The 72089-nt window shown below is 43.4% G+C and overlaps 1 protein-coding gene and 1 long non-coding RNA gene across 2 annotated transcripts; one reads left to right on the forward strand and one right to left on the reverse strand.

Annotated features, from left to right (window-relative positions):
* The first annotated feature begins 2800 nt into the window (after positions 1-2800).
* LOC132346911 (uncharacterized) lies at positions 2801-48087 on the forward strand. The gene is made up of 3 exons (XR_009496910.1): positions 2801-2856; positions 44664-44741; positions 47853-48087. It is a non-coding gene; the product is annotated as an uncharacterized lncRNA (long non-coding RNA).
* A 7354-nt stretch (positions 48088-55441) lies between these two features.
* Positions 55442-56443, reverse strand: LOC112449302 (general transcription factor IIF subunit 2). The gene has a single exon (XM_025001066.2). The coding sequence runs from the start codon at positions 56414-56416 to the stop codon at positions 55667-55669; it is 750 nt and encodes a 249-aa protein (XP_024856834.1). The 5' UTR covers positions 56417-56443; the 3' UTR covers positions 55442-55666.
* Between the last annotated feature and the right edge of the window lie 15646 nt (positions 56444-72089).

Consider the following 72089-nt stretch of genomic DNA (forward strand, 5'->3'; position numbering starts at 1 on the left):
AGGCATTTTACCGTTCTCATTACAAGCCATGTAATGTCTAACCCAAGCAGACAGTTAAAAGAAAAATTAGAGTGAAGGAAATGATTATTGCAGGAGCTTTCTTTTACGAGTGAAATAAGCACGGATGGAAGAGCCACTTCCACAGTGGCCACGTCGGGCCAGGCCCCTGCCACTCCCTCTGCTCATTCCCAGCAGTGTGATCTGTCTAGGGGTCCTGGGCTAAATTAAGTGTTCTGGATCAGACACAACTGATCTTGTTCCTTTCTGGCTGTAAACATCCTCATTGGTCCGGGTTAGCCTCTGAAGAGCAGCTGACTCCTGTCCAGCATGGAGCTCCCCCACAGCCTGCTCCCTCTCTGATCCTCCTACCTCCTGTTCTGTGCAGGGGTGTCCCAGCCTGCCTGGGACACTCACCTTTCCTGGCCTCTGGCCTTGACTAGAGTGTCACCTACACTGGGGTACCTCTTCCAGCCTCCTCTCCTCCTGCTGACTGTGCCTCAGAGGCTCTTTCTGTGAGGGAGGTGTTCTCTCCATCCACATCTAAGTGTCCTTATCCCCCTTGCAGAGCACCTCGTAGGGAGCAAGCACCATAGATGAGCTGTTGTGGGTTCCCATGCCTTGTTCAGGATGGCATGGAGGTGTGGCCGGCGTCTTCCCTGTCTGCTTTGGCTCCAGGGTCATATGCAGCTGACCTGGGGGTCCTGACCGTCTCCATTGCACTGCCTGCCAGCCCCTTACCTTCTGCTGCCCGCACCCTGCTCCTGGTTTTCCCACTCCTCCTCACTCCAGCCTGCCAAGGGCACCCATGGCAGTATACCGACAGCACAGCCTGGTGCCCCTGGTACCCCGGTGTTGCTTCTCCTCTGCTTGGCGGAGAGGACCTCAGCCACTTGCTCCTGGAGATGAGAGGATGCAGCCACGTGCTGCTTCAAAGATGGGGCTCAGAAAACGACTTCTCTACACATCTTTAGACCACCTGGTTTTCAGTTTATTTGGACAAGGTTGGTTTATAACATTCTGTAAGTTTCATGCGTAAACCTTGTATTTTGACCTGACTTGTGTATACATTGCAGAGACTACCTGTTTTTAAATCTACTCCTCAGTGTGAGGAATAGTAATATAATTTTATTTGTTTTAAATGTGCACAGATACTCATGGGAAATAACCCTTTTGACTACTGGTTTGGTGCTTTTCCAAGTCATTGCAAATTACCTTTTTTGTTTTTTCAGATTTACAATGTGCTGAAAACAAAGTTTTAAAAGGACAGATGAACAGGGTAGATTCTAAGAAGAAAAATAAGGAATTTGAAGCCATCCGTTTATCAGGGAACGTAGCACTGTGGTCTTTGTTCTTGGCTAGATTCCTGCTGCTGCTGCATCTGCGGCATCTCACAAACCCATCAAGTTTCTCTGTCTGTCCCGGCCAGTTTCCAGGTCTCTGTGCATTCCTGGCAAAGACAAGGGAGCCTGGTTTTCTACCCTCCACTTCACTGCTGTGTGTCTCAGCCATCTCATTTGCTCCCCTGTGGCTCTCTCTGCTGCTTGTTTCACTCTCAGAAATCCCAGACTACTGCTGTGTAAATCCATCCTCCGGGGTGCATGTCAGGGTGGTCACTGCCGTTGTCACTCTCCTTCTTGTAGAGTTTGTGAGTACACATGCATGTGTGAGAGCATGTGGCTGTGTGTGTGTGCATGTATGCCCCTGCACACGCAGCCACCCTTGTGCATTCTGTGTCAGTAAAGACAAGTGGCTGGGTTCTGTGGCAGGACTTGTGCAAAGCTATTAGGTGAGTGTGTGACATGTAATAAATATTTTAGAAAGAAGCAGGGAGGAGGGTAGTGGTTTTGTTAGTGCTAAAAAGTAGTAAGAAGGAAACAAGTATTCCTGTATTTGAAGTGACCTTTTGAAAGCAGTTTTTGAATGTTTAGTTTTTACTCATTTTGACCTTAAAATTTTAATCTAAGGAGCATTTCTCAAGCATGTCCACCTGATGTAAATAAACTGTTACTAAAAACTAAGGAGATGTTTAAGAATAGGCTCAGTGACAGAAAATGTTTGTGACATGCTGGCTTAAACATGCTTAGGGTGGGTTCCTTCTACCTTGGCTGGGCTTTTCATCCGCTGAATTGGTTTGTGACTTTCTAAGGGGAGGGGGCCTACAGTATTGGCTGTAGTCTATAATTATTTCACCACAGAATACCTTTCTAGGAATAGTGATTCTTTTGAAAAGTAACTCGGGGAAATTTGAGCCTCCAGAACCCAGAGTGTGGGTTCTGGAGGCTACCAAGAGTGTGAAAGAACTTGGAGAAAGGACCGGCACAATCTTTTCTTCCCTCTATGCTCAGAACCCATCTGCCTGATAGCTCAGTTGTTTTTGTGTCCAGGACTTTTTCTAGCCCTTTCCTCTAAAGCTCCTGATGATGTTGTCAGCCTACATGGGACACTGTCTGAATTACAACTCCTTTTGTTGTTTAAGTTCATCAGAGATCAATGGACCAATGGTTTCATAACTCCCTCATTTACCCCCATTTTATGGAGAATTAAAATGGGATATACAAACTTGCAATAAAACCAACACTATTTATGATCACTTTCCTATAAGCACTGTGAAAAGATGATGATAAGTCAAAAGATTTTCCTTCCATTTGTGGCTCTTGCCAGCAGAGGGAAGCCATAATGATTCAAGGCCACCCTCACCTGGTCTTAATGACATCTTGTACTGAAATTAATTTACTTTAAAAATTCTTGTTGCCATAACAACCTGGTGTAGCTGTTCATGTGATTTAATGAGATTCTAGAAGAAATACCTCATAGAGAGAAGGCAGAACAAATGGAGGTGAACCGTCCTTGAGTGCTGTGAGTACATATGAGTCAGTAGCTGAAGGGGGTGCTTGCTGAGGAGGAAGAGGCAGGGGTCTTTGTTTCTGCCTTCGTCTCTTTGCTCTTTAATCCCAAGATAGAAGTTGTTCCTTCTCTCCTCCTTTTTTTAGGAGTTTCCCTAGGAAGCTGTAAAATATTCCTGTGGGTTCCAATAGGCTGAAATGAAATGGAGGTTATTCTGATTTAAAAAAAAATAATAAGTAAAGATTCCTTTATTTAAAATATTTCTTTTCATGCAGCCCAATAGTATGGTGAAAATCTGTCCTATTTGGAATAGAAAATATCCGCACGAATTTCACTTACATTCAGTTCAATTCAGTCGTTCAGTTGTGTTCGACTCTTTGCGACCCCATGGACTGCAGCATGCCAGCCAATGCTTTTCTTCTTTGCACAGAGGCTGGCAGGCAAATTAACTGAATTTATACCCCAAGAAAACTCATTCTGAGGTTGATGGGACAGTTAATTTTTACTGCAGTCACAAGCCTACCATGACCTATGTTCTAAAAGGTCCTAAGTAAAAGCATTAACAGAAAACTCTTTTAATGATTAAAGACATAACTGACTGATCTAAAGCAAGAGAATAACACCAGTTAACATGAATCTAGGGCTCCTATGTGCCGGACGCTGTGCTTATGCATCTGGTACTCAGTTGACTTCTTCCAACAGCCAAGCGAGGGAGTGTTCTTTTACTTTCCCCACTTCATTGATAATACAACCAGACACAGGGAAGTTATATCAACCTCCAGTCACAGGACTGAAATAAATGGGGGGTCAGGGATGGAAGCCAGGATGTCCAGTGGTATTCTGTCCCCTGAGCTCAAGTTCAGTTCAGTTCAGTCGCTCAGTCGTGTCTGACTCTTTGCAACCCCATGGACCTCAGCACGCCAGGCTTCCCTGTCTATTACCAACTCACAGAGTTTACTGAAACTCATGTCCATTGAGTCAGTGATACCATCCAACCATCTCATCTTATGTCATCCCCTTCTCCTCCCACCTTCAATATTTCCCAGTATCAGGGTCTTTTCAAATGAGTCAGTTCTTTGCATCAAGTGGCCCAAGTATTGAAGTTTCAGCAGAAGCATCAGCCCTCCAATGAATATTCAGGACTGATTTCCTTCAGAATTGACTGGTTTGATCTCCTTTCAGTCCAAGGGACTCTCAAGAGTCTTCTCCAACACCACAGTTCTAAAGCATCAAATCTTTGGCACTCAGCTTTCTTTATGGTCCAACTCACATCCATACATGACTACTGGAAAAACCATAGCTTTGACTAGATGGACCTTTGTTGGCAGAGTAATGTCTCTGCTTTTTAATATGCTGTCTAGGTTGCTCATACTTTTCTTCCAAGGAGCAAGCATCTTTTAATTTCATGGCTGCAGTCACCATCTGCAGTGATTTTGGAGCCCCCAAAATAAAGTCTTTCACTGTTTCCATTGTTTCCCCATCTATTTGCCATGAAGTGATGGAACCAGATGCCATAATCTTAGTTTTCTGAATATTGAGTTTTAAGCCAGGTTTTCACTCTCCTCTTTCACTTTCATCAAGAGGCTCTTCAGTTCTTTGCTTTCTGCCATAAGGGTAATGTCATCTGCATGTCTGACAGTATTGGTATTTCTCCTGGCAATCTTGATTCCAGCTTGTGCTTCATCCAGCCTGGCATTTCTCATGATGTACTCTGCATATAAGTTAAATAAGCAGGGTGACAATACATAGCCTTGACGTACTCCTTTCCTGATTTGGAGTCTGTTGTTCCATGTCCTAACAGTTCTAACTGTTGCTTCTTGACCTGCATAAGATTTCTCAGGAGGCAAGTCAGGTGGTCTTGTATTCCCATCTCTTTCAGAATTTTCCACAGGTTGTTGTGATCCACACAATCCAAGGCTCTAGCGTAGTCAACAAAGCAGAAGTAGATGTTTTATGAACTCTCTTGCTTTTTTGATGATCCATCAATGTTGGCAATTTGATCTCTGGTTCCTCTGTCTTTTCTAAATCCAGCTGGAACATCTGGAAGTTCACGGTTCATGTACTGTTGAAGCCTGGCTTGGAGAATTTTGTGCATTACTTTGCTAGCGTGTGAGATGAGCGCAATTGTGCAGTAGTTTGAGCATTCTTTGGCATTGCACTTCTTTGGAGTTAGAATGAAAACTGACCTTTTCCAGTCCTGTGGCCACTGCTGTGTTTTCCAAACTTACTGGCATATTGAGTGCAGCACTTTCACGGCATCATCTTTTAGGATTTGAAATAGCTGAACTGGAATTCCATCACCTCCACTAGCTTTGTTCGTAGTGATGCTTCCTAAGGCCCACTTGACTTCATATCCCAGGATGTCTGGCTCTAGGTGAGTGATCACAGCATCATGATTATCTGGGTCGTGAAGATCTTTTTTGTACAGTTCTTCTGTGTATTCTTGCCACCTCTTCTTAATATCTTCTGCTTCTGTTAGGTCCATACCATTTCTGTCCTTTATTGTGCCCATCTTTGCATGAAATGTTCCCTTGGTATCTCTAATTTTCTTGTGAGATCTCTAGTCTTTCCCATTCTATTGTTTTCCTCTATTTCTTTGCACTGATCATGGAGGAAGGCTTTCTTATCCTCTCCTTGCTATTCTTTGGAACTGTGCATTCAAATGTGTATATCTTTCCTTTTCTCCTTTGCCTTTAGCTTCTCTTGTTTTCTCAGCTATTTATAAGGCTTCCTCAGACAACCATTTTGCTTTTTTGCATTTCTTTTTCTTGGGGATGGTCTTCATTCCTGTCTCCTGTACAGTGTCACAAAACTCTGTCAATAGTTCATTGGGCACTCTGTCTATCAGATCTAGTCCCTTAAATCTATTTCTCACTTCCACTGTATAGTCATAAGGGATTTGATTTAGGCCATATCTGAATGGTCTAGTGGTTTTCCCTACTTTCTTCAATTTCAGTCTGAATTTGGCAATAAGGAGTTCATGATCCGAGCCACAGTCAGCTCCCAGTCTTGTTTTTGCTGACTATATAGAGCTTCTCCATCTTTGGCTGCAAAGAATGTAATCAGTCTGATTTTGGTGTTGGCCATCTGGTGATGTCCATGTGTAGAGTCTTCTCTTGTGTTGTTGGAAGAGGGTGTTTCCTATGACCAGTGTGTTCTCTTGGCAAACTCTTGTTAGACTTTGACCTGCTTCATTTTGTACTCCAAGGCCAAATTTGCCTGTTACTCCAGGTATCTCTTGACTTCCTACTTTTGCATTTCAGTCCCCTGTAATGAAAAGGACATCTTTTGGGGCTGTTAGTTCTAGAAGATCTTGTAGGTCATAGAACTGTTCAGCTTCGGCTTCTTCATGATTACGGTCAGGGCATACACTTGGATTACTGTGATATTGAATGGTTTGCCTTGAAAACACAGAGGTCATTCTGTCGTTTTTGAGATTGCGTGTAAGTACTGCATTTCAGACTCTTTTGTTGACTAGGAGGGCTACTCCATTTCTTCTAAGGGATTCTTGTCCACAGTAGTACATCACTTAGATTAGTCTTATATTGTTTTTTGAAACTTTTAAGCTGCCCTAAAATATTACAGATCAGTTGAAGACCTGAGTTTGGGTCAGTCTTATATTGGGCCACACAAACTTTACTTCTCTTTAGAGTTCTACAACCCAGTCTTCCAACACGGAATCAAAAATTGATCTTTAAACATGGCCAGAATAAAAAGCTATCAAAAAGATAAGTCAGCGGTAGTGACCTAAATCTTCTTTTGTGTCTAAATCTGATATGCCTTTATAATTTCTTAACAAACAGAAATGCAACACATGTTAGTTGTTGGAAATTTGGATAAGAGAGAAAAATGGCAAAGCAACAAAAATCTTATATAATCTCATTGTGCAGAGAAATCACATTCTATATAATGGGTCATTATGAAACATAAACTACCTTTTCAACTTAATAATTAAATATTTTCCCATAATATATCTTGTAATGGTGCTTTTAAATTGTGGTGCTGGAGAAGGCTCCTGACAGTCCCTTGGACTAAAAGGAAATCAAAGCAGTCAATCCTAAAGGAAATCAGTCCTGAAGATTCACTGGAAGGACTGATGCTGAAGCTGAAACTCCAATACTTTGGCCACCTGATGAGAAGAAAAAACTCATTGAAAAAGACCCTGATGCTGGGAAAGATTGAAGGCAGGATGAGGAGATGACAGAGCATGAGATGATTGAATGGCACCACTGACTCGATGGACATGAGTTTCAGCAAGCTCTGTGAGTTGGTGATGGACAGGGAGGCCTGGATTACTTCATTCTGTGGAGTCACAAAGAATTGGACATGGCTTAACAACTTAACAACAGCAGCAATAATGGTGGTGAGGTTTTATTATTACTGTATAATACATATTTTAGTCAGCCTCCTTGATCATTTAGATTATATCCATGCTTTGCTTTTACAAATATTTCTGTATATGCCCACATGCTTTCAGTGAATCTCTGTTCCTGAAGCTAATTTCCGAGGGATAGAATTCCTGGGTCAATGCCAGTGAGTGTACTAGTTCTTCTGATACACATTGCAAATTCCTTATGCAAAGGCCGTACCAGTTTACTCTTCCAGCAGCCAGATACACCCTGCTTGCACCCAGGCTGGATATTGTCAGAGCAGATGCTCTTCTCTTACAAGCCCAGGAGAAGGGATAGAGCCCAGAACACCGACATGGCCAACTGCTGGGGAGGACGTGTGGCAGCAGGCACGCTCATCCACAGTGGTGGGACCCTAGCATGGTGCAGCCCCTCCCCTGTGGAGAGTATGAACACTGCCCCATACTCTCTGGCAGTCACAGTCCTTGGTAGTCACCCAGAAGAGCCAGCAACTTACATCCCCGGAAAACCAGGATGTGGAGGATTACAGACACTTTTATCCTAACTGCCCAAACTCGGAGCAGCTAAGATGTCCTTTAAAATAACCAACTCCTGGGCCTCATTCTCAGCAGTGGCCACAGGACTGGTAAAGGTCAGTTTTCATTCCAATCCCAAAGAAAGGCAATGCCAAAGAATGCTCAAACTACCGCACAATTGCACTCATCTCACACGCTAGTAAAGTAATGCTCAAAATTCTCCAAGCCAGGCTTCAGCAATATGTGAACCGTGATGTTCCTGATGTTCAAGCTGGTTTTAGAAAAGGCAGAGGAACCAGAGATCAAATTGCCAACATCCACTGGATCATGGAAAAAGCAAGAGAGTTCCAGAAAAACATCTATTTCTGCTTTATTGACTATGCCAAAGCCTTTGACTGTGTGGATCACAATAAACTGTGGAAAATTCTGAAAGAGATAGGAATACCAGACCACCTGATCTGTCTGTTGAGAAATTTGTATGCAGGTCAGGAAGCAACAGTTAGAACTGGACATGGAACAACGGACTGGTTCCAAATAGGAAAAGGAGTTCGTCAAGGCTGTATATTGTCACCCTGCTTACTTAACTTCTCTGCAGAGTACATCATGAGAAACGCTGGACTGGAAGAAACACAAGCTGGAATCAAGATTGCCAGGAGAAATATCAATAACCTCAGATATGCAGATGACACCACCTTTATGGCAGAAAGGGAAGAGGAACTCAAAAGCCTCTTGATGAAAGTGAAAGTGGAGAGTGAAAAAGTTGGCTTAAAGCTCAACATTCAGAAAACGAAGATCATGGCATCAGGTCCCACCACTTCATGGGAAATAGATGGGGAAACAGTGGAAATAGTGTCAGACTTTATTTTTTGGGGTTCAAAAATCACTACAGATGGTGACTGCAGCCATGAAATTAAAAGGCGCTTACTCCTTGGAAGGAAAGTTATGATCAACCTAGATAACATATTCAAAAGCAGAGACATTACTTTGCTAACAAAGGTTCATCTAGTCAAGGCTATGCTTTTTCCTGTGGTCATGTATGGATGTGAGAGTTGGATGGTGAAGAAGGCTGAGCACAGAAGAACTGATGCTTTTGAACTGTGGTGTTGGAGAAGACTCTTGAGAGTCCCCTGGACTGCAAGGAGATCCAACCAGTCCATTCTGAAGGAGATCAGCCCTGGGATTTCTTTGGAAGGAATGATGATAAAGCTGAAACTCCAGTACTTTGGCCACCTCATGCAAAGAATTGACTCATTGGAAAAGACACTGATGCTGGGAGGGATTGGGGGCAGGAGGAGAAGGGGACGACAGAGGATGAGATGGCTGGATGGCATCATTGACTCGATGGACATGAGTCTGAGTGAACTCCGGGAGTTGGTGATGGATAGGGAGGCCTGGCGTGCTGTGATTCATGGGGTGGCAAAGAGTCGGACACGACTGAGCGACTGATCTGATCTGAGGGCCTCATTCTTTTCAGAATTTTAAAAATAAAACTACAGCAACTAGAGGTCAACTCTAAATTTATTGAACAAAGGAAAAGATTTGCCTGTATGTCTTAAGAAATAGATTTAAGTCAGAGATACCAGTATCTCCAGTATGGTTTCAGGGTGTGAGTTCTTCAGAATGTTCAGAAAAGGAAGAAGACTAAGTGATACTGGCTAAAAACAAAGCAAAAGGAATGATGTGGGCAGGGCTTTCACACCACGGCTGCCCTCCTCACCAGTCCCATGAGGACCTTGTAGCTTGCGAGAGCCCTTGGTGTGTTTGACCATGAGGCCACTTTTCAAGGAGGATCTCATGGGCCATAGCGTTCTACTGAAAGGACTTTGGGGAGAAGTGTGAGGCACTGTCCGTGAAGAGTGTGGGGATGTGAGTCCTGATCCCAACTGCCTTGAGCATCACCATTGTCACGTCGACCTCCTCCTCTGGGTGAGGCTGGACAAGGACAGCAGGGTCCCTGCAGTGCTGGCCCTGTCCGGCTTACTCCCCCAGGAGTCCCTGGCCCAGTCCCATTGCAGACACATTGAGAAGATGTTTGCAGCACTGCGGTAGTAGAGTATCACTTCACATAACAATGTTCAGTTCTCACTACTCATGGTGGTCACCCTTCATGTGCTGAGGTTTTGAGCTGTGTTACCGGTTGGACAGTGCATTAATGATCCACCTTAGATCAGCAATGTGTTCTCATTGTGTTGGTCCTGGTTTACTGTTTTCCTATTAATGACCATTCACTCAGGAGGAAAATGTTCCACATAGCTTATGTATTTAATACATTCTCTGTTTTACCCAAACGTAGTCTTCAAGTTGTTGAGTATGCATAGAAATTAGCTAATGTTTACTGAAACCCCCTCACCCCCAATCCCCATTTCATTTTTAAAATACCTCATGTAGCTCACTACATGTCAGTAGACTGAAAAGCGATCTTTTTTCCTGATATTCTTCTCTGTAGTGTCTTACCTGTTTTATGTACAGAGAGAGGAAGTTGGGGCAGATTGCTTCCCTCGTGCCATATCTAAGGAGACCTCAAGAATGTCGGGATTTGCGGCTGGAAGTGGTTCTCCAACTGGGGGAATGGAGACTGCAAATAGAAATTAAACTTAATGATAGAGAAATAAAAGACATTTCTCTTGCCCCTGCATTCTGTGGCCCGATACTTGTGCTTGCTGTGCTGGGGGCCACTTAGGATCTCTCGAATTCTTTGTGGGGTGCTTGCCTCTCCTTAGCTGATGAAAACCCTAGACTAGAATTAGAGCAACATTCAGGCCATGTCCATGACCCCAGGGCTCAGCTGGGGACACCAAAGAAAGCTGAGGAGCTCATTTCCTGAGCTGGGTTTAAAAAAATACTGCTGAGGGCAACGAAGAGGGCAGACTGCTATGTATAAGGTAAGTAAGCTGCAGGACGCACTGGGCAGCACAGGGAATAGTGCCAGTGGTTTATAATAATTGTAAACGGAGTCTGAGCTATAAACATCTTAAATCACTATGTTGTAAACCTGAAACTAACACAATATTGTATATCAAAATGTACCTCAGTAAAAATTATTGCTGAATGCTTTGCATTTCTAGGAGGGTTGACGGATATCCTGCAGAGATATGACCTCCCTGCATTACACTAGAGAGTACTCTCTGCTGCTGTTGTTATTGCTCAGGGGTTTCCTCACGCGGAGAGCATGACTCCAGAGCCCCCTGAGCAGAGGGGCCTGCCATCAGCTGTCTTCCCTGGAAGGGGTGGTCTGGGTGCCTGCAGGAGCCTGCTCTTGGGAAGGACCTGGGTCAGCCCAGCATGGCGGGGTGGCACAGAGCCCAGGGCACAGGGGCCCTTCTCTTTGTGTGTCTCCAAAGAATGTGGACTTTCCCAGGAGAAAGTTACCCACAGAAACCCCCTGTGTGTGTGCCATGGAAGTCTGGAGGGGGGCCCTCCACGATGCAGAGAGACCCACCAGTGCTCACTGATCCAGGCTCGGTTGAGACCCTCTGTCTTCACGGATCACCCTGTCACGGCCCAGAGGGAGAGTCTGCAGGGCAGCAAGGATGCCTTGCTGGGATCGAGGGTCCATGCTGTAATCTGAACCTGTCCTTTCTGACTTTGAGCACAAAGAGTGGGCTCTTGGGTGAGCATGGTGGGCTGGGAGCTCCGGGGAGGTGGGGCGCTCCTTGAGACGGTCATGCCCTGAGGGGAAGCGGAATGAGCCCAATGTGGCGTGGGGGGACCAGCACGAGTCTGGTTACCTTCAGCGGCCAGGAGCCCCTGATGGAGCGCTGCCCCACAGCCTGAGGTGTCCTGTGTGCCAGCACTGCCACCTGAGCGCCGCCTCCCACCATCTCAGAGTGTGGGAACTGGTGTGCAGTCTTAGGGGCACGAAGATTTATGGGGAAGAAGTGTGACCCTGTTCAGGTTCCACTGGCCATTCAGTGGGCACTGACCTCAGGGAAGTAAGAGCTTGACTTCTGACTTTAAAATGTCAGGATCAGTTCCAAGAGTCAGATTATGGTCAGGTATGGACGTGGATGTGAACATGGTCTTGGGGAGATTAAAAGGGTACCCTTAGAAACTCCAGAAGAATGGGCTGCTGGAGAGTCCACAGGGCTTAGGAAATGTGCCTGCAGCTTTGTAAACAACGTATCTTTGCTGGTGCATTGTGTTCAGTGTGAATTTGCTGCACTGGTGGTAGCTGTCAGGGACTGAACACAACCTGGATTCCTGGAGTAAAGATAACGGGCATCACTGAGGGTAATCCCTGGAAGTACCCTCTTGACTTTCTAATTCTGTTATTAAAGGGAGATTTCTTCGTGGTAGCCTACTCATCTGTGTTGTTATCCCTTAAAGAATATTAGTAAGATATAATAAAGTAGACATGAAAAAACCTTGAAGTTCCATGGCATTTGAGTAAAATATAAGTATTTGGTTATTAAGAGCTGGTTTCCATCAGTAAAGGAGCTAAAAACTCCTTGTTCTCAAGAAAAAAGCAGAGAAGGAGGGAAGATGGAAGGGCTTGGACTTGATGTCACGGGTGTGTTCCAGAGATGGGGCTTCACCTGCCTCCCTCACACCCTGTGTGGGACCACGTCTAGGGTGGGGTTCCTCAAGGAGAGCTGGTGTTTTACCTGTGTTGTATCCAGCAAAATACAGGGAGCCATCAGTATTCCGTTGCGGTCTAGGAGAAACGGGCAAATACTTGTAAAGGAAAGAATGCATTTGCCATGATGAGGACAACAGTCTGTGTGACCCAGTGGCTGGAGACAGAACAGAGCTGGGCTTTTTGCAGCGTGTTAGAATGGGATAGGAATCCTTGTCCAAAACCAGATTCCTCCCTCCCTACTCCAGACTTCGCTGTTCCATGCATCCCTGAAACGTAGATATTGGCTACATTGCTGAATCCCCCTAACATTGGCTGAAGTGATCCGAATTGGCCGAGATTAAGTTTCTATCACTTGTTGGAAATGAGTCTCAATAAAAGGAACTATATTGACTATCAGGCTTGTGTTTGAAAATTCATACATGGAAAAGCCCCGCTGAAGAGTGCTTTAGAGCTTCAGAGCTATTGCATCCCAGAGATTTGTTGGCATACACCATGGTTTTATAATAGATACGATCTCTTTCCTTAAAATCTTCAAGCTGTGTGCTTGTTAGAGTACTCTGGATTAGAAGGAAGGGACGGGAATACTTAAAGAGGGTGCCTGAAACATTTGAGTGGATTTTAAGAGCAATAATGTATGGTGTGTTTTTAACTTTTTATTTTGTGTTGGAGTATACCTGATTAACAACCAATGTTGTGATACTTGCAGGTGAACAGGGAAGGGACTCAGCCATACATACACATGTATCCATTCTCCCCTAAACTCCCCTCCCATCCAGCCTGCCACTGAACATTGACCAGAGTTTCCTGTTCTGTATAGTAGGTGCTTGTTGATTATCCATTTAGAATATAGCAGCATGTACATGACCTTCCCAAACTTCCTAACTATCCCTTCCCCCATCCTCCCCCTTCTCCCAGAAACCATAAATTTGTTCTCTAAACCAGTGAATCTGATTCTGTTTTGCACGTTGATTTGTATCATTTCTTTCTAGATTTCACATGTAAGGGATGTCATATGATATTTCTCCTTCTCTCTGACTTACTTTATGGTGGTTTTTGAGACCTGGAAGTTGCCAGAATTCATGCTCCGAAGGGATGCCTGCCTCTTACACATCATCCAAAGGCAGTGCTGGTCCTGAATGTGAAGAAAGTGGCCAGGTGGTCACCCAAGGTCCAGGTGGTCATCCAAGGCCCTGGCTTTCCTCTCCTGCTCTCCTTGCTCAGGCACTGGTGATCGTTGCACCCCCACCCTCCCAGGAGCAGTGCTTCCTCCTGTACTGTGTTCAGACAGAGGCAGGGGACCACGGCAGGTGCTGGACTTCTGCAACCAGACATAACGGATCTAAGTCTTGGCTGTATGTCGTTCTTTTTTCTCTAATTGCTGTAGTTTTTCCTACTGAAAACAATCTATGAAAATATTTTTATATGTAGTGTGTATTGTCCACCAAAGGTCTGATTTATGGCAATAAGGTCTACTATGGCAATAAGAAGTTCAAAACAAGTTCTATTCCTAAACTAGAGTTTAGCGTTTACTCATGTTTTTCTTTCTCTGGAACTTGGGAATATTATACAGCAACTTGGCACTTCACATTTCAAAACAGATTGGGGTATATTTTGATTCATTAACATAGAGCAGAATTTTAGGAAAAGAGATGTATTATAAACTGTGATGTTCTTTTTATCATAAAACAAGCCACATTTTCAGCTTGGAAAGTGTTTAAATGGAACGTGGTTATTGTGAGTTCCCTAACATTGCATTTTACTGGAGGTAAGTTTGGATTGGCTCCATTTGCTGGAGATATTATGCATGATCCCCACAATATAGAGCTTGGAAACGTCCAGAGGAGAGGATGCTTGCATTTCTACCAGAGATTTCATGCTGATGCTACTTGTTGCAGTTATGGTATATCTTACTGTTTCATTTAATATTTTCCAGAGCTTTCTCTATAAAAAACAAAACAACCCAAGTTAGCCATCCTGATTTATAATCACTGGTCACTTATGCAGGAAATACAGACACAGCCTCTGACTCATTATCAGTGCTTATGAAAAATGACAGCATTGAACAGAGAAATACTCTTTTTCAGGATGAACTGGCAAAGAGCCTTTTCCTGCTTAATAATCTGTTTTCACCTCTCCTCTATTGAAGCACAGTTTAGATTCAAAGGGAAAATATCAAGATGTGAGAATATTATCATCCTTTCATTTTATTCAGCTGGTGTCTTTGTCATCTACACGAATAGAATTTTTCAGAAATGTTCTCAGCTTGTACCCAGTGCTGATCTGCTGGCTCCACTGACAGTGTGTTCCTGCCCTTCTGGCACAATTCTGTCATGAGAGAGACAGTTACAGCAGTTCCTCTTTAACTCTGTCAGCTCCTGCCTTCTCAGCCATTCCCTCAGAAAATGCTTCAGAGTGAAATCCCCACACCCAGAACCACCACACTCTTGCAAGGTCCCTTTCTTTGTAATCTGGATAACTGGTGAAGTTTTTTAAAAACCCCTTTGATCTGGAAGAAGATGGGTCTATGTAATCAAGTGGAAGATGGCTCTTAGTATATCTTTCCAGCCAACCCTTAGTACACTGTCAGAAAAGGTATTACCAGGCATATTGTCATGGTGACAAAAATACTAAGCTCATGGTGGGAGAAAAATCAAAGGTTGAGTGTAACTTTAGGATGGCTTGATTATATGTGTATATAATACCAATAAGAATATAAAAACATATAGAACAAGAAGTTATCTTTATATATTATATATAAATATATAATAATTATCTATAAGATGATATATAATTATTATAAATTATATACAAATATATAAAACTTGTTTTATATATAACTGTTTTTAATAAGAGCCTTAGGGTAAATGAGCATTAACTTTTTAAGTTTAATAAAAAATAAATACATTTAAGTCCAAATTTGTGATTGCTGTAGCTTTTTAATTTAAAATGGCTTTTTCTCTAATCTAGTTTTCTGGGAATTTATTGTGCTTTTATCTCTGGCCTCCAACTCATCCAAGTGATTACTGTAATTGTTCATTCTGGTGAGCAGCTGGCCCTGACTTTGCAGTTTCTTAATCCTCTCTTTGTCTTCTATGCATTTCTTCACCTCAACCACCTGAAATTATACAGATCTCTACCCTTAACATATAGCTTGAAAGGCATGCCAGAAGATTTTAGTTGGGTTGCTGACTTATTTAAGTAATTAATTCTGTTGTGCTGTGTCTCTTTTTTCCCTTGAATCCCACTGTGTCTCTCTAAATATAACACTGAGGCACAATTGGACTCATCTTCTAGTACCATCCTGCCATGGCAGAGACAGATCCATCAAAAAAGGTGAAGGATGTTTAGGTGAAATGGCTTTATATATTTCCCTTTTGTGTATTTGCCAGAGTTTAAGGCGACAGCTGATTTAAGAATTGAGATAAATTTTTATAAGACATATTACTCCATAGTCACAGAAATCAGAAAATATCAAATGCTCTGAAAGAATCAAATGGAGTATACTGCAGAAGCTTATAGAATTAGATTTGGAGAGAATTCTATCACTCTTGATTCTAAACCAATTTCTAATTATTAATATTAGAGGGTGTTTTTAAAGTGCTTTAATGAACAAAGTTGATGTGTTTTCCTTGATATGGAAAGATTTACCTGATATGTTTTTAAATTGAAATTAAATTTTATATACAGTGACATGCATGGATGTTAAATGTATAATTCCGTGTATTTTGGTGAATATATACGCCTGTGACTAGTAACCCAGTCAAGACACAGGATATTTCCATCATCCCAGAATCTCATTCCCTGTTCCCTTCCAGTGAATTTCCACCCTCTACTGGCAGTGATTGTTTTGATTTATATCATCAGAATTCATTTTGTCTGGTCTTGAAGTTCCTATAAATGAGATCATACAGAACATTTCCGTTTGTGTCCAGCATCTTAGATCAACATGTTTTTGTGATTTATCTATGGTGTTGCATATATCAGCAATTCATTCTTTTTATTGCTGATCAGTGTTCCATGATATGATTACAACAGTTCATCTGTCTGCCTGTTGATGAGAATTTGGATTGTTCTCAGCTTGAAGCTATTATGAATAAAGATGTTATAAACAGTCTTGTACCAGTGTTTTGCAGACTTTTGTTTTCATTTCTCCTGAACAAATACCAATACCTATAATGAAATTTCAGAATCACAGGGTAAGTATGTCCCCAACTTTGTAAGAAATTGCTGGTTTTCCAGAATAGTCATACCATTTTACATGCTCAACATGATTGCATCTCTCTGATGGCTAGATATGTAGAATGCCTTTTAATGAGTTTATTGGATACTTGAGTTTTTCAGGCCCTTTGCTCTTTCTTTATGTGTGGTACTTTTATTGCTAGTGGATTGAAGTATTTTTGAAGATATGTGTATTGTGATATATCCTCCCAATCTTTGGTTTGCTTTTTCAGTTTCTTAACTTTTGATGCATCAAAGTCTTAATTTTAATGAGGTTTGTTTTATTTTTTTTTCCCTTTACAGTGGTACTTTTTGTATCCTATGTATGAAATCCTTGCCTACCCTGAAGTTGTGAGGATGTTCTCTTAGGTTTTCTTCCAGAAGCTTTATGATTTCAGCTTATAATGCTTTTCTTTTATCGTGTGAGGTAGCATCTGAGGTTCATCTCTCCCATGATCATGTTGGTCAAGATCTTCAGCACTGTTGGTTGAAAGAATTCACTTTCCACACTGCACTATCCAGGCTCCCTTGTGATGGTCTGTTTCTAGAATTTCTGTTATGTTATGGTAATCCACTTTTTATCCTTATGCCGGTACCACACTGCATTGATTATGGTAGCTTCATAAGTGTTGAAACCAGATAGTTTAAGTCTTGCAAATTTGTTTTTCAAGTAAATACATTCTTACTTGAAAGATCAGTAATTACTTTGGCATAAAGAAAGAACATCTGTATATGTCATTCTTCCCTGGTGGGCAAAGCAAAGAACATGATTTCTCCTTTGGAGATAGCTGTTGTTACTGGAATGGGGGAGAATCTGCACTTTATGTCTTGTTGAAGATATGCATTATTGTTTTAAATTAACTCATGAGTTACTTGCATTTTGAAGTGTGTTCATGGTGAGATAGAATCTTCTTTCTTTAATATCCCACTGTATTGGAAATTTCAAAAGCAAGTTTCTCCAAACAAACTTACCAGTTTTCCACTGGAAGGTGGAGTCAATGGAAACAGGAAGAGAAGTCAAATTGCGATGCCTTGCTGGGTCTTTGCAGTGGCATGTCCTCCCCACAGAAGCATCTTACGGGCTTTGAGCAGGGTAGTGAGCATGCCCTAGGCAGTGGAGGTGACATGTGCCTGTGATGTTTCAAAGTCCACTTTTTTTTTTTTTAAACCATAAAAGAAAGTGAAAGTCACTCAGTCATGTCCGATTCTTTGTGACCCCATGGATTATACAGTCCATGCAATTTTCCAGACAAGAATGGTGGAGTGGGTAGCCTATCCCTTCTCCAGGGGATCTTCCCAACCCAGGGATTGAACCCAGGTCTCCTGCCTTGCAGGCGGATTCTTTACCAACTGAGCTATCAGGGAATCCCATATTATCCCTTTAATTTACCTTTTTCATCTTGTTATCCCTTTAATTAAAAAACAAAAGGTTCCCCTTGTATTGATTCCTGGGACTTGAGAAGGAGCATGCTGTTACTGCCGGCGCCTGAGTCTCTATGTGAGGGTTGAGTGGAGCTGAGCGGTGGAGGCCTTTGCTACCTCAGTGTGGCCTGTGGATCTGAGCTGAGCACTGTGGCCAGCAGGGAGGCTGTCCAGGCGTCTCCCAGCCCAGCCCACCTCACATCCTCGGTATTGCCAGCAACAACCCCGTGCATCTTTGCTCACAACCTACCTAAATTTATTACAGGTCAGGGGGCTGCCACTCACTTTGTGAGCCTGAATTTGATTTTCAAAGCCTCCCTTGAGGCATTTTTCAGGGTGTGATCACATAGGCCCTGTGGACAGTCACATGGTGACACCCTGAGGCCACAGACTGGGGGAGATAGTCCTCGGTGGGAAACAATGATATCTTGACTGAAAGCCTAGAGAAAAAACCATGTATATCAACAACCTAAGGAACAAGTTTCCCCAAAAGCTACAGTCTTTCTCATCCCAACAGCTGACATCGCCCTTGAATTGCAGCCCCCAGCAGCCGTGTAGGAATGTCCTCATGTCTCTATGTCTGTGACCAGCTCAGCTCCTTTTAAGAAAGACCGATGTCCTGTTTCCACGGGAGCCAGACCACCCACTGATGGACAGGATCTCAGCTTTTCTCTGACTCAAGTGCTTGGTTCCTGTAAGGCTCCTCATCTGCCTCACCTCGGTCTCCTCCTCTCTGCACAGGTGTCCCCCCTGCTCTAGCCCGTCTGCCACTGAAGCACCATGCTCCCTTGACTAACTCCTCTCCGTGTTGCTCGTCTGGGCAGAGCTCTTGGAAGAGATTCCAGGCTGCGTCTCCAAGGCCCCTTTCCCTCCTGACCTTGTCCTCCAGCCTTCTCTTTGCTTCCCCTGCACATTCTCAACGGAGAAGGCAGTGGCACCCCACTCCAGTACTCTTGCCTGGCAAATTCTATGGACGGAGGAGCCTGGTAGGCTGCAGTCCACGGGGTCGCTGAGAGTCGGACACTACTGAGTGACTTCACTTTCACTTTTCACCTTCATGCTTTGGAGAAGGAAATGGCAATCCACTCCAGTGTTCTTGCTTGGAGAATCCCAGGGATGGGGGAACCTGATGGGCTGCGGTCTATGGGGTCACACAGAGTCAGACACGACTGAAGTGACTTAGCAGCAGCAGCACATTCTCATGGCCACAATGCCAGTGGCTTCCAGCTCCACCTGTGTGCCTACAATCATCACATTCATACCCCTCTCCAAGGAATTAGTCTGGATTCTCACCTGAGATTGAAAACTCCTTGTATTATACATTACAATCTTGCACTTGGATTTCCCCACATTGTCTACCATTATACTGTGTTTAAAACAAAGGCCAGTATGTCTTCATTAAAATAAAAATATATATGAAGCTTTTTTTTTTTTTTTTAAGATGGCTTTCCTCTAAGCCTGTGGGACTGTCTTGAACACATAATTACAATTTAGGGAAAATGATTTCAGATATTAAAAGCCCCACATCTTTTCCCATTGTTTCTAAATTCAGACCCAGTGGCTTCCTGAAGGTGAAGTGTTTGGGACAGCTGCACGTACCCAGCCTTACATATCCAAGGTTCACAAGGGGAGGTCTTCTCTGATCCGCCCCCTCAGGCATCTCATCTGGCTGCAGTTGTTTATTGGGTTTTAACTGGATGTTAGTCATGTCTTTAAAAATATACAAAGCTGCTTTCGCCTTTAATAATTTTATGAGCACCACAGAAAGGATTAGTTGGGATTTAAGAATCTGGGATTATCCCATGGACTCTATAATTTGTTTGTAATTATATATTTATGTATATTTAACAAGTTAGCACTGTGAAGTGAAAGTGAAAGTCAGTCATGTCCGACTTTTTGTGACCCATGGACTGTACAGTCCATGGACTTCTCCAGGCTGGAATACTGGAGTGGGTAGCCTTTCCTTTCTCCAGGGGATCTTCCCAACCCAGGGATCAAACCCAGTATCCCGCATTGCAGGCGGATTCTTTACCAGTTGAGCCACAATATTTGAACCCCACACCATATTTTGAAATTATTGTTATTTGTTAACAATTTTTTAGAATGAATAATTTAAGTTATTGTTATTTGAATTATTTGTTAACAACTAAGAAGTAGAGTATTTCACCTAAAATAAGGATTTCCGGTTTCTTGTGAAGAATCAGGAAATCTCGGTTGGTGTTTCCTTCCCCAGAGCAGTAATCCAGAGGTGCTGAGCACCCCGTGTTTCTCCATCGGGTTGGCAGAAGTCCCAGGCTTGCTTCCCATATTTGCTAGGAGACCACCAGCTGTGATGCTGATTTTCTTTTTCCTCCTGAGCCCTCTTGGCCCTTGAATTGGTGAATTCTGGCTCCTGCAAAGCATTCTGTTCCAGTGCCAATGTACCACTGCTCAGTCCTGCCTGCCGACACATAACAGGCAGTGAATGAAGGAGAGGTGTGTCCCGTCCCTGCCGACACGTAACAGGCAGTAAATGAAGGAGAGGTGTGTCCCGTCCCTGCAGGTCTGTTCCTACTTGTCCTGTGAAGGGTCCGAACTCAGAGAAGGTCACCTGCTCTGTTCTGTGTGCCACCAAGTGCTGCTTCTCTTGGCAGCATTAGCTGAGTGTGGTTTCAGGTTTTCTGAGAAGGGGAAGCTTGTGTAGTGTAGTTCAGCTTTGGGCAGGAAGAGAGCACCCTTCATTTGGGAGGTGGAGTGCTCCTGAGAATGTCCTCCCTCCCAGCTGCAGTCTCAGGGGTCCCCCACGCTTCCCTGTGTCAGGTCGTGTGCATCTGTGAGTGCGGAACAAATGGTGTGCTTACTCCAAACAAAATTACCTGGTGGTCTCCGTCTCTCCTCCTCTCTCTTACAAATTTGACCCCATGAGAGGTGAAGAGATGTGATACGTTATTATTCCAGTTATGTTTTTAGTCATTATGGCTTCCTGCTCTTGAATTCTATACTGTTGTATTCCGGAATGTAAAAATAATGTGACTACCCCCATTGATGAAAAAAAAACATTTCCACTTTTTCTTTCTATGAAAGGTTTGAATTCATTTTGAATTTGTCAGACCTGGAAACATTTTGAAGATAGTAAAACAAGAACATTCTTCCTCCCCCGACCTTGTTCACTTAAAGTGCCTGTGCATGGTTGTTCTGAGTGTCTTTGAGATGCAGAATTAAGGTTTTTACAGTTTTGTCACCCTAATAGTATTTTCCAGGAAAAATACAGCGTTTTTGGCTTCTAGGTATGGCCATTTAATTATCCATGGCCTGGAAGCCAGTTTTTATCAGTCTCAGTTCTGATGGCTGACTAAGGTCCATAGCTGCCATTACTTAGGGTTTTCTTAAGTGCTGGCTGATGTGAGAGTAGAATGCTTAGATTCCCTAGCAGAAAAGAATTACAGGCTCTTTTTAATATTATCAGCAAACATGCTTGTGAATATTTAGCCTTCAGACAGCAGAAGCTCTGTAAGAAAAACATGACCACACTTGGAAATAGATCCTGTTACTGTAATGGTGTCAATCTGTCTTTTCATTAATAACTCAGTCAAGAGCATGTTTCCTTTGTAAGCATTCCAGATGGATTCCACAGAAGAATACCAGGTTATTCAACAGCAGTGTCGTACAAAGACCAAGTAGCATACGCTGACTTCCCTTCTCTCACCCAGGAAGCCACCAGCCCTGGGACTGGTCGAACTCCTCTCCAAGGGAATCTCTGCACCATGGGGATCTTCTCAGCCAGGGGCGTGTGATGGGACTAAAAAAAACACAAAAACTATTAAGTGCTGTGTTCTCTTTCCATCCTCCTACCCCCCGACTCCCTGGTTTATAATTACTCAGTAAATTCCAGTGATTTGTAGCTTTGTAAAAACAAAAGAACTTCTCCTGGAGCTAGTTCAGTCTGCCTATGGGTGTGACCCTAGTTCTCAGGATGGAGGGTGCTGGCCCCTGGGCAGAAGCTGGCAGAATTTTCAGAGATTGCACGTCTTGGGTTATGCTTCTTGGCCACGAACTGCAATTTCAGGGCTATAAGGGGCCTTTACATCATCTTATCTGATTATTTTGGATTTCCCTCTGTTTGTTTTCCATCCAGAAAGACGGACTTTGTGTGTGCCTCAGCTTGTCCCAGTATGAGTTCCCTTCCACTGTGACCACAAGGGCCAGGCCTGTCCTAGAGATGCTGTGATAAGGCATCCTTCCTGGCTGCATCTCTTGAGGTAGACTAGCTAATGCAGAAACAGCAGGTCCATGCTGAGACCCAGCTGGTGTCCGCTCCAGCCCGTGGTGACTGTCTAGGAGTGGGCCTCGAGATGCTCTTCCAGCTGCTTTGAGGCCTCTCCTCTGCACCGGCCTGCCTGGTGGTACTGGGGGAGGGACGATGTGGACCAGGGCTTCTCCCGCCTGCAGCCAGGGAGAGTCACACAGCTCTGCACACATTTTACCCTCAGCACTGGTCACAGGGCCTCTGGACTGTGTGAGCCGAGAACTCTGTCTTGTGTGCACCCAGGAGGAGAGGCTGTGGATTGAGGCCTGGTGAAGTCACGGTGCTGTATGTGTGTTTGGGAGGAGGGCACTGCAGGGGCACGCCCCAGCGTGAGCCTGGGTGCTGGGGTGGGGTTGCTGCACACTCACCCTAGCCCTGAGCAGTGCAGCTCCCGGAGACTGCTGCTCTACAAGCCCAGCCAACAACGGATGCTTTCGGTTTGCCAACATTCCACATTAACTAGTGAATGCAGCCACTTAATAAGAACTGGGGATTTAAACACTCTTTTAAAATACCAATTTGGTTTTCAGTTATGTAATATGTAACCTTGCACAGACCTTATTGCAGGTTAAAGTTGAAAGTGGAGGTAGAAAACCATCATGTATTTTTGGTCCGGTCACTAGTAAGTCTCCCAGCAGACAGGCACGTGGGCTGATCTGCAGGCAGCCAGTGGTGTGGCCTTCCCCACACCACCAAATTTTCCTTTTTGCTCTTCTCCTCGTTTGTTTTCTGAGCATAAAATTTTGTGTTAATTTGAAATTACTGACAATATTAACAGGATAAAAAGATGATGGACTTCCCTGGTGGCTCAGAGGGTAAAGCATCTGCCTGCAATGTGGGAGACCCAGGTGGGGAAGATCCCCTGGAGAAAGAAATGGCAACCCACTCCAGTACTCTTGCCTGGAAAATTCCTTGGACAGAGGAGCCTGGTAGGTTACAGTCCATGCGATCACCATGAGTCACACATGACTGAGCAACTTCACTTTAAAAAGATGAAATACTCAATATTTAGCTTGTTTCTCTCTATTCATGTATGTTTGTATGCCTGTATATATATACATATGTGTATATTTAAACAAACTTGAGGCTGATTTATGTTCTCTTGTCTTACACGTTTTACTTAACATAATAATATCAAAATTATATTTCCATCCATTGACTGTTTCTTGAAAACATGATGAAAATGAAAGTGTTACTTGCTCAGTCTTATCCAACTCTTTGTGACCTCATGGACTGTAGCCCACCAGGCTTCTCTGTCCATGGGATTCTCCAGGCAAGAATACTGGAGTGGGTTGCCATTTCCTTCTCCAGGGAATCTTCCCAACCCAGGGATCAAACCTATGTCTCCTGCATTGCAGGCAGATTCTTTACCATCTAAGCCACCAAGGATTAGGATTGAATCCCATGTAGTTAATTAATAACACTGTGTTATTGACTCTTTCAGTGAGGTAAGGAATAAGGTTTTATAAAGGAAGGAAATTAAATACAAATTTCAACCATACTTGTTATTTTCATTTTACTAGAGGAACAAAAAACTGTTTTGCAAAAATGTCATTACAAGTTACATTTAATGAAATTCTCACTAAAGTTGACATAACTTGGTTGAAATTTTAATAGCTGTAGACAGTTTTTCTACAAAATATCTTCTAAACCTCTTTGAAAGGCCAATTTTCACTTTTAAAAAAGCTGAAACATTCCTTTTGGGGGAGAAATGGAAAACATTGTCAATCTTTGTATATTAAAACCTGGGCTTGACGTTACTTTTCCTCAGAGCAGATCAGACAGATTTCTGCTGTAAGGCCTGCTCTTGGCCTGGGAGCCCAGCCTCCAAGGAGCCCCGCTCACTGACGGCATGCAGACCTGAGCCGAGCTCCACACCCTTCCAATCCCACCAGGAGCCTGGGGTCCTCCCTTCCACCCCATGTTCCTGGGACCTCATAGACCACCTTCTCCCCAACCCCTGCTGGAGCAGCCCTCAGCTTCTGTTCCAAGAGAACTTTATTTTGCTCCCCAGAACACTCACAGGCACACACACACACAGAACACAGGCACATGTGCACACAGGAGCATGCACACATTCACACACATGCACAGACACAGGCGGAGGAACATGTGCGCACACGTGCAGCCACATGGACACATGCGTACACGCCCATGCAGAGGCATGCACTTCTAGGCACATGCAGCTAAGACTGCTCAGGGCACTTCTCCCACATCCAAGGGCAGAATTAGTATCAATACAGAAATAATGTGCTGAGTGATCAGTTCTGTAAAACCATTTGGGCTTCGCTGCTTTGAACACTTAGAGTACCTTAGTGAGCAGTTTGTCATTATATGAGCCTTGGAATTTGTAGTGACAAGGCTAAGGATTTGGCAGCATGGTGGCCATCCATGTTCTTCTAAGAGCAGAGCTCTCCGTATAGAGTATAGAGAGCCCCTCACATACTGAGGGCTTTAAAGGCTCAGATTCTGCTGCAGGATGTGTTAGAGTACCCAGTGCTCTATAAGGGAGGGGATAAATGAGAAGTGGGTGGGACTTTAGCTCACACTCCTTTCAAATCACTACTGCTGCCGTCCAGCTCAGTAGAGCTTCTCGGTTTCCAAGTGGGTCACTCAGCCAGGTCATTTGGCCTCTCTGGCCCTTGTTTTCTCAACCTGAAATGGGAACGATATGAAAATCCACCCAGCAGGATTGGAATGGTGAGAGCACACAGTCCATCTGGAAGGTCTTGGACAGCTGAAATGCCCACAGGGAAGGAGACAGCTCCGAGGTGTCTCCACCTCGGTGTTGCTGTACACCTCCCCTGTTTCCTCTACAATGTCCTCTTGTGAAGAGCTGCAGAGGAAGAGCTGTCTGTCAGAGCACCGTTTATAATGGACTTACGGGCCATAAAAACACTGAGCTGGATTCTCATGCCCTGCCCAAGCCCTTGTCCTTAGCTGGACTTCTGTGTCTCCAGGGAGATGCCTGGCTGACCTCAAAGAGCCCTTCAGTATTTGCAGAGGCTGTTAATGCTCATGGTGACTGCAGCCATGAAATAAGAAGATGATCGCTTCTTGGCAGGAAAGCTATGAGAAACCTGGACAGTGTGTTAAAAAGCAGAGACATCACTTTGCCAACAAAAGTCAGTATAGTCAAGGCTATGGTATTTCCAGTAGTCATGTATGGATGTGAGAGCTGGACCATAAAGAAGGCAGAGCACCAAAGCATTGATGTGTTGGAATTCTGGTTTTGGAGAAGACTCTTGAGAGTCCCTTGGACAACAAGGAGATCAAACCAGTCAACATTAAAGGAAATTGACCCTAAATACTCACTGGAAGGACGAATGCTGAAGCTGAAGCTCCAATACTTTGGGCACTTGATGCCAACGGCTAACTCATTGGAAAAGACCCTGATACTGGAAAATATTGAAGGTAGAAAGAGAAGAGGGCAACAGAGGATGAGATGGTTGGATAGCAATACCGATTCAATGGACATGAACTTGGGGAAACTCTGGGAGATGGGAAGGGACAGGGAAGCCTGGTGGGCTGCAAGTCCATGGGGTCGCAAAGAGTCTAACATGACTTGGAAACTGAACAACAACAGTTAGTGCTGATCTTCAGAGGTGGTTGCTGTCATTTGATGAGAAAGCAGACATGCCTGAATGCCCAAGTAGCTGAGACCAAGGCCTCCTGCTGCACAGTAACCACTTCTCCAGTTCAGGTTTCCCAGTCAAGACACTGTACCCATTGCAAGAGTTTGGTGGGTGATTAACAAGATCCCTGTGACACCCTAAGGTGGGGTCCACTGCTCCATCCAAATCTCTGTGCTTTGCTAAGGCTTCCGGAGGACAGGCAATTGCAAACTGCAGTGAGGGCTTCTACAGGTGGCTTCCCCACCAGCCCCCAGGTCCTGTCTCTCCAGGACTCTGTACCCTGGAAGAGAAGCAGGCTCCCCTGAAGTTGGAATGCTCATGCTGCATTTCACACAATTTTGTATAGTAACAGTAACAATAACAGCCAGAATTTACTGATTACCTCTCATGGGCCAAGCCCTGCCTCTAATAAGTTCTTTGCAGGCAAGATGATTCATTGTTACCAAAACTCTGTAAGTTTTTTTTACTGTATTTTTTACCTGCATTTTACAGATGAGAAAGCTAAGACTGAAGTTTAGAGAAATAAAGCATCTTCCTAGAAGTTATATTTATAAATATAGATTCATGAGAATAAGATGCTTAGGTGACTTTATTTTTAAGACAAATGGTAAATTATTTGCATAAAAGAGACTGATTTGAATTATTTACCTGTTCACGTGTTCCTTTTGTTTATTGTCTGCATGGAGATCTGAATTCCTTCAGTAGAGGTCCTGACTGGGGCAGTCAGCACTTTGACCTGCATCCCATCCTGCTGAAAAGCAGGCGATGGGTAGGGACAGGGGAAGGGGGTATGGGGGTGTTGAGGGCAGGGGCTCCCTTTGTACTTGGGGGCAGCCTCCCAGAGTTACACGCACCCACAGGCTTCTGGAAGCCAAAGGAGCAGAAGTCAGGAGGAAGATGGTGCCCCAGGAGCACCTGGCCTCCTGCCTCTTCTGTGGCTTCCCCCTCTCTCATCTTCTTCCTTCTCCCTCCCAGCAGAGACAGCTGTTCCTGAAATGAGTGAGAACTTGTAGACTGTTTCTGTATGACAATAAGGCAATGAGTGTTAAACTCTTAAGTAAAACAGGTTCACACCCTTTGAATCAGAATTTCCACCTCATTCTGCTTCAGAAAGCAAAACAAGCAAAAAAATACATTCAGACATGTTCGTTCATCATGACACTGCTTATACGAATACAGAATATTAAAATATGAAAAGTGGCTTAATACAGCACAAACCTGTCATTTTGCAGTCCTGTGGGTTCAGAGTCTGTCACGACTCTCACTGTGTTAAACTCAAGGTGGCTCCTCTCTGGAGGCTGGGGGACCACCTGTATCCTTGCCTTTTACATTTTCTCAAGGTCACCACATTCGGCAGCTCGTGGCTGCTTCCTCTGTCTTCAGAACTGGCCTCTCTTCATCTGCCTTCATTCACTTTTATCTGGACACAGTTGGGAAAAAGTCTCTTACTTTTAGGACTCATGTGATTATCTCAGGCTAACTCAGATAATCAGGGTAGTCTCCCATTTCAGGTTCACATCTGCAAGTTCCAGCAGTTGCTGCTGCCGCCGCTAAGTCGCTTCAGTCGTGTCCGACTCTGTGCAACCCCATAGACGGCAGCTCACCAGGCTCCCCCATCCCTGGGATTCTCCAGGCAAGAGTACTGGAGTGGGGTGCCATTGCCTTCTCTGAGTTAGGAAGTAGGTATTTGGGAGAACCAACATGTTGCTTTCCAGACAGACATGGTCTTTTATTGAGTGAGTTCACTTTATTATGCTGTTGATAGTTGGAATTAGTTCTTACCATATGGTTTTGTAATTCCCATGCTTTTCTTCAGCTTTTTTTTTAAATTGGTCTCCTTTCCTAATTGGTGTTGAATTGAATTAATTCTACTATACCTTTCTACCACTTACGTTAAAATATGGTGGTTGCACTTCAGTTTTTAGCTTCTTTCCCTTTTTTTTGATGGATATGTCTAAAGTTAATTTCTCCTTCAACAAGACCATCATGTGCTTTAACTTTCCCTCAGATATTACTTGTCCCATCTCTGTGTTATTGTTTCAGGTTTAATAGGAACTTGTTTTTCTAACACAAGTCATCATCACCACTATCATCGCTGTCACCATCATAATCCCTTTATTTCTTGACGATAAACAGATTCTACTGTGCCTGTTCATGACTTTATTGCTCACTCCTGGCCCTTGTTTTTTCCCTATTGAAGAATGTGCTTTATTTTTTTTATAAGGAACTGTAGGTAGTAAACTGTCTTATCCTTGAATGTCTGAAAATATTTGTATTTCCCAGAAGAATTCCAGGTTTGCAGTTCCTCTCCCTGAGTGCTTGAAAGTACCTGCTCCCCTCTGGCTTCTGAATCCTTTGCAACTGATAAGAAATCACATATTTTGCAGTGTTTTTATATGTTTATTTTGGTAGAAAATCTTTCCTTTTCCCATTATGTATTCTAAACTATAATCTTTCTATCCTTAGTACATTGTAGGTTCACAGTGATGAATGCAGGTGTGGATTTTATGTTTTTATAAGCACTAGATGTGATTATAGCAGTTCTGTTAGACTGCTCATGAGTTTCTTCAATCCTGAATATTTTTGAGTTATTATCAGTTTAAGCATTTCCCCCTCCTATATTTGCTGGGTTTTCTTCAACTAAAAGTTTCTCAACCTATCTTTAACATCCTTTAACAATTCTATATATTTTCCATTTCTTCATCTCTCTGAGCTGTGTTCTGGGTTGTCCCTTCAGTTGTGTCCAGCTGGCTGTTCTTCACATCTACTGAACTATAATAAAAAATATCTATATCTATCTATCTATATATGTATATGTCATTAGTTTCCAGAATTTGCACTCGATTCTTTTCCATTGTTACTTCTCCTTGCTGTTGTTTTATGAATGTCCATTATCACCTGAATATTTTGTACATACTTGTTTGAATATCCTTTTCAGTTTCTCAATTGACTTTTATTATTCAGCTTTTCTTTTGTTTAAAATGCAAAGTTTATTTGCTCTTTATTCAGCTTTAATGCTTCTGCGGTTCCTGACCGTGGGTGTGGAGCTCTTTTGCCATCTGCTTTGCCATCTTGGTTAAGCACTCTTTTGTGTGAATATAGTCCCCCACACTAGTTACCCTCCTGCCCAGACAGGCATGATGTTTTCTCTGCCCACTGGGAACATGGCCCTGAGTCAACCTTGCTAGTGGCTCAGGCTTTCCACCGCACGGATGCAGCATTTCCAAATCCTGGGTCCATTCCTGAGTGCCTCTGCTTCCTCCTTCATCCAGAGGCATGTGGCTTTGGCCACAGTCTTGAGATGACTGGGCGGAGACAGTTCACTTTCTGTCACGAGTAAGGATTAAGGTCTTAATCAGTAGCTGTCCTCCAGAAGTTCAACTCCAACTCCTTGCCAGACATGGGCGTTCTGCAAAGGAATCGAAACCCCAGCCCTGAATGTTCACATATGGTTCCAGTTTACAGTGAGACATGTCCCTCTGTTTCTGTCCACAGAAAATAACCACTGGCTTTTGAGTTCAGCTGTGTCTTTCTAAGAACTATTTATCTTTGTATATATTCTCTATATATACTGTATATATTTTACAATTACAGCTCATATAAAAAGATGCTGCTGCTGCTAAGTTGCTTCAGTCGTGTCCGACTCTGTGCAACCTCAGAGACGGCAGCCCACCAGGCTCCCCTGTCCCTGGGATTCTCCAGGCAAGAACACTGCAGTGGGTTGCCATTTCCTTCTCCAATGCGTAAAAGTGAAAAGTGAAAGTGAAGTCACTCAGTCGTGTCCGACTCCTAGCGGCCCCATGGACTGCAGCCTACCAGGCTCCTCCGTCCATGGAATTTGCCAGGCAAGAGTACTGGAGTGGGGTGCCATTGCCTTAGGTATATTAAATGACTATTAAGTAAAACCAAAAAACTAAAAGCAATATATTACAATAGCAATACAAGCTAGCATTTATTAAACAATCACAGTGTTGTCATCCTCTTAGCACTTCATATAAATTGATTCACACAGTTCTCCAGATGATCCCATGGATTGTGTGCTGATATTCACCCCATTTTACAAATGAGAAAATGGAGGTGCGGGGGTGAAGTACCCACACTGGGATGCACAGTGAGAAAGTAGCAGAGTTTTCTTCTTACCAACATTATTCAGTTTGCTGCAGCTCATGAGTGCATGGAGGGTGGACACCAATCTGTGAAGAGACTCAGTGGGTGGTGGGAATATGTATTTGCTTTATTTTCCTATTTTTGTTTCTCTGAAATTTAAAAGATTCTTGCAGTGAACCTATAACACATTTGTAATGAGAAAAAACAGTAACTACAGTTATTCTTAATACGCTTTTTAAATGCAAATGATGCATCTTCTCTCAGGAGCACTTTCGTTATTTGACTGCATTGGCCAGAGATAAAGTAGGCCAGGACCAAATTACCTGATGGATGGGTGGGGAGACTGACAGCGGGGCGTGAGCAGTGCTCCAAGATGTGGAGGAAGGTACCTGGTGCGTATGGGACCCGTTTGCTCTCTCTGCAGTGACTCTAGAGTGGGATCGACTGCAGACTCATTCTCATCCCTCAGTGCCTCTGGCTTCCACACTTGATTTGCTGCACCTTCTCCCAGTTACAGGTAACTAACCTCCTTTCTGTGTATTTTAGCTGCAGCATTCAGTTTCTATGGCAATGGATGCTATCTGACAGGTAGAAAAAGGCCACTCTGTATCCTTGATAGATGCAACATTTCTCATTCTTGTGCTCCCTACGCTCATTAGAGGACCATAGTCTCTTGTCTGCGAGGTGACATTAAGAGGACAAGGAAGGAACTGTGTGTGAAAAGCCTCAGAGGAGCACATGATCATTCAGGGTCGAGGCTGGGGGATTGCTGAGTCCTTGGAAGAAGAGTAGAATGTCAAAGATGACACGTCTCTGGAAGAGTCTGGACCCCGGTGGCCGGTGCTGGGTGGGAAAGGACTACTAACTGCACCTGTGAGTCCACCCAGCTGCTGGTGCTCTCCCAGGGACAAGCAGACAGGGTGCCTGGGAGCCCGGGGATGGGACCTGGGTGCTGCGGAGGAGTATCCATGTGTCCTGTGGGATGACCATGCTCCCAGTGGCCTCCTCAGATGCCTTCACACCTCTCAGTCCTCTCAGTAACATCTGTGGTTTGTTATGGGATTTAGGGAGCAGGCAGTCAGAAGAAAGGCAGTGCAAGTATTTGCAGAAAGAGCACTAACAGTGACATTTGTCTGTGTTTCTTCTGGAACTTCCAGAGCTGAGCTGTCTTTGCTCATTTGCACCTGGAAAGCCCTGAACCAGGAGAGTGTGGGAGAATTTCTAGAGACTTAGCCATCAGTTGGTGATAAAATGCTGAATAAATCTCACACAGATTCATGGTGGTCACTCTAGTTATGCTCCAGAGAGTGTGTTACTCACAAGGCAGTGTTATATACATGAAACTGCATAGCCTATGAATTTAGAATAAAAGGTCACCAATTACATTTAAACAGTCTCACTCTGAGTTTTGTTTCTTTAACCAGAAGTCCCTTTCTCTCCTCTACATTCCCTCTCTGCAGGCCTCCTACAAGACGTTTTAACAAAAATTTTATGCTAGAAGTTACACTGTCTGTTCTTCCAAAGTAGGCAGTGGCCTGCATTGTTATCAGAAATAAAAGTAACTCCAAAATAATCATGTGTATACCTTTCCTCCTTTAAATGCTATTCATCAGAGAGAAAATAAGCAGTGTTCCCCAAGGCTTGAAAAAGAAAGGAGAATTTACTCTGGTTTTCTGAGAATCCTTTTTTTAAAAAAACTGTTCTTTCCTTAATCAAAACGTGGGATTTCAATATCATGATCTTGATTTACATCAGACTGACACAAGTGTATGAATTTTATGGCAGTAATTTGTGGATTACATAGGGATATGTGCCAAAGAGAAACAGCATTTCTGTTAAAAAGCAACAGGCTTCCGTAATTCTTGATGACAACTACCTGTCAAGGGGAAAGGGAGAAATAAAATAATAAGCTTAGAAATGTCACAGATTACTACATCATAGCTCTTAAGTGTGTGATGAATTGTAATTATGCCTGAAATCTGGGCTGCCTGCAAGACACACAAATAAAATATTTCAATTCATCAGTTTTTAAAAAGTTCTTACTACTCTTTTCCAAAGGAGCATTGCAGTCTGTCAGATTTACCTAAGACAACTCAGAAGTTGATTTGTTATGTGGCTATAAATGGTTTTTACAGCTGTCATAAACTTAGAAACATTATATGCTAGATACTGTAACAGCAAGGATTCTAATTAAGGTGTTCCATGACTGATTTTAAATCAGTGTCAGTCTCTATCTCATTACTTGTTCTTTGATTTTTTTTCTCTGAGAAAAGAAGTACATGTGACATTTCAATCAGGTGTATCTTCAAAATAAAAGTACGCTGTACAGAACACAAATAATTTTAGAGGCAATTAAAAGGAATTTCAGCATTACTTACAAAAATGACTTGAACGGAAAATGTAAAGTGAGCTGTATGGAGGCATTTGAGTCACTATTTTTGTGACTGTAATATTTTGGCATCAGCATTGGAATTTTGCTAGATCATCATTTGCAATGGTAATTGGTGAGCCTGTCTTGGACTCTACAGAAGGCGTTTTGTAATCTAAAGTATGGTGCAGACTTTTTTAAGTAATTTATTGTGAGTTTTGTTCAGAGTCAGAATCAGAGGAGGTTAGGAGTTAGGTGTGTCTCCAAAAGCTTGTGCCCCTTCTCCCTTCAGAGTGCCCCAGGTAACAGCCAGGCAGCCAGAGCGTAAATATTTGCCATGATGTGGATTCGTGAGGGGCTCAGTTCTCTTTTCTTTAAAAGAGGTTCTTATTTATATTAATGCAAGCAAGTTGGCTTTTGTGCTGACACACTGTCGGGAGCGGCACCTGAGGCCTGACTCCTGACACTTCTTAGCCCCTCACTTGGTGGGGACATCCCCCCGCTCCGTGTCCTGGAGTCCAGCGTGAGGATACGTTGGGAAAGCAAGTCGGGCACAGTTGTGCGCGCTCTCCTCAGGCTCTGGTTGTAGATCTCCCTCTCCCTGTCCAGGAGGGCGGCAGGCTGCAGGGCCCGGTGGTTGCACTCCTGCTGCTCGTGGCCAGCTCTCCCTGGGGCTCGCCAGCACCCCCGACACCCGCTGTCTCTGCCTCCCATGGGCCAAGGCCGCTGCTTCCCTGCAGTCACTGCTCAGGGTGAATCTTTCTGCCTTGGAGACCTTCTGCAGGATGAAGTGAGTGATCTTTACCCCAGAGACCCCAAAAGTAAAGAAAAATAGATTCACACATGTTGCCGAATTCAACTAAAAATGAGTGCTGCTGCTGCTAAGTCACTTCAGTCGTGTCCGACTCTGTGCAACCCCATAGACGGCAGCCCACCAGGCTCCCCCGTCCTTGGGATTCTCCAGGCAAGAACGCTGGAGTGGGGTGCCATTGCCCTCTCAGAAAAATGAGTGCAGCATTCTTCATTTTATTCTTCCCTCCAGGGTGATAAACATTTCACCTCATATTCAGTCACGTGACTTTATCTTATATCTTTTGTCAGAAAGAATTTGAAAGACAGATGTGGTGAGTGGCTATTCGTATTCATTTTATAAAATGAGTATATGCATTTATGGATGGACTGTATGGAGTAAAAAACGGCCATTCCTCTGGGAATCAGGAAAATTAGACTCCAGTCCAGACGTTGCTACTAAGTTCGTGAATGACCCTGCATAGGTCACAGAATTTTCACATCCGAGTTCACTTGTTGATAAAATGACAAGGATGGGATTAAAGGGTGATCATTTTTCACCTTCAGCATTCTTTGATTCTACTTTCTTCCTCAGTTTATTGAATATGGAGCATCCTTGGACTGGGTAGCCATTCCCTTCTCCGGGAGATCTTCCCGATCCAGGGATGGAACCTTGGTCTCCTGCATTGCAGGCAGATTCTTTACCATCTGAGCCACCAGGGAAGCCCCTTCTAGGTGCTACAAAGGCATAAAAATGGAAGAGGAGGTAGAAACTGTTGAGCTTACAGTGTAATGGGAGAAAGGAAATGTGCACACATCAGAAATACAGCAGAGGGAGAGAAGAGTTTAGTTAGAGGCTGACAGCTGAGCCTGGGCTGCAGAGACGTGACAGGGACAGAAACAGGAGCCCGAGGGAGCAGGCTGGGGTGGCAGGAGGACAGAAAATAATGCAGGCCAAGAATGGTTTCAGTTAGTCTGAAACACCTGACATTCTCCATCGAAGCCCCGTAATTGCTTTACCAACATTGCATTACCCTCTGTGTGGAGCACCAGCTTCCCTAGATCACCAGCATCTGGACCTCGACTCAGATGGATCCAGGTGGAGCTACTGATAGAACCTCTGTACAGGTGTAGTGGGCACCCTCTGAGCTAAAGGCAGCACAGGCACCAGCCAGTTCTGCTTGCTCCCTGTCCCTCCTGAATCAGGAGGGAGGAGACCCTCACACCTGGGACCTGGAGCTGCCGGGGGCTTGGAGGCCTCAGCATGAAACATCTCTGCTGTCCTTATGTTAGACATGTGCCCCTACTTTGTGCTACTTTTTCAGAGTGTCTCAGTGTTTGGGTGACAATTTAAAGGCCATTTGTAATGTGCTAAGGGAATTCTGTAACATAAGGAGTCCAGCTGATGCCCGTAAGCTGGACTTTGAATGCTGGGGTTGTCCAGCCTGTGCCCTTGGGCTTCTTTATTGGTCAGAAAGTTGTCACTTTGCAGACTGCACAGGCCATCTGCCCTGCTGGCACATGCTGGAAAGACACTGAAAATTAGTGCATGTGACTTTGCATTATTTTATGTCCCCTCGTGTTCCTGTGTCTTTGACTCATCCTTAAAGATCTTTCTCTGCCATGTTGCTCCTTGTTGCTGAGTGTCCTGTGATTTGGCCCAATCTGATGAGCTTATCTGGGGTTCCTTCTGAAGAGGCCGTTTGGGAAGTCTTCAGCACTTCCCCCACTCATACTGTCTCATTCAGGATATAGCTTTTTATGAGAGAGGGGTCAACTACAGTCTCCCTGTCTCCTTCCAATTTATTTTCTTTCTTCAAATGATAATTGAGTGCTTGATATATATAAAGGACTTTAGTACAACTAGAAAGTACACAAAAGCATTTGAAACACCAAACTGTATCCTCAAAGAACAGAAGATTTCATATGATAGATAGCATAAATAAATGCAAGTTGATAAGTGGTAGGTGACATCTGTTCTCTAAAGATTCCCCTGAAGGACCAACAGTCTTCTCTAAATACTGTTCAGCCTCCCTAGTTTGAGCATTTTGTGGAGACTCAACTTCTAGCTGGTTTGTATTTTCTTGATCATACCCATCTTTGAGAAAAATTTTTACATTACTAGAGAATATAAGATCATGTCATTGAAGTGATGCAGGCGACTTAGAAAGGGACACTCCAAACTATTTTTACTAATGATGGTCTTCAGAATAAGTTTATAACTTTCTGAGTGGATTTTGAAGAAAATAATACCATTCTATATGTATAAGTCTTTGTAAGTTGAAAGGATAGTTTGTTTTATTTGAACATTATTATACAGAAGAAAATAAAGAAAGGGAGGAATAAAGAGAGAGACACAGAGAGTTAAGTGTCAAAATTAGGAAGTTTAAATATAATGATGCTTTAGACAAAAATGTTTCACCCATTGTTTTCCTGGGAAATGTCTTTTAATTCTGATTATGCAGCATTCTTATTCTGGAAAGTGGGAGTTTTTTTTTTTTTTTTTTTTTTTTACTCTCAGGAAACGTATATGTTGAACCCTCACAGAGTTGCTTATTTGTGAATCAGCCAGATTCAGTCCAGAGACTGATATGCAGAGGACAGTGTCAGTGCATCTGAGAAGCTGCTGGGAACTGCCCGGGGTTCATGGTGGAAGCAGACCTCTGCATTGGAAGAGCTTTCACAGATTTAGAGAAATTTTGAGGGGTACAGGTTAGATGGGGGCCTTTATGTTCTCACTGGGGTGCTCTGCCCGCAGAATGTTGTGTTCTTACGGTTGGCGGGGGGAAGCTAGATGTCTGCCTGCACGCGGGTGCTTGCAACCGGAGTCAGACATACCCCACGGGAGAACAAGGAAAGCACAGATCTACTGCCGTGTCTGCACTGTGCAGACACAGCTGACTGAGGAGACGCTGAAACCCCCTTGAAGGCCAGCACTGTCCTGGATGCAGTGGAGATGGAAGGAAACAAGAGATGGAGATTTGCATTATCAGTGTCTTGCGAGACATACATGTACTAAATAATAATTCACCACAGTTGGTGAAGAAGTGCTGCACGTGTGCTATGCTTAGTCACTCAGTCATGTCCGACTCTTTGTGACCCCATGGACTGTACAATCCATGGAATTCTGCAGGCCAGAATCCTGGAGTGGGTTGCCATGCCCTCCTCCAGGGGATCTTCCTGACCCAGGGATCAAACCCAGGTCTTCCACCTTGCAGGCAGATTCTTTACCCTCTGAGCCACCAGGGAAGCCCCAGAAAGTGGCTGTGCATAGGAGAGAGGAACGCTGGTGAGCCGCATGCCAGGCTGTGATGAGTGAGATCAAAGAAGAGAGCCCATGAGTGGGTGCCTGCTGCAGTCGGTCAGGGTGTGGGCGAACGGAGAAGAGAGGGGGACAGAAAAAGAGGCAGAGCGGCTCTGCTGGTGACCGGGCTGGGCCAGGGACTGCAGGCTGTCAGCGGGCAACTGGTGCCTCCGCAGAGACCCTGTGGTGAGGGTCTTTGATGACTGAACCGAGGAACTTGGGATTTTTCTGTTAACAGTGGAAAGCTCTAAGGAATCATTCTTCAGAATCTTAGAGGGACTATTTTCTAATTATTATTTTTTGTTACTCTCACTGAGGTTTACTCCTTGTCAGAAATTCATGATCTGGAGAAACATTTTTAAGAAAAAAACCAGTGTGGTCCTATATGAAGAAAAAGTGAGTGAGAAGAGAAACCAGATGTATCAAGACTGAGTGACAGACGAGACATACCCAAGGAGGTCTGACCTCCTGTTAGGGTTGTGAGAATAGACACAGACCTGAGTGTTTCAAAAGACAAAGAGCTGGAGGAGATGAAAGAGAAAGGAGAAAATGGATTCTGAGGTTTGACCTCAGAGGAAGGACTTACTAGGTGTGGATGGAGTCGGGTTCAGAAAGAATCCCCAGGCCACAAACCCACCTGCTCCTGTAATGTGGTCTAGCACAGTCTTGTGAGAGTATGATGTGAGCTGCGTCTCAGGTTTTCAGTTTTCTGGTAGGCACATTAAAGATAAAAAGAAGGAGAATAACTTTATATTAATAATATTTTATTAATCCAACATAGTTTGGGTTAATATTTTATTATACAAAATATTAATATTTAATCCAATCCAAAATTTTTTATAGCCAGTCATCTTATATGTAGTCAGTGTGTACAATTATTAATGAGATAGTTTACATTCTTTTTTTTTTCATACAAGGTCTCTGGATTCCAGTGTCCATTGTACACTGACAGCAAATCTCAGTCCAAGCGCTCAGTAACCCTATGAAGCAGGGGCTGCCCTGTCTTGGAAAGTGTGGCTCTAGACTTTGAAATAATGGTATCAGAGGGAGTTAGCAGCACCTACATAGGTGCCTGGACACTCCTGTGCTAGGTGCTTCACGGTTAGAATAAAGTAGATGGTGCTCGTGCAAAGCATTGCCACATTGGACCCTTTATTCACAAGAAGTCTTGAGAACAAGAGATCCAAGAAAGCATTTCTAGAACATTCTTTAGAAGAATTCTTTACCATGTGCAGATTCATGGCTGCTCACTTATCAAAATATCCTTTGAAAGAAGATATTTGGAGGATTTCCTGAAATGTAGTAATCCTTTTGTCCATTCAGAGGTCATCAACTAAAAGTGCTTTGACCCAAATGTAGCCTATAGCCTGCAGCTGACTTCTGCTTGGAGCAGAGCCTGGCATTGTAAACAAAACTCCAGATGCAGCAGTGCATCGAGCATCTGCGGGCAAAGCATGCCTCTCCATGTGCCACGTCCAGCACCTCCACGAGTGCCCGCTGCCTGCCTCTGCCTGCATCTCCACTCCAGGGGCTCAACATGGAGGCCCGCGTAGAAGCCAGACTAACAGGCAGCAGACCAGCTAGCCCAGCACCTGGCTCAGGGAACTGCTCTTTGCCTTTAACCTATCACCTGGAGTTTTTATGCTCGCTCCTGCTGGTGACATTTCTTCACCCTACCCTGACTCTCTCTGCAGCTCAGCAGAGATTCTCTCTGTCTTGTTCCTCAATAGCTGGGCTTCTCCAGAACAGCACATCAGGGTGCTGAATCACTTCCTCTCCCATTTACATCTACAAGGGCTGCCAGCGAACTGACGGCCAGATTCTTATCCCACACCTGCTGATGAGTAGATGAGACATGAATGCAGTTCTTTGCTGTTAAACTCACTCTTGGCTATAGCTTATCTTTTCTCGATTCACATTTCCATAGAAATTTCGTTAGATAATCATTTAATCTTTGTTTTGCTACTCCTGTTTATGGTGGAGGTTCCATCTGTCATCTGTTTCTCTCTGTGTACTCAGTTGCTCAGTCTTGTCCGACTCTTTGCAACACCATGGACTGTAGCCCGCTAGGCTCCTCTGTCCTTGGGAATTCTCCAGGCAAGAGTACTTGAGTGGGTTGCCATGCCCTCTTCCAGGGGATCTTCCTCATCCTGGGAATGAACCAGGTCTCTGGCATCTCCTGCAGTGGCAGGCAGATTCTTTATCACTGAGCTACCAGGGATGCTCAGTCATGTCTGACTCTTTGCAACCCCATGGACTGTAGCCCCCTGGCTCCTTTGTCCGTACAATTCTCCAGGCAAGAATACTGGAGATACATCTGTCTATCACCTGTCTGTTTCAATGCACCTGCCCACATTTCTCCAGTACCTCTGCCCACTCCATTGATTTGTTTCTCAGGCATCTTCCATATTCTTCACTTGCCTGAAGCTGAGCCATACCTGATTGCTCAGAGTTGACCACCTGACTCACTGCTGGGCCAGTGTGTCTTTTCACAACAAGTTTTTGGATTTGGGACTCAAATTAGTACCTCACTACTGACCAAATTTATAATAGTGACACTCAGGTAATAATAATAGTAACAGAATGGTATAAGCAATAGTAATACTTAGACTTTATTTTCTTGAGCTCCAAAATCACTGCAGATAGTGACTGCACCCATGAAATTAAAAGATGCTTGCTCCTTGAAAGAAAAGCTATGACCAACCTAGACAGCATATTAAAAAGCAGAGACATTACTTTGCCGACAAAGGTCCATCTAGTCAAAGCTATGGTTTTTCCAGTAGTCATGTATGGATGTAAGAGTTGGACCATAAAGAAGGCTGAGCCTCAAAGAATTGATGCTTTTGAACTGTGGTGTTGGAGAAGACTCTTGAGAGAGTCCCTTGGACAGAAAGTAGAACAAACCAATAATCCTAAAGAAAATCAATCCTGAATGTTCATTGGAAGGATTGATGCTGAAGCTGAAACTCCAATCCTTTGGCTCTGATGGGAAGAGCCAACTCATTGGAAAAGACCCTGATGCTGGGAAAGACTGAAGGCAGGAGAAGGGGACAACAGAGAACCAAATGGTTGGATGGCATCACTGACTCAATGGACATGAGTTTGAGCAGGTTCCAGGAGATGGTGAAGGACAAGGAAGCCTGGCGTGCTGCAGTCCACGGGGTCACAAAGAAACATGACTGAGCGACTGAACAGCAACACAGAATAGTAACACAGGCACAGTAATAAAAATGGTGACACTAGAGTAGTAACACAAGGACTGTGATAGTAACGATAGCATAGCAACGTAAGGACAGTGTAGTGATGCCCGAGGTTGGTCAGCAGCCATGCGGAAGCACCGTTCTGCAGAAAGAACGAATGTAAACAGTGGTGGAGGGGCAGGGGAGGGGGTCAGGATGAAGATTGATGAGAGTGGGAAGGAGTCCAGATGTCCTTCCAAATCTTAGGTCTGCCTGCTTGAGTCTTACCTCAGCCTCAGTTGGGTGAAGTTTGGCTGTTAAGTTTGTTTTGGGCTCTGTGAGACACCCAGTGTCTTTTCCAGTAAAGGCATCTTTAAAGATAGTTACAGGTAAAGAAGTTCTCTGGAGCTTACAACTTCAACATGATGACCAACAACTAACATTGTATTTTTAAAGACAATTTAGGAAACAGATTTTGTTTTAAATGGATTCTTATCAGAAGTAAGAACAAATGGATTTATAAATGTGTTTATTTTGGAGTTTGTCGAGAGTAAAGCAGGAAGGACTCAAAGCCTGTCATTATCTTTGAGCCAGTGTGTGCTATGGATGAACCAAACCAACTGTAGAATTTGGTGGATGTAGTCGGTCTTGAAACATTAAAAATAATATATAAATGAGGTTCCTGTTGTTGTGAAACAGATTCACTGGAATGAAAATCCTTTTCAGCATGGTCAAAGTTGATCTGTAATAGGTTTTACCTCTGTATTTTTAAAGACGCTTATTGTCTGAGGCCAGTATACGTAAGAAGGAATTGTGTATACTGATTCCTTAGGAAGGAACTGTGTTGGAATGCATTCGTGGCTGGTCTCCTAGTAACTTTTGACACAGTCAGTTTTCCCCTCGACCTTTTTAACAAAACAGCAAAACTGAACTGCTATTAAAGATACTTAATGTAAGAAAAATAATTAAATTTTTTTTTAAATTTTGTATTTAATTACTATTTTCTGCTGCCCTAGATCTCGGTTACTGTGCGTGGGCTTTCTCTAGTTGTGGAGAGCAGGGGGTACTTCCTAGTTGTGTGTGGGCCTCTCAGTGCAGTGGCTTCTGTTATTGTGGACACAGGCTCTAGGGCGTGAGGGCTTCGGTAGTTGCAGCTCATGGGCTGTGGAGCACAGGCTCAATAGTTTCGGTGCATGGGCTTTGTACGACTTTAGCTGCCCCACAGCCCGTGGGATCCTCCTAGGCCTGGAATTGAATCCTTGTCCCCTGAACCAGCAGGCGGACTCTTAACCACTGGACCACCAGGGAAGTCCTCCCCAGTGACTGGACACCGACTGTGTGTTCCTCATTGACTGAGGACCAGATGAAGCAATGAGGTGGCGTTTAGAGGGCTCCCTCATTTGTGCTCAGTTTAGTCCAGCATCCATCTCTTTGCATCCCCATGGACTGTAGCCCACCAGGTTCCTCTTTCCATGGGATTCTCCCATACTGGAGTGGGTTGACGTTTCTGTCTTCAGAGGGTCTTCCTGACCCAGGGATCGAACCTGCACCTCTTGCATCTCCTGCATGGGCAGGCGGATTCTTCACCACTGTGGCACCTGGGAAACCAGCGCTAGGTTAAAAAGCGAGCAAATCTTTGGCCATTAAAACATAGTTATTACAGTGAGATTCTCTCATTGTGAATAGCACAAAAGAATAGAAATAGGTAACAGCAGATGTATACCCAAAATACTTCATATTTGTACTTAATCAGGACAGAATTCACTGAATGGAAATGTAGACAGAATTGGGCAGGTTGATTAACCTGTATATTGAGTAAACTGTACAAATTAATAAATTGTTATCTCTTTCAAATTCAAATTTGTGTTAGTTGAATGAACATATACAGCTTCATTATATAATTTTACTGTATAATTTTAAATTATGAAGTAAAATACATAATTATAATTTTTATATACCACCAAGGAATAATGGTCACTGCATTGAATAATATTAAACCTTATGTTCATTTTTCATCTTTTCTTAATTTATTACTCTATTACACCCATATCATAGACTGTTGACAAAATTTAAAAATAAATTTAGCTTCACAGTTCTATGGCCCTTTCATGCATCTCCTTTTCAGTACTGTGCTACTAGAGAAAAGCGGAATACCTGGGAGATCCCAGAAAAATGGTGATCATCAGATTGAAGAGGAAACTCTAAAGCATCCATAATAATAAAAAAAATCTATAAAACTATACTGCATTCTTATGAATTTTGAGATGTACTTTGATTTCCTATTTTCAATTATATTCCCAAAGGCTTCTCTTTCATGTGTTCAATAAAGTTAAAAATTTATGAAAACATTTCCTCTTATTCTTGTTCACCAGGCTTTCCTCTAACGATTTGGTACTTTCTGATGTGTGTGAGTGTATAATAGCAATTGAATGAAAATTTAAAAGTGGAGGCAAAGCATTACTTTTTATAATTTGTATATGCCAAATAACAAAGCTCAGTCACAAAATGAACTCGGTATCTCATTAATAATTTGATTGCTTTGACCTTTCCTTTTCAATATTATGTGGACAAAATCTTTAAAAAAAATATTGGTAATGCATTGAGGTTAACTCTATTTAGACATGTTTTTTCCATCTGATTCTGGTCTGCTGTCTTATGTTATACATTTTCTGAATTCACATTCCTACCCAAGTCTGTACTACCATACTCTGAAAAGATATATTTTTCTTCAAATACTCCCTCTTCCAGAACTACCAAAATACCCTGGAATTTTTGTCTTCAACAAAACTACTGAACCAATTAAAAAATAACTGCATAAGAAACAGATGTCAGGTTAGAATCAGAGATGATCTTGATTTGTCCTTGACAGATTTTTTTTTCTTCTGAGTCAAAAGAAATATTGTCTTTTTTTTACTTCATTTATTTATTTTTATTAAAGTGTTTGTATATTTATATATATACACTCACACACACTCTTTTTTTTTCTTTTTCCACTTTATTTATTTATTTATTTTTGGAAGCTAATTACTTTACAATATTGTATTGGTTTTGTCATACATTGACATGAATCTGCCATGGGTGTACATGTGTTCCCCATTCTGAACCCCCCTCCCACCTCCCTCCCCATCCCATCCCTCTGGGTCATCCCTGCGCACCAGTCCTGAGCACCCTGTCTCATGCATCGAACCTGGACTGGCGATCCATTTCACATATGATAATATACATGTTTCAATGCCATTCTCCCAAACCATCCCACCCTTGCCCTCTCCCACAGAGTCCAAAAGACTGTTCTATACATCTGTGTCTCTTTTGCTGTCTCGTATACAAGGTTATTGTTACCATCTTTCTAAATCCATATATATGCATTAGTATACTGTATTGGTGTTTTTCTTTCTGGCTTACTTCACTCTGTATATAGGCTCCAGTTTCATCCACCTCATTAGAACTGATTCAAATGTATTCTTTTTAATGGCTGAGTAATATTCCATTGTGTATATGTATCACAGCTTTCTTATCCATTTGTCTGCTGATGGACATCTAGGTTGCTTCCATGTCCTGGCCATTATAAACAGTGCTGCGATGAACATTGGGGCACACATGTCTCTTTCAATTCACACATGCCTTTTAACTAATGAATAGCAGCTATCTTGCAGATTTTTCATCTTCAGTAACTGGGTTAACATAGCATATTAATACACGTGTCATATTCTTCATAAAGTTTTCTCAAGTTTCTCAAGGAATGATAGATATGCACTTTGAATTTTAATAAATATTGGTTGAACACCCTTGGTAGGTAGGATTTCTTATCGAAATTGAATCTGTGAAATGTGTATTCCCTGTGTGTGCCCATAAAAAATTAGATTCTAATAGTTGCAGGTGTTTACAAAAAACAGCATTTTATAAGCACTTTACGACACTTTGATACTGTTTCTCTCTCCACTACTAGGCGTGAGTTTTGTGGTCCAAAACCACTTTATACTGATGAGCACAATTTCTGTCATTGAGTGGTATTAACAAATATTTGATGATTCAACAAAATAAGCGGATATTTACACTAGTTATTTTTCTTACTAAATGGCCTGGAAGATCTAAACTTTCTGAAAAATTGCCGTAATGCATCTTATATGCTTTGTCATTAGACCCCTTTTAAATTATCTTTCACTTTGAGCCCCACTGCACTCTTTATTTCATTCATTATCCTATTTCTTTGTTTTTTCAAAAGCTATAAGCTTTTTTCAAGAGCTATATATATAAGCTGATAAAGAACATGACAGTGTAAGTTAGGGATGGCTATGGCCTGGGTAATTCTTTGAATTTGATTGTTATTTGGATTTCAGGATTTGGTGAACATGACATTGGAGAAAGAGGAAAGAGACAGGTTTAGCCTGACTCTGACATGCATTTAGAGGAGCTGACAGGTCTGAGTGCCTGTCCCTGCATAGTCTTGCACTAGAATGTTTTGGAGACGAGCCTGTATATTTGTCGGCTCATCCATTCATGGGAAACCACTGACTCTACCAGAAATATATGAAAAGCTACTTTGGGAATCTTTTCTTCTTTAATCTAGGAATGGTTAATATCAGCATGTTCATCTTTTGTGAACAACTATTTAAACTGATCACTCACTTATATTTAGATTGAAATAATTATTAAGTTTCACAGTTCATAGAGGACTTGCAAATTTGTTATATCATCTTGCTTTCTCAAAAACTTGATGATAGGCAAGAAAGCCAGGAATTATTGCCCCTTTTGCAAAAGGAGGAGGTTGAGAGATATTAAGTTAAAACTGCTAGAAAGGTGGTAATTCAGAATAGACCCAGGTCTCCTGAACACAAGTCTCAGATACTTTCTCCTAAGAGTAACTGTCCAAGTTGAGTCCTCAGGCACCAGGTAACAAGTGTGTGAAGAAAACAAAGCCAATGAACCAGGTGATGAGAACCTAAGTCAGAGACTGAAAGTTGTGCGGGGGCTTCACTCCTAGCCCTGGAAAATGACTGATGAAACAGCATGGCTCTCTTCTTCTCAGACCATTGTGTTTTCTCCAGCAGATGCGTTGGAGACTATGGCTTAGCAACCAGGATGGCTCAGGGCGCTGGTGGCCTGACCATGAACACGGCAAGCTGCAGGTGAGTTATGGCAGGCCCTTAGGAAGAACTCAGAGATGGAGCTGTAGTCTCCACTGGAAATGTGTACCAGGGAGCCTAAATATCTGGTGTCCAGAGGAAGAATGGTTGCTAAGATGACCACATTCCTAAAAAAAGATTCAAAAACTCTTACAACTCCAAGTTGATTAATCTCAGTTCCATCCACGTGAACCTGATGAAAACCAAAATAAGGGTTAGGCTTACTGAGAAGACAAACCCTATCGGCAGTTAAAGGCAAAATGTCTTCCGTAACAGAATATCTTGCAAATGAATCAAAACTGGGGGAGCTTATATACACATACAATCAAAAGAAAGGACATAATTTCCTTACATCTTTATGTAGTTTATTTTGATCTTCAGATAAAACCTCTTACCTTGATATTCTCCACAGCACATATGTCTTACTTTGTACACAGTAGGTGCTTAGTAACTATTTTATCTTTAAGCTTTTTATGTGAAAGCTCCTACTTTAAGATGATTTGAGGGGAGTATATGTTTGAGGGTAAGGTTGTCACAGACTTGGTGCCAAGTGCATCAGTTGTGCCGAAGGAACAGGTGAGGCTCCTCTCTGGTTGGGATATGAAGAAAAGAATTTTCTAGGAGACGGTGAATCAATGAGTTAAATATATTTAACAAATTATCTGATGTCAGAATGTTCTTCTAGTTCAGATTCTAGTTGTGCATCAGTTGTGCTGAAGGAACAAGTGAGGCTACTCTCTGGTTGGGATATGAAGAAAAGAATTTTCTAGGAGACGGTGAATCAATGAGTTAAATATATTTAACAAATTATCTGATGTCAGAATGTTCTTCTAGTTCAGATTCTGTCACAAACAGTCTTTTAAACTCAGTGAGAAAGTAATTCACTGGTGTGTGAATGTCATCATTTAGAAAGTCAGAGTTAGCAGGCTGTGCAGCGGTCCTAGCCTCGTTCCCCTGATGACTAGACATAGCCCGGAGGAATCTGGAATTCCATCATATCTGTAACATCTTACCAGCTAACTTTCTCTATCCTTGATCATTTTTAAATTGTTCTTAGAGGCTGCTCTCCCCCACCCTCTCCTGTCCTCTCATGGGCTTGGGCTTATTTGGGCACAAGGATCTGAGCCTCAGGCAAGGGGGCATCACCTGCCGGTGTTGGAGCATATCTCTCCTCTGGTGGGAGCAGAGGGGTGATGGCCCCTGGGAGCCCCCTGCTAGGCATGCCCTCCAGGAACAGAGCTGCTTCTCATGCAGGGTGATATTCTGAGTGTTTACTCCCTGACTTTTATGAAAAGCATAGACTGTGAGCAAAAATTGAAGAGTGAGACCCTCCGAAATGTCAGGGCACAAGTAACTGATTTGGAACCCTTCAGATGACTATAACACAAAGGGGAGAAAACCAACCCCACTAGTTGGTCAGCAGTCAACTTGTAATTTAGCTTTGCCAGCTCTCTCATGTTTTGCAAAAGACCAGTATCAGCTAAAGGGAGATGATGCCTCTGTGCTCATGAACGAGTTCCCTCCCAAGGCCCTCAGAAGGTGAAGATGCTGGAACTCCCATGTGAGCCAGGAAGAGCAAGACTCTGTGGACTTGAGGCTCCTGTTACGGAAGTCCCTGAAAGGACTCCAGGGTCAGATAAAACACACATGTCGTGTTCATGTTATTTCCATCCCTCACATTAACTCATGACCTAGAACTGTGTTCTTTATGTATGGCAGATGATAGTAATTTAAAAAATTCGAGACCGTTTCTTCTAACTCTGATTATAAATACACTGATAGCTTTAATCTGAAAGATAAAGCTATCAGGAGCTAGTTTTTCTTGCCAGAATGAGTTGGGAAAAAAAAAAAATGGCCCATACCTTTGATGTGGTCAGGTGGAGGGAGGGTTCTTGGAAGAAGCACTCTGAATTGTGGTCTTAGAGCTACATGAGTCATCTGTTTGTCCTCCACACTGTCAGGAAATCGGTCCAATGTGCTACTGCTTCAGGGGAGAAGGCCCACAGTTCTTAGAATGATGAGATCTAGTGTTTCAAAATAGAAGCACGTTTTCTTACTCTTCAAACACACATATCAAGTCTGGCTACAGAGTACTGTGTGTACAGTGAGTTCTCCTCTTGATTATTCAAATAAATAGGTAGATGGATAGCAGATGATTACAGCATTGATGGGAAGGGGAGCAGATGTCAGGATGAAGTGGACAGAGTGTCTTCAGTGTAAGTAGGAAAAATCAGGTCTCTTTTGTCTGGAAAGAGGCGAAGGCTGAGGTGAAGATATGATCAAAGTTCATAAATTTCGTGAAAGCCTCTGCTGACGTTATCAGGGACCCGTTAACCCAATTCCAGGACTTCTGAACCACAGGGGAGTCTTTGAAGTTTCAGCAGGGTAGTTTTAGGGTAGAGAAAAAGAAGTACTTTAGTACAGGGAGAAGAAAATTAATGGAAGTTTTGTGAAGTGACAGGGTGAAAATGCTATATAAACGTTTCCAGGGGGAGTAATAGCTCCCAATAAGGTTGACTGAGGGAAGCTTGGGGGAGGGGGCAGGCAAAACTGTTTGAGTTCATAGAGAGCAGCCATATTCTTCAAGACTTTCTCTTAACTTCACTTTCTGAATCATAATATACATGGAGAGAAGATTACTTACTTTAAGATGCTCATAGTCATTAATGGGTCTTCATGTACAGAGATTGAAAGCGTGGAGGAGAATGGGACGACAGAGGATGAGAGAGTTGGAAGGCATCACCGACTCGATGGACATAAGTTTGAGTAAAGTCCAGGAGTTGGTGATGGAAAGGGAGGCCTGGCGTGCTGCAGTCCATGGGGTTGCAAAGAGTCGGACACGACTGAGCGACTGAACTGAACTGAACTGTACAGAGTTAGTGTAAAAGTACTGACAGCCCTCCATCTTGCCCAGTTGGAGTGCGATGTCTGGAACTCCTTCTCCGGAAAGAGAACAGTGCTGTCCAATAGGGGTCAGTGGGATTGTTTCCATAGGAAACATGTGTCTTCTGACCTTCAGCTGTAACTCCTCGGACACTGACACGATCAAACCTACCCCTCCTCCTCGGGGAAGGGGGCAGACAAATTCTTGTTTCCACTGCATTTTCTCTTGAGGTGTTTTATGTTGGGTGGTGATGTGCCCCCGGCCTGGGCCCACTGGCTTTGCTCCCTGGCCTCGCCTCCGCCGGTGCTGAACTGGGGACTGCGACCCCGCCGTGATGTCACTGTTCAGGCAGCCACAGCGCATGGCCCTGTCATCAGGAGCAGAACAATGATGCCATTTTCCTCTTATGCTAGAAGATCTTTTTTTTTTTTTTTTTTCAAAGAAAAATAAAGTGCTTGAGGACTCGCCTGTTTTTTGCTGCAGTTTCTCCTCCCCCCAGTGGTGTCTGGTTTGTTCCAGCCCCGCAGAGGTGTCGCCGGGCGCTTACAGGGACGCCTGTACCCATGGGTAAGACGCCAGACGCTGACCAAGGCTGTTGTGCTCTTGGATGCTGGTCTTCAAGGCGTCTGTCTGTGAGGCATCACTTATCTACCTGCAGCTTCTGTTCATGTGAATGAAAACAATGACCTTTTCCGATGATTCTTTAGCTAAAGGCAGAAGCACTGAAGCCATGGGAGGACATGGTTATTGATGCAACTGAAAAATGTTTGCAGTTAAAGGTCCCGGCAGAACAAAAGGAGAAATTGTTTTTGCCTGAGAAGAAAACGGGGACTTGCTTTCAGACTTCCTCTGCTCAGCATGTGGCTGACATCACAACGTGGTGTCTGTCCATGTCCTCCACAACGGCTCCTGAAGCCACCCCTGTGGGTCAGCCCATCACTGGTATGTGTTCGGGGGCAGGGAGCAGAGAGGAGGACCCATCGCTTCATGGCTTGTGACATGAACTCAGTGTTCCGCTCTTACCAGCTTGACCTAGAATAGTTCCTTAACAAAGGGGCCCCACAGACTACATAGCTCGCCTTGGCCCTTAGTGCTTTCCTACCATCTCTAACACTCACCACTGAATTCTCAAAATTCCTTCCCATGACTCTAGGAGATCACTTTGTTCTCTACTTAAAATTTAAAGATGTATGTTTCTATGCATAAGCACGTGTGCATGTATGTGTGTGTTTAAAGAGGGACATGTGAATCAGAAAAAACTTTCACTGTTTATTTTTTTCACAAAATTATATCTAATTTTGAATTGGATATAAAATAATAGAAAAGCTCCTGAATCAATTTCACACCCATTCATAGGTGTGTTTGTTCCATCTGTTCCAGTAATTTAATATCCGTCACCTTCATCTAGAACATGATGTTCTTAGATGACATTTCAGTTTATTTAATTAGCATTTGATACAGTTGGATGATCCTTATTCTTCAGAAGTGCTGCATCAGAATGGGGGTCCTTTGCTAGTATTATTAATATCATATCTCTGACCTCTTGTACCTGTAAGCTCACTGTTCTGGAAATCATAAAATTTGATAAATTTACTTTAGAAAGCTTCCTTTGAAATTTTTTAAAACCTTGTGTATCAAGCCATTGATAATGCAGTGTCCGTTTCAGTTGATCACTTACTTTTTCTGGCTCCTGATCATAAGGGACACTGGACTTGGAGCCCACATAATAATGAGTGGTTACGTATATGGGCTTCCCTGGTATCTCAGCTGATAAGGAATCTGCCTACAATGCAGGAGACTTGGGTTCGATCCCTGGGTTGGGAAGGTCCCCTGGAGAAGGGAAAGTCTACCCTCTCCAGTATTCTGGCCTGGAGAATTCCAGGGGCTGTATAGTCCATGGGGTTGCAAAAAGTCAGATACGACTGAGCACTTTCCCGTTCACATATATAATTAGAAGACAGAGGACAGCTGGAGAGTGAACGTTCCCACAGCATCTGTCTGAGCGCTGACCACATGAGATGGACTGAGAAGCTTGAGACTGAGCCACCTCTTCATGTTTATCCAGCAGCTCTAGGGGCAGCTTTGCAGCACCCCAGAACAGGGTCAGCAGACTTTTTCTGCCCAACACCAGCTTGTAGACAGTTTTGGCCCTATGAACTCTGATGTCTCTGTTACAGCTACTCATCTCTGTGGTTGCTGCACAAAAGCACCCTAGGCTGTATGGAAACTGTGTTCCAGTAGAAAAGTAAAGCAGGCAGAGAGGCAGGCCTGGCCCACGGGCCATGATCTGTAGACCCTTGGCCCACAAACACCCTTCATATCCACTGTGACTCACCCTCAGCAGACCGGCTGGCTCTATACCGGCCAGACATGGGAGGAGCCTCTTCACGCTCTGTCCCAGCATCAGAGAAGGACCTTAAAGAAGGTCCGTGCAGGAAGTAAATGGATAATAAGGCTCAGTGATAGTCTTGCTGAGGCACGTGTGTTTTGCGATGGATGGAGTCAGAGGGCTTGAGGAGGACGCATGCAGACGTGCTCTGGTTTGACTAAAAACAAAGAACAGAGCCCCGAGTTTGTGGGCAGCAGCGGGTGCGGGGCTGCAGAGGCTTCTAAGTCCCTTGGTCTACAGGCCGGTCCATTTTCATCTCACCAAAGACATGCCAGTTACCTCCCCAGGGAATGGAAAGCACTCGCACAAGGGATTCTCTGGACAGACATAAGTCCACCAGCTGGCGTATTAAACTAGAGTCAGCAGGATGCAACGCAGAAAGCAGCTTCCTTCTCTTGCATTGCCCCTCTCCTGGTGCTTTCATTCCCAGTGGGAATGAGAGTTCTGGAAGTTCCAGGACTTCTCTGTGCTTTCAGGGACATGAACATAGGCCGATGTGTTAGTGAGGGTTCTCCAGAGAAACAGAGTCCTATGTGTGTGTGTGTGTGTGTGTAAGGTGGGGGGAGATATTTAATACAGGGATTGGCTTACACAGTTACAGTTGCAGAGGCCCGTCTGTCACCTGCAAGCTGGAGAACCAAGGAGGCCCTTGGCGTTACTCAGTCTGAGACTGAAAGCCCGAGAACCAGAAGCATCAAAGTCTGAGAGCAGGAGGAGAGGCGCGTCCCAGCTCAGGCAGTGCGTGTGTCCTTCCTGTTGTTCTGTTCAGGCCTCGGTGGCCTGGGTAGTGCCCACTCAATCTAATGAAGGGGGTCTGGTCATTCACATGCTACTCTCTCCCAGCAACTCCTCACGGGCCCACCTGGAAATCAAGTTTTATCAACTGTCTGGGCAGCCTTTAGCCCAGTCAGCTCTACAATGTACAACCAACCACCACAGTACATCATTATATATGTATGTATGTGTATATGTGTGTATGTAACACTGAAATGTATATATGTGTATATGTTTATATATACATAAAGAACGGCAAACTAAGGAGATAATTTTTTCCTGTGGTGAGATCACTTTCCAGTTACTATGAAGAACATGCCAATACATTACACGATTGATATCCTCCAGCACAGGGCAGCTAACTCAGTAGGATACCCATGCCAACCAAGCCCTAGTATTTGGAAATGCTTCCTGGGCCTCTCGTAGGGCATCACATTGTGTGTTAGAGCTACATTTCCTAAAGGTGTGGGTGCTGAAGACCATATTCAAAATAACAATGACAGAAGTCCATGATCCGAAAGTGTGAGAAAGCCTGGGTTTAGCGCAGTTAAGCAGATTTCCTTTCTACAGGGAGTCTCTGAGCCTTAGTACACTAAAGATGGCTTAGTCTCCCTCCAGAGAGAATAACTGGGGCTTCCCACTGCGGATAAAATGGAACTGTCTGTCACGAGACTGCGTCTGTTTGGGGAGTGGACGTTGAGATTCCTGGTGGTAGAATGTTCTGAGTACATCACCCAGGCCATGTCCTGTTGAGGACAGCTCTGTATCGCTTTCCTGTGTGTGGACGCCCTGAATCGGGAGTGTTCACTATGAACTGCAGTTTGCAGCTTGATGCACGTAAGGACTCTTCATGATGCTGCACTGACTAGATATGCAAACGGATGAATTAGCTCCATTTCATTGGAATCCGGACAGTTGACATTCCTCAACAACGTCAAGTCTCGGCTAGTTCTGACACCAGTGACATCTAGAACCAGCTTCACACTTACATATGTATTAGTAATTTTGAAAATCCTCTTTGAGTGGGTAATACTTTAATTTTGGCGTTTATATTTCATTCAGTCTTCTAATATCTTGAAATGTTATTATTTCTCAAGGACATAAACAGCTTTCTGGTCTCTCTGCTGAGTTATGGGTGGAGAAAATGGAGATTAATTATTGATACTATTTGTATTTTATTCTTGTCTGCATATTGGGTGGTGTCTTCACGTTTTATCTATGTGTGGTGTGTTGGGAAGCACACTTCTGATCGTGGTCACCTACCAGACACTTCCCTTTCAGATCTAGGCTTCTCTCCAGCACAGGGAGTGTCCGCAGCACTCTGTAAACACGTCTGTCCTCTGACGTCCTGTGAGTCAGCTACTGGACACCTGCAGCCTTGGATGGCCCTGTAGTGCATGGCAACCTCTCAGTTAACGCTTGTTGCAGGTAAATTGGATGCTTATACTGGTGGAAGTTCCGCTTACGAGAGCTAGATTTTTTTGTTGTTGGATGTTTCTAGAAATGCAGTTCTACAGTTCAATTGAGTATAGCTGGGGATGAGTTTTCTGGTTTAGTATTTCTCAAACTTGGGTTATATACACATGCATTTAAAGAAAAATGAGTTCTCATGGACTCACAGTGTTGATTTAAATAGCTTATAGTATTATAAAAGTATATACAAGCTCTAATCCTAGGTATAAATACTTTATGCTTATAAATCCAGTAAAACAAGAACATGTATATTTATACATAAATGTAAGATTTAAAAACAATAAAATTCAAATTAACGTAACTTAATATGGCAAATTCAGTTTTGCTGTTAAGAAACTTCCATTCCAGATGTAAGTATGATTTAAGTTTGTCCACCAGAGCTGCTGTGTATGCCTCAAGTCTCCCACCGCTTTTCTGTATTTAAACTTCTTGAGCCTTTTAGCCCCTGGGTCGTTCCAGTATTGTCAGATGGTCTTGATCTTACCTGGTGGAAGCAGCGTTTAGGCATTAAGTATACTACTGTAGTTGAAGCATTGTGCCTCAGCAATAGTTATTACCCCATTTGGGTGTCAAGTTCAGCACAGTGTATACTCAAAAACCCAGAAGCCATATTTAGTCATAGGTGCTTTGAGATGACCACATGAGACATTTTTATTATTAACACTGTCAACGAGATGAAATCAAAGTCTTCAAAATTCATACCGTTAAAATAATTTACTGAAAACACACACTAGTTTGAAAAATATTTTTGAAGTTGGAGGTCTTTGCATTCTTCCCAAGCACAGTTTTTCCAAAGCAGATTTTAGAGTGTAAAATCTTCAACGTAAAATAAGATTAACAATTCATTTAGCCAGAGCACACTACTCCTTGGCCACGATAATTAACTGAGGTATTTCTGTGGTTGTTTTAATATATATTCAGCACTCACCAAGTCTGTCAACAAAGAATGATTTTATCGTGTTTCCATTGAATGACATTTTAAACAAATTTTCTAAATAATCGGTTTTTGCTTATCATCTATGACAAAAAGTCAATTCTGTCGACCTTGCAAGGTGACTATGAGTCAGATAAACATTAAATGAGATCATGTATGCAGAACACTTGGTACTCCACTCAGCGCCCAGTCAGGAGCCTAGCAGTCAGTTTCCCCGCATCTTCCACCATGAGTGTCACCACTCTCACCACCGCACCACTGGGTCCTTCTTCTTCAGTGACAGTTCCTTCCTGACCCTGCAGTGTTAACTTATCCCATGCCACTGCCTTTATTCTGTGAACTGTTGACACTAACAGGATCCTTTTCAAGAGATCCTCCTCTTACCAAGGGAGGAGAGAGCTCTGGGACCTGGGAGCTCGAGGTGGCCTCCATGCTGAAGAGCAAGTCCTTGAGGAAGTCAACTCATTGCTCTAGGAGTGAGTACTCCTCTCCTTAGGGTTAAAAGCATTTCTTGTTGTTGCTAATGTATACTCAGAACTTGACAGAACTTGGCAGGGGAGACATTATGGATAAGTGCAAAGCATCATTCTGCATATCTCATTGAGCTCTCCTTATTTCAGTGCTTACAACACGGCAGGAAAAAAGGAATAGCACACCCCAAATGGCTGCCAGCCATCTTGGGGGATACGTTTGTGAGTAGACTCAACCTTCTGTGGACTCCCAGGCTGGTTTGAAGAGCGCAGAGCTGAAATTATATCTAGGTAGTGAAGTGAAGTGAAAGTCACTCAGTCTTGTCTGACTCTTTGGGACCCTTGGACTGTAGTCCATGGGATTCTCAAGGCCAGAATACTGGAGTGGGTAGGCTTTCCCTTCTCCAGGGGATCTTCCCAAGCTAAGGATCAAACCCAGGTCTCCCACATTGCAGGCGGGTTCTTTTACCAGCTGAGCCACAAGGGTAGGGTTAGTCTTAAAATATGTCTTAGAGTCCACAGTCTAAAAGTTAACATGTTACTTAACGGACAACACTGATGTCTTCCCTGCCAGTTTCAGAAACAAGGTGATGAAGACTTTCAGTAAAATGGGAAGATAAACCAAACACTGAAGATAAAGAATACATAGTCGAGGAAAGACACAGACATGGGACCATGGAAGAAAGACTTCCCTGAATATATCCTTTTTTGTAGATTTGATTTTAGTACTCTGTGTATTTTTATACAAGACAGAATTAAACCAAAATCTAAAAAGCAGTCCAAAATACTGAAAATAAACAAAAAATAAGTGACCCTAGCTATATATGAAGATGGTCACTAACTGGCAAATAAAATACTATTTTGAGTAACTTCAGCCCAATGACTTAACTATACAATGCCAATAGTGCTGCTTTGGATGAAAAGAATAGAAAGAGGTTTTGAACTCTTCAGTAATCATAGTACCAGTGATAATATTGGTATTTGTGAAAACTTTTATATAGTCACAGGTAATATCAATAATGTTAATGTCTTTAGAAACCAGAATCTTAGTGCAAAGAAAAAAGTTGATACAGGTTAAGAAACTAAAAACTTTATGAATTTGAATTAATCATGTCACTGTACTGTTTTGTTATTTTTATTGAAATACAATTGATCTAAAATGTAATATTATATCAATTTTGAGTGTACAGCATAGTGATATAGGATTATAGATTATACTTCATTAAAAACTATTTCAAATTAATGGCTATAGTTCCCTGTGCTGTACAATCTTTGTTGCTTATCTATTCTGTACTTAGAAGTTTGATTCTCTTAATCCCATACCTCTCTCTTCCCTCTGCCCCTTCACTCTTGCCACAGGTAAGCACTGGTTTTTTCCTCTGTATCTGAGACTCTGTTTCTGTCTTTTTTTTTTTTAATTTAAATTTATTTATTTTAATTAGAGGCTAATTACTTTACAATATTGTATTGGTTTTGCCATACATCAACATGAATCCGCCACGGGTGTACACATGTTCCCGATCCTATTTCTGTCTTGCTATATATACATTTGTTTGTTTTATTTTTTTTTTTTTTTTTTCAGAATAAGAAACTTTTCTTTAGTTCCTTTTCAGAGTTTCTGTAGTTGCCTACTTTTTTTTCCTGCTGTGCCACTCACTTTGGATCTATATCACTTCAACTCTTCACACAAAGACAGGGAGTCCTCATTTAGAAAACACTTCCTAATTTTACATTTTAAAGTTAATATTTAAAAAGAAAAACCTTTCAACTCCCCACCCCATCATGAATAATCTGGTTTAATACAAGTATATAAATAAAGGTGTTCTTTTGCCTCAAAAATCATTTAAGCAACTTTACAAGAATTATTGTTTAAAAAATTTACCTAGAGAAATTAAAGTACCAGTCATTTACCCCCTATAATAGATAGTGCTCAAGGATTCACGTATCAAGGCTGTCTTCTCAGTTTATCATCCTTTAGTTCTGTTAGGCGGGCTTCGCATCTTCTTAATCACTTTTTTCTTCTACTTGATAATGTCTGTATTCTGGCTTCAGTTCCCATGTGTTTTTGTGGATCCCTTTTACATTTTGAACACCAATTTCCTTTAAGATGTCCTTCAGGTACGACACAGGTTGTTTTGTGATGTCCACCAAGTCCTTCAGATTATAATACTGATGCTTCTCAAAAGCTGAAAACAGCATATCCAAAACGTGTTGTTTATCAGCTCGGGCTCGCTTTCCATCTTCTTTCTTTTTCCTTTCATATTCAATATTGTATTGATGATTAGCAACAGGTTTGTAATTGGTTGTCACGACTTTGTCCAGCTGCTGTGATAGCCTTACAGGTTTGGAAGATTCTTCTATTTGCAATCTCTTTAACCTCATGTAGTTTTCATTGGCAGCAGGTCGGCATTCAGCTCTTTGTACCACTATTCCTTCCAGTGAAAGCTTATCTGAGGAGCTCTCAGTGAACACGGTTAATGTCTGTCCTCCGACACTTTGTAAGACAAATGGATGTTCTCTAGGAGCACTGACTGAAGCCGGTTTTCCACCAATATCATGAATATTTGCAAGATCCTCATTCAAAGTAAATGAAACCTCGGTCCTTCCTTGATTTTTGGCAATCCTCAGCTTCCCAACTTCACCTCTTCCAGGGGCTTTAGCCCATTGCTGCGACAAATATTTAGGAACCTTGACCAGCCACACTCCGGTGTTCTGTTTGGCGCCAGTCAGGTCGAGTTCTCCGCGCTCGGCCATGGGTCCGTCGCCGGCGGAGACCTGCGGACTTATTGTTTTAAAATTGTCCCACTATAAACTTTGGAATACATGTATCTTTTCAAGTTACAGTTTCATTTTCTTTGAATGTATGCTCAGGAATGGAATTGCTAGATCATATGGTAGTTCTATTTTCAGCTTTTTAAACAGCCTCCATACTGTTTTCCATATAGGCTACACCAGTTACATTCTCACCATAGAGTACAAGGATTCCCTTTTCTCCACATCCTCACCAACATTTGTCATCTGTAGACTTTTTAATGATAGCCATTCTGACAGATGTGACAGACAAAAAATTAAGGAATTTTAGGGTATCTGGTTTTACATTAAGGTGTTTAATCCATTTTGAACTTATTTTTTATATGGTGCGAGGAAATGTCCTAATCTCATTCTTATTCATGTAGCTGTCCGTCTTTCCCAGCACTACTTATTGAAGAGACTGCCTTTTCTCCGTTGTGCACTCTTGTCTCCTTCATCATGGTTAATTGATCGTAAGTTCATGGGTTTATTTCTGTGTTCTCTATTTTGTTCTGTTGATTTTTGTGTCTGCTTTTGTGCCAATATCATGCTCTTTTGATTACTGAAGCTTTGTAGTATAGTTCAAAGTCAGGGACAGTGATACTTCCAGCTTTGTTCTCCTTTTCTCAAGATTGCTTTGGCAATTCAGGATCTTTTGTGGCTCCATAACTTTTAGGATTATTTGTTCCAGTTCTGTGAAACATATCTAGGTATTTTTGATAGGGATTGCATTAGATCTCTAGATTGCTTTCAGTGGTATGGCCATTTTAGAAGCAACTAGTAAACACTCCAATCTAAGAGCATGGATGTCTTTCCATCCCTTTGTGTCATCTTCAGTTGCCTTCATTATCAGTGTTTTATAGTTTTGATAGTAGATGTTTTTAAGCTCTTTAGTAAACCTTATTACTGGGTATTTTATCCTTTTTGATGAGATTTTAAGTGAGATTTTTTTCTTTTTATTTATGATACTTCATTATTAGTTTATAGAAGAGCAGCACATTTCTGTATGTTAGTCTTGTATCCACAACTTTGCTGAATTAACTAGTTTTAATAGCTTTGTTGATGGTGATCTGAGGTTTTCTATATATAACATTGTGTCATCTGAAAATAGTGACAGTTTTACTTCCTTTATCATTCGAATGCCTTTCATTTATTTATTATTTCTTTCCTGATTGCTGGGGCTAGGACTTCCAATACTGTATTAAATAGAAGTGGTGAGAGTCTGCATCCTTACCTTGTTCCTGAATTTAGAGGAAAGGCTTTCAACTTTTTACCTTAGAGTATGGTATTAGCTGTGGGCTTATCATAAATGGCCTTTACTATGTTGAGATATATTCCCTCTATACCAACTTTGATGAGAGGTTTTCTCATGAACTGATGGTGAATTTTGCCAGATGACTTTTTTTGTGTGGGTCTGTTGAGATGATCATGTGGTTTTTATCCTTTTTTTGTTGTTGTTGTTAGTATAGTGTACCACATTGATTGATTTGTGAATATTGAACCATCTTTGCTTTCCTGGAATAAAGCCCACTCGATTGTGGTATATGATCCTTTTTATATATTATTGGATTCAGTTTGCTAATACTTTGTTGAGAATCTTTGCATCTATATTCATATTGGCCTATAATTTTCTTTTTTGTAGTGTTTTTGTCTGGTTTTGATATCAGGGTAATGGTGGCCTCATAGAGTGAATTTGAGAGTGCTCTTTCCTCTTTAATTTTTTTGGAATAATTTGAAAAGGATACATGTTGGCTCTTCTTTATATGTTTGGGACCCTAGTTATGATTCTAAATAATTTCCTGTTAAAAGGATCCAGCACTCCCTGGAGAAAATGCTGATTCCAGGTGTGGGACAGAAAACATATAAACGATCTTGATAACCAGCTTGTTGTTCCAGAAAGTGAGAACACTAGCAGAATCACGACAGAAAGGATCAGAAGCCAACTTTAAAGGATTCCCATATCCACACTGAGACAGTTAAGCATCAAAGAAGTAATAACTGTGGTTTATTGCAACACAGTGTTGCCAAAATCCATTAGGTTATGATGATCCTACAATTGAAAACAGAACCGAAATGAAAAATGAAAAGTATGTTTACTGCATGTTTGAGACTAAATGATTATTCTGAAAACTGGTAAATACAGGGCACAGAGAAGGCATTTGTCCCACTTAACCTGTGTGAATTCTGCCTCCGGGTGAAAAAGAAAAAAGGTGTTCAGCAAAGTTCTTTATAGTAGAAACTGAATCAACAGAGGAAAGAATCATAGAGCTACTGCTACTGCTAAGTCACTTCAGTCATGTCCGACTCTGTGTGACCCCACAGACGGCAGCCCACCAGGCTCCCCCATCCCTGGGATTCTCCAGGCAAGAACACTGGAGTGGGTTGCCATTTCCTTCTCCAATGCATGAAAGTGAAAAGTGAAAGTGAAGTCGCTCAGTCGTGTCCGACTCTTAGCGACCCCGTGGACTGCAGCCTACCAGGCTCCTCCATCCATGGGATTTTCCAGGCAAGAGTACTGGAGTGGGGTGCCATTGCCTTCTCCTGCTGCTGCTGCTGCTGCTTAAGTCGCTCCAGTCGTGTCCAACTCTGTGCGACCCCATGGACTGCAGCCCACCAGGCTTCTCCATCCATGGGATTCTCCAGGCAAGAACACTGGAGTGGGTTGCCATCATAGAGCTAGAATATCACAATTTTGCAATTCCTAATGACACGAAAATCAAGGTGATCATCATTAATGCTGCCAAAACCATTGGGTGAAGAACTGAAAGAGAGCTTGATAAGCTGTGCTGAGGGCTCGGCCATCCTCACACCAAAGAGAAACAACCAGAATCCTGGGCATTGCCTGTGGTACACTCCACCCACAGACAACTCCCGTCCTCAGACCAACCTCAGTCTAATTAATCCTCTGCATCAGTGCTGCTCAGTAGAAGTGTAATGAGAGCCAGGTTAGAATTTTGTATTTTTTAGTAAACACGTTTAAAAGATAAGAAATAGGAAACAACTAATTTTAACAGTATATGTTATTAAACTCAGTGTATCCAAAATATCATAATTTCATAATATTATCAATGTAAAAAATGTTGATAAGAGTTTTAAAATTTTTTTCTACTCTGCCTTTGAAATGCTGTGTATATTTTACACTTGCAAGTCTGTGTTACTTTTGTGGCTGAATTTTCATTGGAAAAACTTTATCTGTATTTAGATTTTACAAAATTTACAGTTAAAATGTAGGCTCACTTTCCAAGCTGTTCCAATCATACTTGAAATCTTTCCAGCAGCAAGAGTATCAGTTTTTAAATTGACATTAATTTAAATAAATTAAAGGTTGGTTTCCTTAGTCACAGGAGCCACATTTGAAATGCTCACTAGCGACGTGAGCTCGTGGCCACCCTGTTGGACAGCACAGATGTAGATCTGTGTCCCAGACCTACAGGGACACACAAGGGGCAGGGGCCAAGAGTCAGACAACAGAACAGGTATGCGGTCGCCAAGACCCAGACTGGGGCAAACTCTGCAGGGGAAGGAATCTGGCTAATTGCAAGTTACAAAAATAAAAGGCGAGAGAATCTCAGGCTAAGCAGATTTAAAAGACTTGTCAACCAAATGTAGTGCTTAGAATGGGTTTGGATCCAGATTTAAACAAGCCAACCAAATATATACATATGTCTGTGTACATACAGACTTAAAATCAGGTAATTTGAATTGCATATTTATATGTACATATTTACTTTTAATAGAATTGAGAGAGAGAGAAAAGAAAAGAATTGAGTTATTGCTAATTATTGTTATTGATCATGAGATTGTGGCTGTATTTTATCTTATTTATTTTAAAGTTAATTCTTTATTTTTGGCTGCACTGACGTTTCTCTAGCTGTGGCAAGCAGGGGCTACTCTGTGGTTGTGCGGGCTTCTCATTGCAGTGGCTTCTCTTGTTGCAGAGCAGGCCGCTTTAGGCATGCGGGCTCCAGTAATTGCAGCTCACAGGCCATGTTACCTCACAGCATGTGGAATCTTCCCAGACCAGGGATCGAACCCATGTTCCCTGCATTTGGCAGGCAAATTCTTAGCCACTGGACCACCAGGGAAGTCCCCAGTTCTATTTTAAGAGAGGGCCTACTTGCCAGAGACACAGACTATTTACAGATGAAATGGTAGAAAGTTTGAGATTTCCCTCAAAATAATCCTGTGGAAAGGACAAAGATTGAGTGGGACTTTTAGGCGTAACATGTCTGCACATGTTCATAATTACTGAAATTAGGTGATGGGGATGTGGGGGTCTAATAGAAAAATTGACAGCATATTAAGTAATGTCAAGAATGCTGACAGTTTAGTCAATATAATAATGGTATGCGATGACAGTTTTTAAAAATTATTATCCCTGATTAATCTGAAATCATATGAAGTCTTAGATTTGGCTTTAAATATTCCAGAAAAGGTATTGAGATTGCAGCAGACAGGAAGGAGGGAGACACAGAATCCATGAGCCTGTGTGGGAGGCTCTAATCGCTGTCTCCACGATCCCCACTCAGATGTCACCGGCCTCCCCAGCAAGCCTGGGGCCACGTTCCAACATCCCAAGGAGACAACTTGCATCACTGTGGGTACAAGACTTGAGATGAACATGTTCATGGCCAGCTCAGTGACTGAATGAGATTGAGTCCTTGGCACCCCTCAGCAGCAGTCAAAGCTCAGTGCTCTGTTTTCCTGGTTTGGTTTTGTTTTCTGAAAATCTGAACAGACTCTGCCTGTGTGTCCTTCACTGATCCGGGCCAAGTCATCCTGAGGATGGACCAAGAAGAATGGTTTGAAAAGTTTCCTCTCCCACTTTAATCCTCTGTAAAAGGCCACACCTGAATTTGTTTATTGTTATTATGTGTGGAGATCATTAAATCCGAGTAGATTAATGCTGATTATGGCCTGGGTTGTTCCAGAAATCTTGACCTTAACTAGGACTTCACCTGCCATCCATTTGAATTACTCCCACTTGTGTCAGCACTATTTTAAGGGGATCAATGAAGGCTTATGAAGAAAAAAAGCCTTGTCATCTACTCCCAAATGAGCTCAATTAAGATGGTGGAGCCAATTCTGACACTTTTTATATAGCGTCACTTCTTATGCTGGCGTTGATTAGGACAGAAAGGTGTGCCCTCCCTAGTGAGCTCAGTAGATATGTCTCAACAAACAGACACAAATTCTTACACAATTTTCTTACAAAAACGTGAGCAGGCCCCCGCTCGGGACAAGAGTAGAAATATTAAGCTAGAAGAAGTCGCTATATAAACGCAGGTCTCTGTTTCTATGCAAACCTGAGAGAAGCCTGTCTGGTCCTCCTTCCTGTCCGTTGTCCACTGGGGCTGTCCCTCTGGATGGATGTGGGGGGAGCGGCCCGGCTCCTGGACCCTGTACATTTGCATTTCCTGACCTCCCTTCTTTGTTCCTGAAACTCCCCTTGCGGGCAGTGCCCTCTGGAAGGCAGTGGAGTTGAGAGGGCACAGAGTCAGTTTAAGGCATTTTGCTGTGACCCCAGCACTCGCATGATGTACAGGCCACTCTGTCCCCGGAACTCTGAGACCACAGCCGGCAGTGGGCTCTCTGCTCTCATGCAGCCGACGCTCTGCCAGCCTCCCTCGATACCCACCCGCTTTGACAATACTTGGTCCTGCTTCTCCCTTCTAGACGTGCTCTGAGTCTTTGCAGGTCAGAGGGCTAGTCCGTGAAGCTAATTCAACTCAGGGCACAGGAAGCCAGCAATAGACTTCTATGTGTTTGAATAATTTCTCATTAACATTACCTCAGTGGATAATTTAGACATTGTAGTAGGACACTGGGGGAAAGAACTGCGAGTAGAGGGGTCTTTCAGAAGTCCACCTAGATGTACCATTTTGGGTGGAATCCAACTTACTGTAAAGCAGGCCGTGTGCCAAAAGGTGCACAGAGGACTGTGGTAGAAGGAGCTTACGTTTAGAGCACAGTCTCCTTTCCTGCAGGCTTCCCTTGTGGCTCAGCTGGTAAAGAATCCGCCAGCAATGCGGGAGACCTGGGCTCGATCCCTGGGTTGGGAAGATCCCCTGGAGAAGGAACAGCTACCCACTCCAGTATTCTGGCCTAGAGAATTCCATGGACTGTACAGTCCATGAGGTCACAAAGAGTCGGACATGACTAAGCCACCTTCACTTTTACTTTCTTTCTCTCCTTTCCTCCTCTCAGCACTTTGTATCTGGGTGAGCTGCTTGAGGGCAAGCAAGGCTTGGACAGAACCACTTGATGGACCGTCTGTATTTTCATTCCCTTCCTACCATGATGGTCAGCCTTGCGGACAGGTGGATGGAGGGTATGACGGCAGTGGTCCAGGACTAGAGAGCGGACACTGGTAGCATCCTGAGTGTCCACCTCACTCTGCTCCCTCGTGGCAGCCACTGAGCCTCCTTCAGAATTTGGTCCAGGGTGAGGCAGATCTTTCCTACTTGCAGCAGGCAGGGTCTTCCCTGACATGCCCTCCAAGCAGCCACTCACTTTATGTGGCACCACTGTGGACCTGGAGTACGGATGGCACCTTCTCTGCTCATCGTTTCGTCAGCCTCTGCAGATACCAGTACCCCTGCACCCACCGACCTCGTCACGTTTTCCTGTATAATCCCTAGTTTGCCTTATCTGTTTAGAACCTGGGATCCTTTCCAGTGAGTGGAAGGATGATGTGGTGTCCACATTGTCACAGTTCCTGGTGCCATCTATACATCACACACATGAAATAAAACAGGGATTCACAATGCTCGGTGCTCTGAAGAGAAGGAAGGAGTCTGCTGTTGAAGCGTGAACTGTGAAGAGTTCATCCACCAGCACATTCTCTAGAGGATAACAGCGGTTGGGTACAGTGCCAGGGCACCTCCGATCAGTGTGGGCCGCGGTCTGCCCAGCCAGAGCAGAGGGCTTGCCTCCCTCTGGTTCCTGGGCAGACGTTTGCCTCACCACGCCTCGTGTGTGCTTCCCATCTGTGAAACTCCCTGAACGAAGGAAGCAGACGCCCCCACACTTCAGTCTTGAATAGCAGTGTTACTTTATGTAGGGGAGGAGAGGAGCTCTTCCATGTAGGCAAAATCAGTCATGCACGGTGGGTCCTGGGCCAGCACGCGGGCGAAAGCAGTGCCACCAACAGGAGGGTCTTGGAGATGGTGCCAGTGGTGGCAGCTGGCCCTGCCTTGTTGTCACTCCTGGGCCCTCAGGGCAGCAGTGAGGTTCTCCGCGGTGCCTCCCATAAATGCAAATACATCTCATTCATGTGAGACTGTGGCTGCTATCTTCAGAATTAGGCTGTTAGCCCATGTGGGAAAAAATTTGAAGACATTATGAATGTTTTTGCATAACTTCTTCCTGGAATCGCCATCCTTCTAAGTCTGTGTGTTCAGAAACAATGGGGACATTTTTAGGATGCCTGCAGCACCCAGAGAGCCAAGCTCCCTGGTGGAATTATAATAACCAAGTTGGCCCCCATGTCTAGCCACAAATGCAGAGCAGCACAACCACATAGGGTCATGGTCCCAGAGAAGTGAATTTGGAAACTGAGATCATGAGAGTCTGGAACAGCAGACGCTCCTTCACAGGCCTCCTTCCGGATGGAGTGACCCCTCCGATAGTTGCAGCATTGCTCTCCATGACCTGGCTGGCCCGTTAGGCCCCGTGGCACCTGAGCAAGGCCTCAACTGCTGCTGGACCCACACTGGCTCCCGACTTGTCCCAGTTGCCGGCGTGAGAAGGGTCTTGTGGAGTTACTCAGACACTCTCACCAGCTGATTTTATATGGCCCTCATGTCAGTGTGCGAAGAGCTGAAGCGGGTGGCCTCAGAGCTGCTCTCCGACATGGGAAACACACCCAAGTGGAGCTGACTTCAATCATGTCCGTCTCTAATGAAGCAAAAACACAGGGAAATTACCTTTGCATACACAGACGTTGCTTCCTTCTCTGGGTTTCCATTCACTTTCACATCAGCTATGGGCAACCACAGTGAGAGTCCACATCTGGGCAGGTTGGTCACCAGTCATCAGCCAGAGTACTCACAGCTCACTTCGGGCTGTGCCATATGCAGGCACAGGTCAGCAGGTGGGGGCTGGCCTGGGACTCTGCATCTCTCACCTGCTCTGGGAGAGGTAGGTGCTGCCGCAGCTCTCATGGAGGAGCCAGGCTCACTGGGGTCCGGGTCCGTCTGCAGCCTCCCTGGACCTGTGCCCAGGAGGCAGAGTGGTCAGGGAAGACAGTTGGACCCTAACCCCCATGGCTGCAGCAGGTACCAGCAGTCACTGGTTCACATGTCCTCGTCAGCCAGGTGGCCAACGATAAATGCAGCCAGGTGGCCAATGATAAATGCAGGAGCTGAGTGCTCAGGTTAGGGTGATCTCCACAGAAAGCCCCCAACCAGACAGAAGGGGGACCCTGAGCAGAGGACTCTGGTCAGTGGGCCACAGCCAGCACCCCTCAGCAGGCCCAGCCTCTTACTTAGCTTTCATCTTTTATCCCTTCAGGTGGTTCAGTGGCATTGAAGAGACGCTCATTCATTTTTCTTTTCTTCTTTTTTAAAACATTTTTGGGTGGGATTTATGTGCACAGTCTCCTCAGTTTGGAAATTCTGAGAATGATCTTATTTTTTTCAGATTCCACATCTCCATTTAATACATCTTGTTACAGTACAGTCTAATGGCTCTAACCATGGCAGTGATGACAAAAAATACCAGTAATGGAACTTGGTGAGATACAGCATATCAGAGGTACCAGCTGCTTTTTCTCGATTTTTCTGTTTTAATCCTCATACTACTCTAGGAGGATTTAGCACTAGTTCCACTCTGCATTCCAGGACAGAGTCCAAACCAAACATGGCATTTTCTGAGAATCTTGGATTTCTCATCCCATGGACCAAATAAGTAGGCTGACATTTTAAAATAGGTTTAGCCCCAAACTGTTTGAGTTGCACAATAAATGAGAACGCAGTGTTCAGGGTTCTGGCAACTTGGAAGCCCTTAGCTACAGGCAAGTACAGAGAAGGCGATATGGCCACAGTAGGGTTCATCCTCCCCACAGATGGTAGTTTGGAAGTTCCTCTGGTGTGTCTGACTGGGCTGACCGGCCGCACAGAGGGAGGGGTCCTCTGTCCGCTGCAGCGTGGTGAAGCTGCACAGAGCGGGGGATTGGATCTGGATCTGAACTAGTAAACAGAACTAGTAAATATTCATTGGAAGGACTGATGCTAAAGCTGAAACTCCAATACTTTGGCCTCCTGACGTGAAAAACTGACTCACTGGAAAAGACCCTGATGCTGGGAAGACTGAAGGCAGGAGGAGAAGGGGACGACAGAGGGTGAGATGGTTGGATGGCATCACCGACTCATTGGACATGAATTTGAATAAACTCCGGGAGTTGGTGATGGACAAGGAAGCCTGGCGTGCTGAGGTCCATGGGGTCACAAAGAGTCGGACACAACTGAGCAACTGAACTGAACAGAGCGCTCCTCTGTCTGCTGAGGCATGGTGAAGCTGCCCCGGGGAACTTGGATCCGGATCTGAAGTAGTAAACAGAGCGCTCTGGACTCCTGTGTCCCCATGGGCCTCGTGTCCGTTTGGGTCCAGGTTATCTCTCCTTGCCATTCCCCTTCTGCTAGCACCCTGTGTTTGTCTGGAATGTTGTTATGTATGTGAGCCCCATGGGAGAGCTGCTCTAATCACTCCAACCGCCAGCCTCAGGCTGCTCTTCTGACCTGGTAGAGACAAACAGGGCACCTGAGTTCTTCTTTGCAGGGATCAAGTAGTGTGCTGGGATGGAGATTAGCTTCTTACCATGTCTACCCCTGTGATACCCAGTGGTCATGCATGGCTATTTAAATTTAAACTAAAAAAAAAAAAATCAAAGTAGGTAAAATTCGTTAGCTCTGTTGCATTAGTAGTATTCCACATTGTGTTAGTACTTAAAGTTATTGTTTTATTCATTAAACACAAAACTGTGAAACGGACAGTTTTAATCTGTGAAACTGACTGCTGAGACTAGCTACTATCACCTGGTTGGAATTCTGGTTACCTTTTCTAGCTAGGGGATGGAAAAATAAAGCAACACAGTTTTCTTACCTCCATTACCCCAAAGTACAAAAAGCAGCAAGCAAGATATTAATATTTGTGGTTTTCTTTTTAAAGATCAAAATCCCTGTAAAAGGAATATTTACAATAAAATGTTTAAACCCTATTTTCATTAGTTTCTCAGGTGACTAAATAGAAAAATTACTGTAGCAACTCAGGTTTATAGAAAAGAAATCAAAATAGAGCAACCTCTCATGCAGTTACACAGAACGTATTAGAAGGCTGTTAATTTTACTCCAGTTAGAGATTCTGAATGAAGTTTACAATATATAAGCATTGATGAATTACTGAAAACAAGTCTGAAATGTAATGATTTCTCCATACTTGCCTAAGCATGGACTAAAGCCCCTGCCTGCACCCAGTAGGAGTAGGGGGAAATGTACCAGTCAATGTGGATAGCACAGGTGGCCAGTGGCTTGTGTGCAGGACAGCACAGATAGTTGCACTGGGCTGGACGTGTGAAGCAGCCATGGGGAAACACAAATTTCCAAAGAAGATAAAGAAAAAAAGAAAAATAGGAGTACATGATGAAAGAGAGCCAGACCTACTAGATCTACAGGAAATAGAATCCTGCAATACTAGTAGAAGAGTAAATATTTTAATCACTGGAAAAGATTAGCTTTCCCAGAAGCAAATACTGATAGAGAAACTTAATGATGACAAGGAAGGTGATGTTAAAATGATGTTCAAATGATGTTGAAAAACGTGTAGACTCGGGGGAAAGTCAGTGAAGATCCTTAATTCACACCTTACATAAAAATAAGTTGACAAAGAGTTAATGAAATTTGTAGAAAGCCATAACACTAAAAATAGCAATTTTTAAAAATTGAGGAACATTTAATCACGGCAAGAGGAAAAGGGGACTTTCCAGGGAAGACCGTCAATGGACGACACTCAAAGCAGGATCCGAACGGATCCTCGACTGTTCAGGGTCAGCAGCTGCATTGTGGCCTCCCCGCTGGTCCCTGCTTCCGTGGGTTCTGGTCCTGGCTGGTCCCACGGCTTCCGCAGCCCAGCCCCACAGCACTCCTGGCTCACAGGTGCAGTCCACGTGCCCTCCTTGCTCTCATACACTTGGGTGTGTGCGCCAAGCAGTATTCATTGTGAAATAACTAAGGTATATAAGAAACGAGGGAACTATGTACCTCAAGGATTACAAGCAGGCTGTTCCCAATAGGAAAATAGCCAGAGGGTTCCTCATAGAACAAGAAAAGCTAGGACTGAAAAGCGAAGGGGAATTCCTCAGCCTCTGTAGTAACAAGAAAAAATTCACACCCTTAAAACATTGAGGTATTACTTTTTGCCTGACAAATTTACAACCTTTTTCTTTTCTTTTATTTCTTTTAATAAAATCCTCATTTCTGCTAGAATTCTTGGCAGACGATCTCATTCGCTCCTGGTCAGAGTCTGTATTGGCATAGAATTCCCAGAAAGAGTTTCTCAATTTGTAACATTGAAACTTAAAACTGGTAAGTCTATTCCTAGAAATATATCTTTACTTATCCATAATGATCTATGTGCAATGAGGTTCCCTCTAGTTACATAGAACTTCTGACATCAGAAATAGTCAAGATTCAGACCAAGACTAAATAATTTAGGTACATTATTAAGATAAAGTATTATGTAGTCACTAAACATAATAGTTTTGAGGAATTTTAAATCACTTGGAAATAGTCGGTGAAAGCAGTATATCACATTGCATAGGCAGGCTGCTCACCATGATGTGTATTAAACGCTTATTTGACTTTACAGAGGTTCACTCACGTTGCCATAGCAATGAAGAGGGTACGCAGTCCACCCTCAGAATAACCATCACACTACCACTAAGTTTGGTCAACACAGTTCAGTTCAGCTCTTTGCAATCTCATGGACAGCAGCATGCCAGGCCTCTCTGTCCAACACCAACTCCCAGAGCTTTCTTGTACTCATGTCCATCGAGTTGGTGATGCCATCCAACCATCTTATCCTCTGTCGTCCCCTTCTCCTCCCGCCTACAATCTTTCCCAGCATCAGGGTCTTTTCAAGTGAGTCAGTTCTTCGCATCCGGTGGCCAAAGTATTGGAGTTTCAGCTTCAGCATTAGTCCTTCCAACGAATATTCAGGACGAATTTCCTAAATAAGTCTTATTTCCTTCTATGTATTTTGTTCATATTTTCCAATCTTTTTCAAAGGACCAGTCACCATTTCTCTCACAAATGTCAATACAGAGATTTGTATCACCATTTCAATTTCATTTCAATACAGAGATTTGTACAAAATAGTTTCAGGGATGGAGTGACTGAGACCTATGACAGTCCCCACAGTTGCATCCTGCTTCTCCATAGGAGTGAGAGAGAGCAGAGAAGCTGGAGTGTGCAGTCTCCACTGAGTAGGAGGCAAGCCATACCCCTGACTGCGGCCGGAGAGAAGGCCCTCCGAGAGGAGGGGTCTCCCGTGTGAGGCATTTGTGGAGATTTTCATTCAGAGGCAGAGGTCAGTTAGAAAAAAATAAAATGAGTATAATTAATTCAAGATAGTAACTCACACAACAAACCTTCATCTAACACCTTTTCTACATTTGAAGTATCACATCAGATGTCAAGTCTGCTCAGCCACGCATCCTTGATTCAAGATAAGCCAGGGTGCAGATGGAGGTTTTGGAAAACCTGGTTTGTTCAGCTAGTGTTAGCCCAGGACCCAGAGAGCGTAAGGCTCACCAGCTCCTGACCAGTCAAGGAGAATGTGGCGACACACCAGACACAGAATGATTAGAGTGGGTCCTGGGTGAGACCTCGTATGTGCCCAATCCCTTGGTGCAAGCTGAGAGAGAAGCAATAAAACAGCCTGCAAACTGCTCACATCTGGTAGATCCATACATGAGCACAGACACATGAAGTTCCAATGACAGGATGAGACTGTGTGGCTCAGAGGGGTCAGTCCCGTCTCTCAACTGAATCCTCCTTCCCAGAGATTTGGAAAGGAATACACATCTGCCCGCACTGCTGGGAGCTGAGCTGAGTGCCCCCCAACCTCACATGTTGAGGATCTGACACCCAGGAGCTCAGAATGCAACTGTATCTTGAGATAGGGGTCTTTCCCAGGTGGCGCTAATGGTTAAGAATCCACCTGCCAAAGCAGGAGACACAAGAGTCACAGGTTCGACCCCTGGATCAGGAAGATCTCCTGGAGAAGGAAATGGCAATCCACTCCAGTATTCTTGCCTGGGAAATCCCATGGACAGAGGAGCCTGGCAGGCTGCAGTCCACGGGGTCACAAAGAGTCATACACGACTAAGCGTGCACACATACAAACAGGTCATTAAGTTAAATTCATGGGGTGGGCCCTTTAGGACTGCTGTCCTTGTAAGAAGAGATGGGGACACAAGCCAGAGAGAGGATTGTGGAGGACACACGTGGTGTTCACTTGCCCAGGAGAGAGGCCTCAGGAGGAACCAGCCCTGTGATATGGTGATCTCAGCCTCCAGCCTGCAGGACTGGGGGGAAGTTGGTTTCTCTGTTTGACCACCCTTGTCTGGGGCACATTGTTATGGCCACCCTAGGAGTCAGCTTGTCATTTAGCACTGCTCTTCAAATGGAGGTCCACTCTGATTCCACAAACCCTCTTTCCTTTTGTGCCGTCATTGCCAATAAGACACCTCCGACATCTGACTTAACCCTGGACCCGGAAGGTCAAGTGTGTGGTTTTCCTGTTTGTGTATGAGCTTCGTGTCTATTTTGTGTGTCCAAAACAGAAAGACCGTGGCATAGCAATTTGATTTCTCCTCTCTCTCCATGGTCCATTTCAGATTCCACACCACTGAATTTAAGAGACTGAGCCCAGGTCTGGGTACTGTGGTCTCTGTGGTCTCTCCACAGCTGGTGGGCCCTGGGTCAGTGACCTCTTGACCAGCTGTCTCTGTCAGAGTCTGACTGTTTACTGGGAAACAGACTACAGTATGTCAGAGGATGTGGATATCCTCTGACTTGAGTTTCAAAATACTACCTCGAGGAGACAGCAGAAAACATGTCTTTTCCTCGGATTCATAAAGGACCCATGACTCCCAAAACGCTTGAAAACTACCAGGAAGCTTTTTGCATGCCTGAGATATTTCAGGTGAGATATTTCAGCTCTACCATCTACTGTGTTCTCTTTTTTTTTCTACTCAGATCCCACCTCCTGGTGCCAGGGACAGTGAAACTGGAAGAAGTAAGTGGCACCAACTGTATGCCTAGTCTGGGATTTCTGGGTGAATGAAGGGTCCTAAGAGATGGTCAGCGTGGACTGAGCTTCTGGTCCCCAGCACCTATGTGTGCCTTGGCTTCCAGTTTTCCTAGGAGGGTGGTGGCAGAGGGGGCATCCACAGCTCTCCTAGGAGGGCCTCCACAGCTTTTATCTGTAGGAATCACCCCTTTGGTCAACAAGTATGACTCACTGCAGCTCTGACACCAATACCTCCAATGAAGGCCAGTGAACAGCAAGCAGGGTGAATGCTTTAAGTATAGTCCAGAAAGTTCTGACCGCTGTGGAAAAATCACAGTGCCATTAGGTCAAAGAAGTAGATATAAGAAACACAGGTTCAGTCCTGGGGTTGGGAATATCCCCTGGAGGAGGACATGGCAACCCATTCCAGTATTCTTGCCTGGAGAGTCCCATGGACAGAGGAGCCTTGTGGGCTACAGTCCAGGGGGTCACAAAGAGTCGGACGTGACTGAATGACTTAGCATAGCGCATGTAGGTCACAACAGTAGGACACAGATCTGACTGACGCAGCGAACAAGCAAGTGAGGGAAAGCAGTGGGGGCTGGGCTGCCACGGAGCCCCAACTCCACATGCCCTAGAGCAACATGCCCTGCCCACGTAGTTATAAACCCTCTGAAACTTTTCATTAAGAACTCACACAGCCTTTGATACAACAGGGCCCTGATCTGACTTCCTCGTGGATTCAGAAGGTCAGGAATTGAGGTGCAAAAATCCAGGTGCTGCAAAACTCATGTTCTGAGTGATGCACTGGGTTCATAGGAACAGGAGACAGGCATTTTAGATAACAGGGAGAGTAAAATGCTTATACATGGCCTGGCATTAACTGCTCATGCCTCAAGAGTTTTTCAAGTGTAATTTGGTTGTAATTATACTTGTAACTCAAGTATAATTTGGTTGCTAAAAAGAAAAACATCTCACTTTTTTATGTTAGCTGTCCAAACCCAAGTCTGTTTCTTTATCCAAAGAGAAAATAATGCTCAAAAATGATACAGTTTCTCCTAAAATATGGTGTTATTTAATCAGCTCCACTCCCATGAACATCCAGTGACCTGATCAACAAACATATGTTGAAAAACTGGCTGAACATACATAAAAACTGTATCTTTGATGTAAAATAATAAATGTGGAAAGTAGTCCCCTTATTTTGGTGTCACTGTGTAATAATCATCATATTAATGATACTGTATTTGTGACCTTCTTTATTTACACTTTACACTCCAGTGAGATAACAGAGTTGCATGCTCACAGTCCTGGCCTGAGCTTTAGACCTGCCGAGAGACCTGAG

This window comes from Bos taurus, chromosome 13 (genome assembly GCF_002263795.3).
Source record: "Bos taurus isolate L1 Dominette 01449 registration number 42190680 breed Hereford chromosome 13, ARS-UCD2.0, whole genome shotgun sequence".
NCBI classification, from domain to species: Eukaryota; Metazoa; Chordata; class Mammalia; order Artiodactyla; family Bovidae; genus Bos; species Bos taurus.

What these genes read in the sequence shown, in the direction of transcription:
- LOC112449302 (XM_025001066.2), bottom strand. Translation starts at nt 56,416, where the DNA reads ATGGCCGAGCGCGGAGAACTCGACCTGACTGGCGCCAAACAGAACACC.